At 41.6% G+C, this 72,089-nt stretch overlaps 1 protein-coding gene across 1 annotated transcript; it reads right to left on the bottom strand.

Annotated features, from left to right (window-relative positions):
- Positions 1–43,674: 43,674 nt before the first annotated feature.
- DPT (dermatopontin) lies at positions 43,675–71,161 on the bottom strand. The gene is made up of 4 exons (XM_009513037.2): positions 70,855–71,161; positions 61,103–61,228; positions 50,639–50,746; positions 43,675–44,989 (listed from the first exon to the last, which is right to left on the bottom strand). The coding sequence occupies exons 1-4, from the start codon at positions 71,151–71,153 to the stop codon at positions 44,923–44,925; spliced, it is 600 nt and encodes a 199-aa protein (XP_009511332.1). The 5' UTR covers positions 71,154–71,161; the 3' UTR covers positions 43,675–44,922.
- Between the last annotated feature and the right edge of the window lie 928 nt (positions 71,162–72,089).

The raw sequence follows: 72,089 nt of genomic DNA, 5'->3' as shown, positions 1-72,089 counted from the left end.
TCAGATACACAAGCATTTCTGCTGGAAAACTAAACCTAAGAATTGTGCCTATCTGGTGTAGAAATGGAAGACTGCAGTATGACTTGCATAAAGTATACCGTTGAGGCTGAGAAAATTTAGCCCAAAATTTCAATTTTGGATTCTCAGAGAGAACTGAAAATAATCTATGGATAAGACATTGCTGACCCACAGTTATTTGCTAAATAATATTAATGATAGTAATTATGGCTAATCCAATAGTTCAGGGCTTTTTCAGAAATATTTATCAAATTAGAATGAAGGAAACTTTATCAGATTAAATAGTTTTCCACCAGCCACTCAACAGGATATACATGGGACTGATTTTAAGTCACTTAAATTTTAAATCAACAACCTTAATATTGTCTTTTAATTCAGTGACTTTAATTACTTTTTTTGTACTTGTATTTTCCCAAATCAAGAGTTGCGACACTAACTATAAAATGTTTTTATTTAGTTGTTGTAATCAAATAAAAAACTTTACACAAAATGGGGGGGAGGTTAGCTAATAAGAATATTCTGTAGCTCTATATATTCAAGCAACTATATAAAAATAATTTTTTTTGCATTCTAAAATTCCCATTGTAGTAGATTTAGGAAAAGGTGAATGAAACTTTTCATATTTATGGCATAATTAACCTTTTACTTACTTTTTTATCAAGATAATTTGGAAGGAGACTGAAATGCAGATTCATACATTGAAAACCAACATTCTAAATGGTTTCTAATATGACTTAATAGGTTTTCCACACTGAACAAGTTTTGAAATCTTCAGTAGAAGTTGCACTCCACAGAATTCTGGATAACAGCAGTGAATATGCCAATATAGAAACTCTGTAGGTGCTGACATTTGAATGAATAGAAACTTTCTTAATTCAGGAAATGGTTTTTCTTACTTTATTTATAAAGCAGGATATGATAATTTAGTTAAATGTATTTCACCCCATTCTTTCTATAAAAAAATTTAACTTGTTCAACTACTTACAAAAGCTCACTGATTCAATAAATTACAGTTTTCAATTGCTTAATTTATAGTATTATAGTTAATTGTTAACATTTGTTGTTTTAAGTATATTTGAGATATAAAATAGGTTCATTTTTAAAAGTGTAATAATATAATCAGAGAAAGATTTAATTAAAATGAAGACCTCTGTTCTAATACTTTGAATGATCGATTTTTCTCTACGTGGTTTACTTACTAAAAAAATGCAGTTTCAAAAAAGATAAAGCTACCTCATTAAATATAAAGATTGCTGAAATAAAGGAAAATAACAAGTAGTCAGCAGTGATTACAGCAAATTGCTGTGGGTGGTTTGGAATAAGAGCTCAGGTTTCTAATAGCAATAGAAATCTAGTTTTCCCTCATGTTAAAACTAATTTAAGAGGTTTATTTATTGCCTGCCTGTACTTTAAATTACTGGAATGTATTTAAACTCTGTGCAGGAGATAGGTGTTTAACTGGTGTTGGATGTATGCCTGTTCTGGATGGGGACTTCACGTGGCAGTAGGTTCTCTCCCTCCTCACATGGCCTAGAGTGTGTTTACGGCATGGGGCAGTACCAATGGGATGCACGTTGCTGGTGGCAAATCCACCTCTGCTTACTTTCTTCCATGCAGCAGCTCTGTGAAGTTCAAAGTTATGCTTCATTATGTTGAGTCAGTTAGATATGTGAACGTCTTACAAACTGGGGAGCCGTAACTCATAACTCTGATTTTAAAAAAAAAATTATTTAATAAGTTAGTCTTTATTCAGCTCCATTTTTGGCCCTGGAAGGTTGAATTGGCAGGCAGAAGTCTTGGGATATTGCTTTGTTTGCTTAATTTAATTCCTTCCTCTGTTGTTTCTGACATTGTCACTCTTTGCAGCTTTGATCAAAGAAAGCTTTGAAACCTTTCTCTTCAGCTCTTAAGAAACTAAAACTTCAGATGAACTAACTTCATAAATGTAGAGCCCAACTCCTTCCTGTTTAAAGTCAGCCCTTCTCAGTGTGGAAACATGCATGTCTTCAATGAGGAATCCAAACCAGAGAATTAGAAGGTTTGGTTCATCCAAAAGAATTCTGCAAAGTAATCTTGTAAAATCATGTAAATAAAAACATGGGTTCAGAAAACCTTTTTCATGTATGTTTAACAGAAATTAAACGAGACTTTCTTTGCCTGCTTTTATTAATGTAGACTTAGTGGAAATTTGAAGTTACATTGTGAAAAGACAGGAGGTAAACAGAAGGATAAAACTGGAAATAACCATATTGACTGAGCCCATCTCAGGCTGACTGAAGTGCAGACAGTAGGCAAACAGATTCACTAATGGATCCATTTTACTGCCTTAGCTCTCGTAATTTATCCTGAATCAGGCTCTGCTATTTTAACAGTTGCCTTCATTTTATCCCTCTCAAGCAAAATAGTGTGTATCTAACACTTTTGACAGTGATACAATCCAAATTTGCTTGTCTGTCTTTATAGTTTGTTACAAGATGACAGCATTTGTACTTTCTTTGCTTTCTTTCCCTCTCCAAATTATGGTCAAGTAGCCTCAATCTCTACTGCTTTCTTCTACTGTTGATGCTTAATGTTGGAGTAATATGACAAACTGGACAAAACCACAGAAAGTTTCCTTAGGATAAAAAGGAAACTTGAATATGTGTGTGGAGTATTTGGTCATACATCTTTGCCTTTATTATTATTATTATTATTGTAAACACCCATTTTTAATAGAATTATAATTGCATAGCGTACTCTGATCATTGACATGCTATATGAATTCACTCTTTTGTCTTAATCTTGGGCTCAGCAAGATCATTGGGTCAGGATACTGTCAGATGAAATAAATTACCTTTAAATAAAAGATTGAATACTGGCAGAAATATTCAAGGTAGGTTATGTGTTAAGTTTCTTCTTTTCCATGTTGTTCCTAATGTTGTGAAGAATTTATATCTGAAGATTGTTTACACTTTTTTGTCTAGCAATTAATCCCTCATGGACAAGGAGTTAAAGGCATTTTTGTAAGTCCTTCTAAACAATTGATTTGTTGGCTTCTATCCAGGGTAGAGTCAACTGATCACTCCTGATTCCAAAGGAGATGGCATTGGCTGCGTAACCTTGAAAATGGGTTGCATCTTTTCTTATATAAAATTTACATCACTGTAGGTGATCCTTTAATTGCATTGCACATCCTATGTCTGTCTGTGGTTTCATCAATTATTCAGAGATATTGGCCTCATGTCAGTGTAACAATCACTGCACTTGATAGCTTTAGGAAGGATATTTTTGGCCTGAGGAAGAATTTTCTTTGTCATCACAGTAAGACCCAGGAACTCCAGTCCTGCACCAGGAACCATTGTGGTAGATAATAAACAAATATGTAACAGAAAAACACTCAGTGAAGGACAAGCCTACAATCGAAATAAGCTGAAAGGTCTATACCAAACAGGCAGCCGAAACCATGTTCGAAGGAAGAACCCTCAGTATTACAATGAAGTTGTCACTATGCCAAATGATTTTGTGATATGCTGTAGGTCTACCTAACCACATAAACGTGTATTTATATATGTCACAGACAATATATATGTTTCATATCAGATTTTTAGATGAGGATTATAAATCCCCTTTGTGTCTTTTTAGATATACAATATTAATAGCTCACTTTAATAGCACCAACTCGATTGTTTACAGGCTGGATGGCTTCCTAGCCCGTTTCTCCTTCGCTCTACCTGTCAGGTACATAGGCTGGCAGCAAAATGTTTTCCTTCCAGGGAATTTCTGTTACAGAAGCTTCTGTGGTCAATACTCACCTGAGCCAGAGTTCATTGGATTTCCCCTGTTCCTTTCTGTGTGCCTTTACTGCTCACAGACACAGAGAAGGGAATGGGGAAATAAGAAAGTAACTCTGAATCTAGTAATACAGAAGTAAAATTGTAAAGAACTCAAAGACCTTCTTCTTGGAGAAGAGGCAGCGTTCAGCTAAACAATCTGTTTTGCACAACAAAAGAACGGGAGGTTCTCAGTTAAATTAATAAAAATTCCCTCCCAGCTGACATTGATTTAAAGATGAAATTACTACCTTCATCTACATGACAGATAAAAGAGAATACGCACTTAAATGTTGATAAGGTTGGGAAGTGTTAAGCCAAAAAGAGGAAGTGTCATTATTAAGAATTAAATCCAGTAAGATGAAAATTTAGAATAAATACAAGAGTATAATTAGTAATCAGACATCTGAAATGCATAGAAGTATAGAGTGCAAGGGAAATGTTATCCTTTTTTTACAGCTGAAATACCAACAGGAACAACCCACTTGAAGGCTACCTACTGAATGTCTTGCAGGGCCAGGGATGTATTGTGGGTTAGCCCCAGCAGGGAGCTTAGCCCCACCAGCCGCTCACTCACTCCTGTCCTAGTGGGATGGAGGAGATAATTGGAAGGGCAAAAGTGGGAAAACTCGTGGGTTGACGTAAAGATAGTGTAATAGGTAAAACAAAAGCTACATGTGCAAACAAAACAAAATAAGGAATTCACCCGCTACTGCCCAGCAGGCAGATGTCCATTGCTTTCTGTCTTCTGGAAAGCAGGTCATCATCCCACATAATGTTTCCTTGGGAAGACGAACACCATAACTCCAAACATCCCTCCCTTCCTTCCTTCTTCCCCCAGCTTTATATGCTGAGCATGATGCCATATGGATGGAATATTCCTTTGGTCAGTTGGGCTCAGCTGTCCTGGCTGTGTCCCCTCCCAACTCCTGGTGCACCCCCAGCCTGCTCGCTGGTGGGGTGGGCTGAGAGGCAGAAAAGGCCTTGACTCTGTGTAAGCGCTGCTCAGCAATAGCTAAAACATCTCTAAGCTTTCAATGCTGTTTTGGCCACAGATCCCAAACATAGCACCATACAAGCTATTATGCAGAAAATGACAGCCCAAACCAGTACAGTATAAAATATCCCTTGCCTTTTGAAAGTACAGAGGATAGAATTCTTGCCTGTAGCATTAGGAGTGACTCGAATTGTTACATGACACCAAAAAAAATTCTTGGTATGAACGAGGAAACTCCTGGGGATCTGGCTCCATTTGCTTAATTTTATCCTTATTTTTGCTTCTTTACATAATCATGTGCTTTGTTTGCTTGGCGCTTTTTTTTTTTTGTTAATGTTGGTCTATGGTATAATAAGTCTATATTGTGTATTTCATTAGGCTTATTTTGAGCTGTGCTGTCGCTGGCCATGTTGTGTAGCTGTGAATATTTAGTATCTGAAGTCCCCATTGGCCTGTGTGAGAAGCAGGAGAAAAGGATCTCAAAAAGCAGGTTTTCTTCGTCAGGTGTACAAGCAGGATATCGCCTCTAACGTTTTACTCTTTGGGTTTGTGCATGTGGCCCCTTGGTATCAGAGAAGGCAGAAGTTTTGAGGGCAACAGTAACATCTTTTATTAGACCGCTGAAATATTCAGAATAAGGAAGACTATCAGGCTCATGAGAGGCTTAGCTGAAAGAGGAATGCAGATAACCTGCCTTCAGACAGAAATGAAGAACACAAATATTCAAATTAGAGACGTAGTCTTGCATGAAGTCCCTTCCTTTCCACATGCTTTCTAATTTTGTTGCAAGGAGTTTTTGTTTGGAAATGGTTTCTCCTTTTCTATCTATCAATAGCTACTTCATGAACATGCAGTCATAAAGTGTTTTTGTAAGGCATTCTGATTGTCCAAGGCCACCTGTGCCGGAGTCCAAGGGAGCATGGCTTGTACACCAAGAGACTAAAGCAAGTGTGAACTGGAGAGGATGAATATCCTGATTTTAAAAATCCTGCTGATTGTTGCATTTCTGAAAGGACTCATCTCCTCCAATGCCTCATGTGTCAGTTATGCCATCGTCAGCTCCCAGGACCAAAATTTGAAGTGATGGGATACGAGTTACTTGCTGGCAAGAGGGCTGGTAGATATGTGTAGCCATATGCGACCATATGAGTCAGAACAAAGACTATTTAACTTACCATTATTTACTGGATGTATTGAGGGAAAAGACTGACAGTTTTGGTTTCCTCAGTTTAAGCTCAGTGACTATATACTAATAAGTTAAACAGTGCCAGAGGCTATTCCCAGATGTTGAGTATGACTTTGTTTATAATGCTCAGCTGCTGTCACTGACCTGTTTTGGCCCCTGCCAACTAACCCTCTCACAGACAATTCACGTGCACAGCTTGAAAGTTAGCAAGGGCCAAAATGTTTTGGACTATAAGAGAACTGGGCTATAAAAGTAGGTGAAAAAGGGCCAGTCTGTACTAGAGAACAAGTGTTGGGCACATTTACCTTCCTGGTGTAGACATTAGGTATCTAGTGTATAATGTACTTTTGTCAGCAGTCCATGGTAAAAAAGTTGTGCTGTACTTGTAATGAATTAACCAGAGCCAAGTCTAATGTGGCATTTTTGGTCATTATACGTGGTTCTGACAGGAAGGTTTGGCAGATTCTGGTGTTATTTTTCTTTTCAGAACAGGTCATCTTCTGCATCATGTAGTTTGTGTATCATCATCATCTGTATGAAGATGAAATAATTATATTAGTGGTGCTTTGATTTGGTTTCCTATTAAATAATAGCTCCCCACCTGGAAGCTGATCCTGCTCGTTACCTTGTTTCATATTGGAGAAGACTGCAGGTACATGAGAATGGTAGCAGAGAAATGGGACTCTAAAATTTTTAAAAGAACCTGACCATTACTCTTCTGAAATGCCATCATAATTCTTGAAAAGAGTTTTACCTCAGCTGCTTCCAGTCCTCCAGTTGGTTGCTTCGTTTGGGGCCACCTCCTTGGACTACGCCTCCCATGATGCACCCACAGCCCTTGCTGTCCCCTCCCTGCAGGCATGGGGTGTCTGGTGCCTCCAGGCAGTCACCTGCCTGTGCTGATTCACCTGTGATGATACCTGCTAGGAAACTTCTTTTCAAGCAGTCAGACATTTTTCTGCATAGTATTTTGGTCAAAATCCTGCCCTTCCAATCTTCCCAGCCTGTTGTGGTTTCTAAAGAGAAGCCAACCAGCCCAAGTTAATGGCTTTAAATCTTCACTCGGCTCTGACAATGTTCTGCAGCACAGGAGAAATCCGCTACCCCCAGCTGATAGGTAGGGAAACCCAGGCATGTTGTCTAATCCATGGTGAATAGCAGAGCTTGAGAACAGAGTCCAGGTCATGTGCCCCACTGCCAAGTATGCTAGAATAGGTGACTTAGAGGTGAAAGGCTACAGCTGTGAGACAGCCAGTCCTCCCTGATTAGCAGTGATTAACATTCCTGACAAGCCTGCCCAGGCTTATGTCAGGTAGTCATGATTTACTGCATGTTGGGGTCTTTATATAAGGCTTTACATGCCAGCTGTAGCAAGCGCAGGTGCTTTCAACCCTGAATTTTAATTTGTATTTTTTTAAAGTCTCTTGATTTAAATAAGGAATATTCCTCAATGTTTTTACAGGAATAACGTGGAGATATGTAATTTATTCTGGAAGAGGTGAACTGCTGTTAAAGCTCACTAAGGCACTGAACAGATTTGTCTAAAAAGAGAAAACTGAACCCAGAACTGAACTTTATAATTCAATTTCTTCCTGTACTGACACAATAAAGCAGTGGCAGCTACTGCATCACCCAAGCTTCCCTGCCTGCAGTGGTTTAGCTTTCCTGCCTCCAGTAACAAGGTACCTCCCCTTCTAACGCAGCAAAGCTAAATTTAGCCCCTGCAGAGTGCACATTTCCTATATTTAGTGTTGTGAAAGTCAGACTTCAGCAAGGAACTGGCTAAACCATGAGGTGTTCTGCAGTCCAGGAGACAGAAATAGAAACATAGCAAAGTGCCTCCTTGGGTTTTCCCCCTCTGGCCAGGCAGCAATGACAATGAAGTGGCCTGTTCAGGGCTGGGCTTTTTTAAAATAGATATATATCATAGCAGTTATCATGAGATTCCTTGAACGTGAGCAAACAGAGAGCCACAGAGCTCAGTGCCACTGGGAGGACGCGGAGCATAGCTGCTGCCTTTGTGACGGAGGGAGGCTGCTAGCAGCTCACCCAACCCTGGCAGCCTGGTGGGGGCACGGCAGTGGTGGCTCTGGCAGGCTAACGCAGCATCCCCAGGTGCCAGGCGCGCTGCAGGGGTGATGTAGTCTGCGTTTTATTCCTTTGCCCTACAGCTGTGTATGCGGATATGTATGATATATGCAGAAATATGCATGTGCTTGTCTATACAGAAAAAGCCCTGTTCTCATTAATCCAAAGATTGCCTAGTATCAGCTTGGCAAGATTTGTAAGGCAATCCAATACCGTTTATTAAGCCAGGTGATGTACTTGGGAGAGAAATGGGAAATTTGGGGGCATTCTCCTTTGGGTCTTGAATCAGAGCCAGTGATGCAGGCCACAGCTATGGATTACAGCAGGGGTGGAAACATGTTGTGGCTTTTACCTGCTTGGCCCCTGACCAGATGGATGAGTGGGGTGGGCACGCAGCACCCCAATAGTGTGCACTCCCTCCGCATGGCTCCACAACGGTCCCCGGGCCCCCGAGCACGGTGGGAACCACTGGAGGGCTCACAGGCTGGGACTTACCACGTCTAAAAGCAAACTCTAATTCAAATTGTAAGATGTGCTGGCATTGAGCTGCTTTTGTGCTACTGGCAGAGATTAACAGTTTTAATATAAATGGATATCCAACGATCACTTCAGAGGACCTCTTGGGTACTGCAAGCCATGCGACTTAATTCCTGTGTGAATCAGAAAGCATCTTTTGGACAAACATCAGATCGATTTGTTTGAGCAAATCACTGTTGGTTTTTTAATTCAAGTCTGCAGGATCTGCACCTTAAACAAGATTGGATTAGAATTTGATCAAAAAGGCTGGTACATTACAGAGACAAAGCCTTGTGGGAGCCTGTTTTCAGAAGAAATGTAAATGTTCTAGAAAGAGAAGCGTACAGGGCTAGAAGATTCCTGAAATGATCCCTTGCTATCATAGCCATCAGGCCATACAATGGTAAAACTTTCCTAAACTGATCTGGTTATTTCCTAAAAATAGTAATATTTTTTTTGCCCCCAGTAGTCCTCCTGGGAGGCTCTTCCAGAACATCATAGGTAGGACCATTTTCTAATTTCCAGTCTAATTGTGTTGTGGCTCATTTATTCCCATTTGTTCTTATGCCATTTGCTCTTCATTAGCTCTTTTTCCTCCCCGATGTATCTCCTCTATAAATATACCTGGTACAATCATATTTTGTACCAGCCTTTGCTTGGCTGGGCTAAACAAGCAGAGCTCTTCAAATTGCAGATTCTAAAATAGGACTGTTGCCACAAGGCATAAATACTTCATTTTTCTCCTTCTTTTACCCCTTTGTCCATTAGAGAACATTGCACAAGTGGGGTTACTATGGCATGGGGAAAATTTGCCATTATGTCTTATTATGAAGTGTGGCATCAGAGTAGTTTCCTGAGACAGAGCATTGCACCAAGAGAACCATTTTATGATGCAAATTGCTGGGTACTTGTCTAGATGGGCCATTTGCCTTTTCTAACACCTTGATGTCTAATTTTTTTATGCCAAATACCATAGTTGCTACAGACAAAATTGTACTGTTATAAGGCAAGGAGCGCGACCTCAGAAAAGGATTGAAAAGCAGAGATAAAGAGAGCAGAGCCTTCAAAACATCTAAAATTTTCCTAAATTTTCTGTGAGATGCAGGAGTATATTAAAAGCATTCAAGACAGCATTCACATATTAGTTGCTTCTCACATACGGGCTTGCACTTGGAAAGGGGAAAATGTTTCTAGTCTTGTGACAGTATCCCAGACTGGAATGAGCCCTCTGTTCCTTTTGCCTCTGTCTCCTGGCTGAGTTTCTGTGCATGTTATGAGTTGCCATTGATGGCTTTTGACCACTCCTTTCAGCTGGGCGCCAACAGCATGGAGCTGGCAGGCAGTGAAAACTGAATCTGTGTAGGAATGAGAAGAGAGAAGCATCTCTGAAGAGCAAAGCTGAGTCCATGCAGCAAAGCAGAGCTCGTGGCTGAGAACAAACACACAGTCAGTCAGTAACCACTGCTGGCTATGGAATCATGAAACCTGAACTGTCCTGGGGCGGAAGGTGTTTGTTGCACACTGAGGCCACAAATGACAGACACAAAGACAATCCTGCACTGCTCAAGTTCCAATTTAACTTGTCTGCTACCCGTAAAGCACACTCTGACTTGAGCATTCATTCATTTACACAAGCATTAAGTGTATCTGCAAAAGTATATCTATCTTGACATACTTTGGCCTCATGTTCAGTGCAATGCTTTGATAAAAAAGGGGAGTGAAAGGACATTATTTTAGCTGGAGGCCGAAAGCTGCTAGAAAGGGATGGAAAGGGAAGGGGATTTCACACTGAAGGTAATTAGAGAAGATGAGTACTTAAATTAAGTGAATGCTTCACTGCGCTTAGAGTTAATGGTGAATTTCACTGGTTAGGGAAAAAAAGCTGAAATGTTGCTGCTCAGATTTGTGTTAATAATTTTTTTTACATGCTACTAAATGACCCAACTCACTTTGTCGTGGGAACAGAGTAGTAATGATCCAACCAGTGTCCTGAAGACTCCAAGTAAGACTCAGTACAAAGCCAGCTCTGTGTAATGTGGCAAGACAGCATGTAAATGATTTAATATTATGTCACCAGTAGATCCAAGAGCCAAAGGAAATGGAGGCCTTGTTGGGCAAACAGTGCTCAAGAGCTAGAATCACAGCTCCAGTAACTTGTAGTCTGAACAAGCATAATGGAGAAACAAGGGAGGATGTGGCATTGAACTAGATGGGAGGTGAGAAGCGATAGCAATGTGGTATGGTGTGGGAGCATGTGCCGCTCCAGCAAGCATTCATGGCGCACAAGCAACCTTACCCCTCCTCCCAATCAATCCGCACTTAGAGAAAGGTGATGGAAATTAAGTGAAATACAGCTGCTTCTGTAGTAGAGTCTAGCAGCAGAGTGATTGCAGGCAGCTTCCTATGGCCTGGCTGTGTGGCAGTTGCCAAGGTGATGTCTAAAAGCTTAGCTCCTGTAGCCTGTACGGTCCTGTCTGCAGCATTGCCTTGCTTCAGCTGCCAGGTCCAGGCACAGCCTGGGGTGGAGCCGCTCTGGCCAGTGCTGGAGCACCTTCAGAGCGGTGTCACCTGCCCAGGGCCAGCTGGGAGCTCCCTGTGGCTCGAAGCAGAGGTGCTCAGGGAGTTCTGGCCAGGGTGCACCCACCTAGACAGTAACGAAGCTCAGCTTTCACCTGGGCCTCAAGCCTTTGCTGTTTCTCTGTATCATGTGGCACTAAAGCCATGGTGAAAACTAGCTCCGCTCAGGTCTGTTGCCAAATTCCCGGTGACTCTAACGAGGCCGGGATTTCAGCCTGGCAAGCTATCCAGTAATGCCATCTTCACAGTCATAGCCCAATTAGCCTAAAGATGCAAAACCCTTTGTGATTTTCTCCTTCGTGTTCCTAGTTCACCTGCTAACTAGCTACTGAGTACCAGTTGCCCTTTTTCTGTCTCTCAGGTACTTCTGTTGCCAAAATGTCTCCCTCCCTGGCAGGCAACATGAGGGACGATGGCACCCCTCTCTCCTTCCCCAGATGGTCACTGCTGTCTCCTCCTCAGCCACCAACTGCTGAATGTGAAAAGATTCATGACATGAGTGTTGACATAGTGAGAGGCTGAGAAATTCCCTGGCTTGTAGTACTGTCCTCAGCCCGACCTTCCTCTTCATCTATATTTTCGTTTGCCGCTCAGGGTGGAGGAGTGTGGCCGTGAGTCATCCTGGGGGCTGATGACTCATATTTTCAGTCAGAGCCATCAGCGTGCTGAGGGTTTCTTGAGGCTCTGCCCAAGCCTTCATGCCCGGAAGCTCAACAGAGGGAGGGGACTCTCTCCATTGGGGGTATGCGCACGGGTTTTCCTCATTGTGATTTCTAGCCCCCAGTTGTCTTTTCTTTCTATTGCATTGTTTCCTCCTTGCCAGTAGCATTTCCCTCCCCCACGATCTACCTCTGTGCTTTTCAGTTCCAGACTGAATCTGCCTGTTTTCCATATATGCTAACATTTTCCTTTAACATCCTGTATTATTCTTCTACTCAGAAGAAGCCCACTAGTATTTACTGTCTATATGAGATGTTGCTCTGTCATGGATTGAACAGCCTGTGTTCATGTGCTTTAGGTTGTGCTAAGAAATACTAGGTTCTTTTGAGCGCTCAGTTGCTAAAGCATACATGTTGCTGTATGTACAGCTGGTACACCATGGGTTAAACGAGCTGCTTTCCAACTGTGCATCTGTGATGCTTAAAATACCCATGCAGTCCCCAACCGAGGTTTGCATATCATCCATGGTGACTGGCTGAAGCAGCTGCTAGGCCCAAGCATTACTTGTCTCCTTCTCTTGTTTGAGATTCACCTTCACATCAGACTACATCAGTATCAAGAAGCAGAACGTGGGGGATCTTGGGGAGCAATAGCGGCTAGGAGGTTGTCCACAGCTGAGGGGGGTCTGCTCTGAAAGGATGTCATGAGAGACAATCATGAGATGGTTGGTGAGAAGTTGCAGGAAGAATTCTGCTTGAAGTGTAAGGCAGTGGTGATATTGGAAGGGGATCTGAATGAGAAGGGTATATGAAAGATGCGATGATGGGGAAACTGGAAAAGAGGACAGTATTGGAAGGTAGCAAAAAAGTAATCAAAGTAACCCTTCTAAGCTCCTTTGAACCGAGGAATACTGTGACATTCAAAGGCACCAAAAAATAAACACACAAAAAATCTTAATTTTATTGTACAGTGCATGACTGAAGTGTTGACAATGTTTTGTTGCCCCTCTGCATGGCTTTTAATTGAGGCTACCTAGAAAGAGTAAGGGACAAAAATGTTTCACCGTGACTTAGTTCTAACCATGGGAGAGTTGATAGGAAACTTAAAAAGTATCATGGAGAAGAATAGAAAGCCAAACTATGTTTTCCTCAGTCTTTTCACTTTCTTCTTTATTTGCAGACTTTTAAAGTAAAACACACACGGGGAAGTGATACAAACGGGTCACAGTTTAGTTCCACCACATGTTTTTGTTTGTTTTCTTTCCTTTTCCCAAATTGAAAAGAAAAAGAGAGAAAAGAGAGAAAAGAGAGAGGGAAAAATAATTCAGTTTGGGGCTTTTAACTGAAAAAAAGGCAAACAGTTAAATTTTAAAATTTTTAATCTTACTACAGATTTTCTTAATAATTTTCATTTTTGAAGAAAGCCGAAGTTTCTTTGTTTGTTGGAGAAGCAAACAAAACCAATGTGAATTGAAACTTTAAACCACTCTGTGCTTGACAGAATGAAAAAATGGCTCTAGCTCTCTCCATACATCTTTGCTTCCGTAGACCTAGACATTCAGGATACATTAAAAAGACATCATAACTACACCATTTACCAAACTGCATTGCATCTCACATTTTGTGTGATAAGTTAAAAAACTTGTATTTCAGCTCAGCCAGCTCATGCATGGATAATAAATAAATGAGCTGCTAACAGGGTCTCAAGGAAGTGAAGCCATTCTGTACCCTTTTTCTAATCATGAAGTTTAAAAAAGGAGTATCAGGCCAGGAAGCATATATACATAGAAGTTCTCAGATCAAAGTGTCCCCAGAAAAAAAAAGATTTGCTGGAATAAGGTGGCTTCCAAAAAACTCTGGGTAGTTGCAGTGTTAGTGGAGCCAAGCCCCCTGGAAGCTGCCAGCCGTGTTGTGTGTCTTTTGGCACCTCTGCAACGTACGTAAATAGCTGGAGACCTTTCTGCGGCCAGGAACAAGTGAGATGAGAAAAGGCTCTGTTTCTAAATTTGAAAAGAAAGCTGTAAACAACAGGCATCCTGATTGTAAGTATGCCAGAGGACTTCAGGAGTCTACCCTTTGGTCCTCTCTGCAGGCAAGGTCAACTTCCCCTTTGTTTTGTTTTGTTGGTTTTTTTTGTAAACACAGACAGTGCATGAGCACAGTCTGGGACTGCTCTTTCCTTAGGACCAAATCCCAAACGAGGAAGAGGAAACTTATCCTGGTGTGATCAGAAGCCCCACACTCACACCTTTGCTTTAATAAGGTATTGCTTACCAATTGTCTGGAGTGGCTGCCTTAACAATGCATGGTCCTGCTGTGCAGTTCCTCTACTTAACCTAGCCTTTGAAGAGGCTTTGAAGGATTATTTTTAGGGGAAATCAGAGCAGTAAATAAAACTCTTAGGCCGTGGGACACAGTGCTAAGTTAAGTAAATAGCAATTCACTACAATATGAGTAGTGAGAGAGTCCACATCCTACCCCTGTCCAGGACCACCATGTATTTGGCATCTGGCCACATGAATTTGTAACAGGTATTTGATGTCTTTGCTGTTCCCTAGTCCTATTCAAATGCCAGCCATATTTCCAACTTCAGTGAACTCTGTACGCTCCACGCTGTGGGCCACAGATTCTGCTGATGGTACAGTTTTAACCACTTTTGATCCAGTCAGGAGAGAGCAATGTGTTCTACTCAGAGAAGGAAAGCTATATATTAAGCTACATTTTCCCAGGTTGTCATTATTTAAAAAGTCAAAACGTCATTTTAAAGTGTTTTAGTTTGTTTTTTAGTTTAGTTTGTTTGTTTTTAATGGAAATTTTTCTTACATTATTTTGCAGAGGTGTTTGTATGATTTCATAGAATCATTTAGGTTGGAAAAGACCCTAAATGGCACATCTGCACGTTCATGTATCTAAAGAGAAACATAATCCGACAAGATAACTGAGGACTTTTCCAGCCACACTGTTATGTCAGTGGCATTTTGGTTCCTTTAGAAGGAAGGGTTGTATAATACACTAGGAGCACAACTGAAGGCAGTGGCTGCCTAGGTGGGTATTGTGCTTCAGTGAAAACTGGAGCTGAGTAGGCAGCTGCCCATGGTGCATTTCACACCTCACCAGCTCTTAACCTCTGGAATAACCTTTCAGTTATTCCTTCCTGCAGGCGAGGCTGTGAGCTCCAGAGAAAACATAAACCAATTCCTAATCCCCCAAATTACTCAAGGTACTTCAGTTTATTTAGCCTTTTGGCTGCTTTTTGCATGCTTTTCTAGTTTGCTGAAGTAACCCTTAGAAATTTACAGCACTTTACCAGGGAGCTCTGGCTATAGGCACTATTTGTTAGCTTTTTTGCTACCATGTTTCAGGTGCAAATCTTCAGAGTCATTCTCTCATCAATTTTCTACTTCTATCTTTGTAAAGCTAAGTAGCAGATGATCAATTTTTATACCCTTTTTTTTCTTTTTGGGTCTAGTCTTGATGTAGGAGAGAAGGGTTAGTTCTACGGGCCACTAAAATATTCACAGTGGCACTTTCTGTTCTGCTATCTGAGAGGATGCTCCTTCCTCCATCTGGCCAGTCACATTTACCCAACTGCTTTTTCCAGGATCCTCAGCCCATTTATCACAAATGGTCCAGGAATATTCAACCGTATGTGCAAAGCGTGTTTTGCTCAGAGATCTCCAGTCTGTTTTAGGTTTTGCTTTTTCTTATCTTTTCCATGGCATCCTTGGAAATGTCATGACACTGTTAATTGATTGCACCTGTCACCACAATAAACTCAACTTTATTAGTAGTATGTAATAATGTTTAATAACATACACAACAGAGTCTGGACACTACAAATAAGCTCAGTTTCTCTGTTTCACAAGAGAGCACCGTTCCTTCTGTTTTATAGACAGAGAATAGGGCCTTGAAGAGACTATCAAGGAAACCATGGCAAAACCCGGTTTGTTTTCTGGATCCTTTTTTGTTATCCTAATCAGAGGATGATCCTGCCTTACTGGAATTCCTCTGGTGCCATGAATTACGATGTGCTTAATTACCAAGTAGCGGTGTTCTGCCATGCAAGAATATTTTGTTCCTAAACCTCTGTCGCTTCAAGACACAAGAAATAACTGTGTGGATGAAAGAGCTGTTGCTTTACAACAGCTGTTCAAATGCACATAAACACCCTCCAGAAAGTGCTCTGGCTATTTTGCATATGATTTACATTAGTAAGAGGCCCTAATAACTGTTTCTAGTATGAAATTTCAGCTCGTGCTTACAGCAAATGCTGGTACAAGTTGCAGTAGATTACAGCGGTGCCAGAATACTGTTCTGCTGAGTTACCTGCCCAGAGTGGAGGTGGCTGGGGGAAAGCTGCCTCAGGGACATGTAATGGAGGACACTTCTTCTCACCAGTTGCCTAATGATTTTTATCTATTTTCCAAAGTTCCTACTTCTAATAGCTTCCTAATGTCCTCTGTGCTGGGCATTAGGATGGCTTCAATTACATTCCTGGTGAAGAGTTTCTGTATTAGCATAGCTGATGGCCTGGGTTTTTTTTCCATTATCATAACAAGGAAGGTATCAGGGCACTGGGGAGACAGAGCTGTTCCATAAATACGGGGCTAGGCTAAAAGCTCATCATGGTGTGATGGAAACATATCTGAGGTGTGGAAAGAGAGCACTGCCATTGACATACACTGCTGCTCTTCTTAAAGGAGGATGCTTTCTTTTTCTCCTTACATAATGAGTTGCTAAGTGACTGACATGAAAATACAGAGACATATCAAAATGAGATTTAGCTGCATTTTTTACTTTTAATACTACTGCAGAGAAAACTATATGGGATGATGTGTTACTGGTAGAAGTGGATATGTGCATATGCACGTTGATCAGATCTTGGGCGGGTATAGATTTGTTCAGTGTGTTGACCTTCATAGAGGTACACCAGTTAGCAGCAGATGGTTTTGCCAGAGGTTCTTATTTTTCTAACATAAAGTGGTCTATTAAGTATATATTTGATATATATTTGATAGCAGTTTGCTACATGTTATCTTTTGTTTCTAAAGCAATTTAATTTCCTAGGTCTAGTAGTACCACACAGAGCATTCAGTAGAAATCGCTATCAGTAGAAATCTAAAAAACTCCTTAGTACTGTTACTGTAGCAGCACAGATCTATAGATGTCAACCTGAGTCATAGGTACAGGATGAGAATTTTAAAATGTCTCATTTGCTAATGGTGGCTTGGTTTTTTAATTTATTTATTAGTTTTTTTTTATTTTTTTAAGCTTGAAGGTTTTGGTGATGATTTCCCAAACAAATAACTACAGGTTGAGTGGACATACCTGTTTGGTGGTGATGAAGGCCAGAAGAGATGCAGCCATATGAGTAAATAGTAAGTGTTGTTAATATGTATAGGTTGTTTATATATTTTCCTTATTAGCGCATGCATGCCTCCAGTCACTTCTTTTATAACTATTTATTGTGGGAGTTGGTAATTTTCTTTCCAATACGCCAACTCAAACTTTTCAGCTCTCAGTCACGGACCAGTCAGTCCCCAGTGAAAAATGTGTTACCATCTGTACTGGGTGCCGGTGTCAGGGTTTTGGCAGGGGAGGTTGCAGGGGCGGCCACTGCAGGGAGCAGCTGGGGGCTGCCCTGTGCCGGAGACAGATGGTCCCAGCTGGCTCCAACCCACCTACCCCTGGGCATGGCTGAGTCCTGCAGCCACTGGTGGGTGCCTCGGGGAAAGCCTGGGCAACAAAGGGCAAAACGCTGCCTAGCAGTGAGGAGTGAGGGGAAAAGTGTGAGAAACAGCGCTGCGAGCCCTGAGGTGAAGGTAGGAGGAGGCACCCAGCCATCTACAGGCCTCAGCACTGCACCCAGGAGCAAGGGGTTTCCATTGGGAAAGTTTTCTCCATGACCCTAAAAGGTTGCATTTTGAGATGAAATGTTACAGTCTAAAAGTATAGACTGCTGCCGGGCTGTGTCGGAGGCTCGTTCTTCCATCCCAAAACTGCTGTTAGCATCTTGGATTGAAGATTGTCCCAGTTTAGGAACTGGCAGTTTGTAAGGCTGAAGAAGGATATAAATGAGGGGCTAACCAGCGGGAAACTCTATCTTATGTGTTTGTTGGGTAGTGATGTGGTTATGTAAGTGAAAATTCCCTTCTGATCAACCCAAAGTAATGAAGTAATGGTCTTTGCCCATCTCTGTGGTTAAACGGCTTTTATTCTACTTGGAGACCGGTAGGTAAGACTGTCTATTACACAGAATGAGAAAGACATATTTTCAGTTCATTTCCTGAATGTGTAAGTCAGCTTGGCAGCCGAGGCCCTCAGCGGAAGGAAAATCTGATGCTCTTCTTGCATCAGGACAGTACAGCCACCTAAACACTGCTTCTGTGTTCTGGAACTTGCAGCTGTTGTTCTACCAGAGGTGCCAAAGATTTTTCAGTGGTTTAAATGATACTCGGTTTTTCTTGGGCTCCTGGCTTTCTGGAGAGATGCAGGCTTCTGAGCAATCTAGATGGCTTCCTTCAGAAGTTGTCTTGGAGAGTTAGTCACTCGGAAAACTGCGCTTCTCAGGGCACTGTGCTTTTCAAAGTGGTAACAGGATTTGTGATAATGAAGGAAGTGGAGAGTGAGGGGAATTACATTATCACCCTACGGGGTCGGGCTGTCTGGCTGGGAATGCATCCAGCTCAACAGATGACCAGAAAGACACTGCAGACCTCTTCCTGATTGCAGTCTGAGCATTTTATGGCATGTAAAATCATTGCTCCTTCAGTGAAGTGGTTGCTGATGCTGAGAGCCCACCCAGGTCCAGATAGAGCCCATGGAGCAACTCAGCGGGGTCGCAAGATTTTGGAATGGACATCCTACATTTTAGTAAGTCAGAAAAAGAAAACCAGAGTCATACCCAAAGGGTGTGCTTGGGCAGGCTGTGCATGATAAATAACAATGTGGCAGAATTGGGTAGAAGTTAAGAGAAACGTGCATTTTGTGAAGAGATGAGAGTGGATATCATCTGGGTCAAAGGGAAAAGGTAATAAGAATATAAATTTGAAGGATGCAGGACAAAGGTTTACTGGGAAAATATTGTCAAAACAGAATAAGTTTGTGCAATTTTGTTTTAATGAGCCTTTACAGATTGGCACCAAGATATCTATCTAGTTTACTTTAGCAATCTAGATGAGCTCAACAGTTAATCTTCACCTAGCAATCAGCCACTGTGATACATTACAGAGAGAGCCTGTGTTTTAAAAAAAGAAAGTGATTTATTGAGAGCAAAACATCACAAGCCTGTGTCAAGATAGAAGGGGAACAAAGAGGCTGATACATTTGCAACTTCACATTCCCATCAGCCTGATTACAGAAGCTGCCTCTTTTAAGTGAGGGATGTCACGTTTCTAAACATGATCAGATCCCCAAGGATGCAGAGAAGCACCTTATGGCATTCTCAAAAGTGTCTACACATCCTACTTAAGGGCGATAAGTGAAGTAACTTTCATTTCCTTACTTGCATTTTGGATGCTTAAAATCTTTTTAAAAAGCTAATGCTGGAAGGTCAGATATGTCACAGCTTATGTTTATTTCCTGACTAATGTGTACCTGTGGCCACCAGTATTGTTTAAATATTTTCACCATATTTGTAGCTGTCATACAGCATGCATGCCACCAAATTATTTTAAAATGGACTACATTTTTTTAAAAGGAATTTATGAAGATTATTTTCTCCCAGCTTTCCAGTTCGCATATAAAAGGCATAAACAATACAGGGTATTGTAATGGGGATATGTAAGGTGTTAATTGATCTGAATCTGGAATGACTTCTCTGATGGGACCTACTGTGATTTCCTTTCTAAAGAATTATTTGTGTCTTCCAGAGAGATTTGATTTCCCAGTGATTGCTTAATCATGCTTCTTATTATAAATACTGTGCTAGACTAGGCATGGAAATGAAACCTCACCTTTAACAGAGGTGAGCAATCAAACAAACCAAGTCCATGTTGCAGAATGCACAGATTAAAATACATATCAAATGCAACAAAATTATTAACCACGCAGTGGGGTTTTTTACTCAGTGCTAATTCCTTGCTTTTCCTATCTCCTTCCTTCTCCTCCTTTGTATTTCCTCTTCTTTTTCTTTGCCTTCTTCCTCCCTGCTTCCTTTTTCTTTCTTTAGGCCTGCTTGATCACAGGTGAGCTACACTTTTAGACCTTGATTCAGCACAGGACTTAAACACAAAGCTTACACCTATTGCAAGGTCAAGGTGGTAGGTCTTAACCTCCCCTTAAACATTCAATCTAGTGAAAGGAATTAGAAAGAATATGAGTTACATTGACACCAGAGGAAGAACCACCACTTTTTGCAGGCCACCATCAGAATTTCAGGATGTTTTCTGTAAGTAAGCACAAGATGAAATGCAGTCTGTTACTAAAGGCAAGGAAGAAATCTGGTAAAAATCTCTGCTGACAATCTATAGGACGGGATCAAAGAAGTAAGAACTACTATTGGTGCAACAGTTGCAGATATTAGTGTGAGTTTAATGAAGAGAAAAAATAATGGCTTAGGGTGCTGGAAAAGTACTCTTTCCAATTATTGATCTGCAGGCTAACTTGGTCTGTCAAGGAAGAAAATCCATCTGTCTGAGTTTTCTAGCTGTGGTCCCATTTTTTCAGCAAATTTAAAACAAAATATGGTATCATCACACTTTTTAAAAGGCTGTTCTTGCATACCACATGTTTTGTTCTGAGCTGATTATTTGAGGGTTTTTCATTTTCCTTCCTCCAGCCAAGGTTTCTCATATTGCCAGTCTGGATCATACTTAGATGTGTATACCTAATTTCTAGGTCTGTTGTAAGGTAAGTTGAAATGCTTATTCCTGTCCCTCTCTGGCAATGGTGAAGGGTCTAATCATGAATGCAAAAATAGAAATCCTATTGGCTAGAAGGAATATAATTGGGAAGATGTCATTTAAGTTTTCAAGTCAGGTGTGGATGTTTTCCCATGATTTGTATTGTCCGCCAGTGCAAAACCATGTCATATTGAGCTATGCAGCTTCCACCAAGTCTCCAGAATGGATTACTCTCATTATAGTAACAGCTAAGCCATAAGAGCCTAACAAGGAACAAAATAAATGAAAAGGGCAGAACAGGTATATGAAGAGTAGTGGTGGTGCTAAGTGGTCTGCAGCTCTTGGTCACTAATAGCTGTGTACAGCTGTAACTCACAAAGCAGCAAACAGGCTGCTGCCACAAGAGAATGCCAAGCTCACAAGTAGAATTTTTTTTTCTTATTGGATGCTAGTTCTTATTTTCTTATTGGATGTTAGTTTGAACTATGTATTACCCTATAGAATTTGCTCTCTCATCTGATCTTAAAAGCAGTGTTCAGACGTAATAATTGCAAAGAGAAACAAAGGAAAATTTCCAGGAAACCAAGCAGGCCATTTACTTTCCTTATGGGGCACAGGGCGGTAGGTTCTACAAGTAAGTCTGGTTCATGAGCCTGCCTGCAGAGGGGAGACAAACGTCTGCAGTGCTGGAGCTGTGCCTGGCGTCACTTCATCTTCCTCCACCCACAGAGTTGGTTCCAAGAGCACAGCAAGGCAGCCAGGCTAGCAGCCACTCTGGGAACTGCATTCCTGCTACAAAACCTTAGAGACAGTCCTTGCTAAGTTGCCTGGGGCACTAATAAAATCAGTAGCTCTTGATGTGCCAACAGGCTTGAAAGACTCTCCTGCTGGTGGTATCCCCAGTGTCTGCCAGATTACTACTCGGCCCTTGATGGTGAAGAGGGGTGGGAATTTGTGGTGAAGTGCAAGTCAGGCGCCAGTACAAGCCTGGGAGGCGGCAAAGGAGCCTGAGAACAAGATTTGTATTAAAATTAATGCTATTGAATTGTGCTGGATAATACTTGTTCTTTCTGTGAAGTCACTGTGGTTGATGGCTTGAAAATGCAAATGCTTTATGGCTAGCTGGCAAAAAGATGCAAGTTAAGCCAGCTGCATTCCAGATAGGGCACAGCAGTACCTGCGTATGTTACTGCTGCTTCAGATCTTGGGTGAGAAACATGGAAAAACCCAGGGGGATGCAGAAATCTGACTGAAGGCAGAAAGTGGTAGGCACCAGGTGCTGAGCTCTGTATGGAGGCTGTAGGCTTCCCCTTCCTGCCACAGGGGTGGTGCTCACTGCTCTGGCCAGCTTCCTCTCCAGTGGAGCATGGGGATGGCACAGTCCACAGCATATCCAGGGGAAGGCACTGGCAAATAGACGAGGGCAACAGCCAATCCAAGAACGTGATCTTGTTGAGAAGCTTGGAAACATTGTGATATACAAACAGTGCTCCTGTGCTTATTCCATTAAAACTTCTTGATGGTATCTTTTGATCAGAACGATATAAAATGGATGATAAGGAGGGATATGAGAGGTCCGAGAAGCAAAGAAGATTACGGAATGACACGGGTTGGATTGTACTTGTTGTTGGGTATTAGAAGACTTCAGATTTTTACTCCACATTTCTGATGCAAATCAGTTACAGCAACAAATTTTAACTAGTTTCTCAGTAGATCAGTCTGAATGGGGGATGTTGGTGGTAAGTCAACAGGATGTAGGAACATTTGGGGCTTTCTTCCACCCTTGCTGCAGATTTCCACTTGGAATGGTCTTTGTATTTATGCTGTGGTGCATAGGCTTTTATGCTTTTCTTGGCTGCTATTTGAGTAGTCTCACAGTACTGTAAAAGGAAAATCCTAGAAACAGCAGTTCACAGTAGTGGCTGTGGCTGTCCTGCATCTTGCAGCACATTGTCAGTGCTTTGTTATCAGCTGCTTTTGTGTGCATTCCCCTCTAAAATTCCTGTATGTATTGCTCCCAAATTAATATCTACAGAAGACATTTTTTGCCATGCTTCTAGCTTTCCATAGGCTGAGATTTTCATAGCTGATCGAGTGTTGTATGCAAACTATGTTTCATTTCTGTCTTTTTTCCCTTGACACTCTCATATTTGAGGCATGATGGGTGCTAAAGTATGAAGTAAGATACATGGTTACTTTTCATTTCGGTTTCATTATGCAGGGATGTACAATTATGAAACCGAACCGGCTGCCTACACTTTGTATATTAGGCAACATAGGATAAATCAGGACATTGTTAAAAGGTCCTAGGAATGATTGTCTGGGCAGGTAATTTTCAGGAGAAGATACCAGCCTTCCCCAGGCCTGACACAACCTTTACTGACCTACATTTACTAGGTAGTAGGGCTGCTTCTCTGACTGGCTTCTTCAGCAGGCTTTGGCTGGGTGGAGAAGGGGTGTGAAGGAGCCATTCTTCTGTGGCAAGTGAATGTGGTGCTGTTGTGGTTTGCTGACTGGCTTGTAGGGTGCAATATTTACAGACTGTCCTTCATTCTAACTCTCCAAATGGACTTCTTCATGAGAGAGAGACTGCATATTATGTGTTTTCCATGCAATCATCAGGATATGAACTGAGTTTTGACCCTGTGATGATTGAGCTTGTCAGATTCTGAGGGTTATGGACAGCCGTGACATGACCTTCATCTAAAGAGAGAGCTGCGGAGCTATGACCATGTCACATAATGCAGGACTGCAGACTGCACTGATCAGTGCTTGTAGAAAGGCTGAATTTGCTGGTAAATGAGTGCTTGAGTTTGCAAAGCCAGCATTTGGGGCACAAAGGGAACATTATTTTTGGTTTTAGAGAATTCATGTTCCGCCTGGAGTTAATGAAAGGCAATAAATAATGAATGAGAAAGTACCATATTTAGTGAATCTCTTCTCAGGGACAGAAATAATGGCTTCCGAGTGATTAGAAATATTGTGCGTATATTTTCAGTGCTTGTATTCTTATTGCCTAAAGGTGGGGTTTACTACAGTTTCAGTATAGAATTAAATAGGCAGGTGTGGCTGTGCAGTGTTCAGTAGTTTGGTCAGGCTTCTCCTTAAGCCTAGATGATGAGCACAAAACAGGAAAGGTTTTGCTTGGGCACATAACCCTTGGCCTTCTGAGCTTCCTGGGCAGCATCCTCACAATACTGATTTCTGCCCTCTGAGAAGAAGTAGATTTAAATAATCAGCTGATTCCTGCAGCCACCAAGCACCACATCAGATGGTACCGGCTTTTGACCAGTGTGAAACTGGACCAGATGTAGATTGTTCGTGTGGACATGAAAGGTCATGTTGTAATCCCCGCGAAATCACTTGTTGCCACAGATAGGTTTACCCAATTCTTTCCTCATCTTTGCAAGTGCTTTCCTTCAGTTTAATTTTAGTGTGTATACTAATAGTAGCTGTTACTAATTTATGTTTTATTTATTTTTCATGCCATCTTTGTTTTGTTTCTTCATCTCTACTATAGCTGCCTTTTTGTCATTGTAAAACGACCAAGCAGGTTGACGCTTTTACAGTAAACTGGAAGATACAAGGGAAAAATGAGTGCACAGGTACCACCAAAATTTTGACCCAAGGGTAATTTTGCTAACAGTTAGCAGTTTCCAGTTTCATGAGATCAGTTCTTAACCTGAAAATCATTCTGACCTATCATTTTATACAAGGATTTATTATGAATAGGGAACAAACTGCGTGACTATTCCCTTGTGTATCCACACATACCTATACACTTTTATAATTTATTTATTCTTCCTTTTTTTTTTTTTTAACCTATAATAATGAGAGAAAAGCCCAAGTGAGAATTAATGGCTTAGCAGAAATTTAGATTAGCTTATGTTGAAAGGATTTGCTGCTGTTACGATGTAAAAACAGTTCTTTGCTCCCGCGTCAGAAAGGGCCATGTAAAACATCATCTTTTACCCAATTACTTCCCTAATTTTCTTCCTTGACAAAAGGATGTGACTGATTGTCATAAGCTAGTTAAATTTATTTCCACTGTGCTGAGAAAAGGTAGTAGGATGCATGGGCAAGTGACAAGGTTTAGTGGCTGACTAAGCCATTAGCTATTTTTAATGACCTGCTTGGCCTGTAACAGTACCTGAGGTAAGAGTAATTGCTTTTCCTCACAGCAGAAGGCTAGGGATGGCTTCCCCTGCTGGGACCCTGTATAACAAGGTATTTTGAAAGTCCGTATGATTTTGAGAGGTCACGTGACTGCAACACAACTTTTCCAGATGGTGAATTTCCCACTGCAATTAGGCTGAAGCCCACCTTCCTCAGCAAGCATTCTGGGAAGGTGTTTTCCAAACTAGATTGCAGGTTTGGCTCCCAAAAGGCAGGAATGTCAAAATATGGGAGTTCAATATGTAAAAATAAGAAAATATCAGAAAGCTACACGTTCTCTATCTTCATTATCGACACCTGTAGCTAGATAGCTTTCTTGGCCACCCAAGAAAGGAAGAAGGGCGGATCTCAGTGGTCTTCACTGCCAGGTGACTGACCTACTACTGTCTGGGAGATCCCTGCTGATGAAAAATCTGTACAAATACCTTCTCTGTTGGCTACTTTTTGCAACTGAGGTAAAATTCCTGCAAGGTTCAGAATAGAAGGTAACAGATCAAAAGTACTTCATCATTTCTGTATTCTAAGGACTTTGCTTTTCTTGCTGTTTTTTCTCTTTATTTTGAAGGAAAATATTTCTCGTGGAGCATGTGGAGTGTGTGTGTTTGCATGCCAACACGTATTGAAAAGATTACCTTGACATTGGTCCTGGTAACGCTCCCATCTTTAAAACCTAAATCTGCAGTTCTTCTGTTCCAGGTATTGCTTCATTTAAGAATGTTATCTGAAACTTCTAACCTTGTAAGGTGTCAGCTTTGTGTAGTAAAGCTCCTTTGATCTGAAATAAATAGGTAAACTGCTCTGTAGGTGATTAGATTAAGAAGGGGATACATGATAAGTAGGAAATTATTCATTCTGTTGCTAGATGTGTAATCTGCTCTGGATGTTGGTAACTAAACCAGATAGCTGTAATGTCATTATCAACCAACCTGCTGATCTGCAAGGTCAGGTTCAGTAGTGAGCAAGATTTTGTCATTCAATGCTAATGAAACCAGGGAAATGTTAAGAGTGTTCACCTGTATGGTGGGTTTCTTTTAAATTAATGTCATCTTGCTTAGTTATTTTATTCAGGCTTGTGAAAATTAGGGAGCACCGATTTACTCCTTCCAAAAGCCTCATGGGCTGGAAATGTGTAATGAGGTAAAGCAGCTGAGTTTATATGTTTACATTGAATTGACATACTACCTTCTACACACTTTAAAGTGTTATTCTCACAACCCTTCAAGAAAAAAGTGTCATCAATGTTAAATGTTACATTTTGGAAATAAATCATCCTTGTAATTGGATATGATGCCACCAAATGTGCTAAGCAAAACTATATGCTGGTTGTTCCTAAAGGGACTACGGTCACTTGGACTAGGCACAAGTAACTAAGTGAAAGCCAAGCATATGGAAAGGTAGTTCCTCTGTTAGAGAGCTTGTAGCATTCACATATGAACAAATGCAAAAAGGTAGAAACTCCAGTACAGCTTAGACACATGGTCTATTAGGTTCTGCAGAATGAAAGCTGTTATTTCCTGAGCTTTGCACCAGGTGCTAGGTGGGCTTGTGACTTAAATTTAAATTCAGCAGTTGTAGCCAGCTTTCCAATCACCCATGTGCTGCCTTCCTCTAAATCCCAGACTTCCTGTAAACTAGCATAGAGCTAGCAGCAGTTTGACTGTTTGGTGTATCATTTCTCTTTGAAAGTGCAGGAGAGACCATCCATTGAAACAGCTGCAAGATATCATGTCACAGAGCTTCTCTAAGAGATCTCCAACAGACAATCCAACACCTGCCCTCCCTTTTTGCCACTCCTTTTCTGGGAAATAATATACTAGATCAGTTAGATCTAATATCTCATGAGAAACTGGAGCACATTGCAAATTGATGAGCAATGAGATTTCTTTTTGTATAAACTCACCTTTAGTAGAGATGGGGAATAAATTGTAATTGCAAGCCAGAGATTTATAATCAATTGGAAGATATCAGACTTTTTTATTTTGAAATATTTTTTTTTAATCCCAATAAAGATTTGTAACAGGTGACATTAGCTTTCATTTTGATATACACATCATAATTTCTTGATGTTTGTTGAAAATGACAAAAAAAAAAAAAACCAAAAAGGAAGAAAATCTTCCTTCTTTGGTAGCCAAGAAGTTGTTTTGTTTCATGAAAGATTGTATCCTTTTTTGGTAAGAACAAAGGCACTGCTGTCTGAGGACACGAGAAGACTCTTCTGTGGTGTTAGCCAGGGAGGGTGTTTGAATGCTGGAGAGGGAGGTATGAACCTCATATCGTGGGTGAGCTTGTTCTGCAGCACTGCTGTGGAAGAAGAGGGAATCTCTGGGGGGCCTCAGCCTATCAACCTGTGACATGAAAGACTAGCAGAAGCTGTCTTGTCTTGCTGTGGTATGTGCCAGTAAAAATGAGTGACTTGTCTTCTGGAAGAACTGCCAGCCCATGGTGCACAAGATAGCGGGGCATCAGTTTGGGAAATATGTTATCTCTAAGCAAGCACTGTTCCTGGTTGTGTGAATACAACGCCAGTGCAGCTCTGTACTCTGTTCATAGCTACTATAATGCATCCCCTTTTTTTGTGGGAACTGATGGACAATTGTGGTTGAAAGACTACAGCTGGGAGGCAAGTGCCTCTTGGGTGGATCAGCTGATGTCCTGCTAGTGTTACTGTCAGGCTTGCCTGGGTACTTTGCTTTTTCTGAAAATTGGACAATGTGCTCTGAAACTGGGTTAGAGTGGCAACACATGAGAACCACCTTCAAGGATGTGCCACAACAAACAGGGGTGATGTATGGCCTTCACAGTCTTTGCATGCTGGATTTATTTCAAAAACAGAGGAAACATGCCTTAGGGGAGAGCGAGCAGGATTCCTGTTGCAATTGTGACACTAACTCAGTATGATCCTGAATAAATCCTTTCTCTTCAATTAGACTCATTTTCAGGAGCCTTAGAGACAGCCATGGAATAATATTTGCTTCTGTTATCATGAGCTGTTAACGACTGGGAAATGCTTTGAGGTCTGTAGGCAAATGGCACGAGATCTATTGAATACAGCGCGCTGGATAAAATACTGGGTGTGTTTGAAAGGGATAGATTAAAAAGGACTGATTATAGAGCCCTCTGAAATCTGTGTTGAAGTTTTTACAGATTTCTGCAGGCTCTGGATCAAATAATCAGTGTGGAAGGAGGGGTGGGAGAGAAAAAAACTTGTGCAAGGTCATCATCTACTTATTTTTAAACAAGGAAGCAAGGTAGTGAACTTGTGATTAACTGCCCTTTATGCTGGTCCTCAGAAAAAAGGAAGGTGAGGGAAATGCTGTTGAGATCCCATTGATGTGAAGCCAGTTTTGGAATGGATCATGGAAACTGTCTGCATCAGTGCTGTCTGAATTTTCTGTCTGAATTTCTCTGTCTGCAAATGATGATCCACTGATGAACGCACCCATAAAAATGGAAAGATCACGCTATGCTGCAGACCCGCTTGGCAAATCCTCTCACAAATAGACCCTCCAGCTACTCAGAGTCACGTTGCCTGGATTATTTCAAGGGTCATTGCCCGGGTGAGGAATGTGACACCTTGGGCCATTTATGTAACCACCTAATCATGTAACAGGTGAGCAGGGAGCCCGTGTACAGTGTAAACAAATCCCTTTGCAGTTTTTCCCTACATTGTCAGGCTAATTCTGATGAAGAGAACATGTGAAGCTGAAGCCAGGGAATCAAGGCCTGGAGCCTGTTTGGAGCTTCAAGAGGAAGTGCTTCAGTGAGGGTACTTTCCAGTGTGTTGAAAGCGAAGACTAAAATATTTCCCCTGCCTCCGCTCTCTCATTCGTGAATTCATTTCTGCAACACCTTGGCTGGGTGCTGGAGATACTTGTGCTCCAAAGAGGAGAGAGGATGGTTGACTCCACAGCATGTGGCTTGGCGCCCGGAGCCGTGGTCTGCATGCAAATCATTGTTTGGTCCCTGATCAAGTTACCGTGTCTTGGTTTCTCATCTGTGAGTGACACATTATAGAAGAGGTTGTGTTCATTTGGTGCTTCCTGAAGGAGGAACTGGGTGTCTTCGCTGTCTCCACTACAGACTTCTTACCTGGGAGCCAGTTAAGCACTGGCTGCAGACAGTGGAGAGGTACCCCTGAGTGCACTTAGTCCCTGATGAGTGTGCACAGCAGCTGATAATCAACAGCTTTTCTCTCCCAATGAATTTGTGCAGAAGTGTTCCTGCATCTACTTCCCATCATCAAAAAAGAACATTTATAATGGGCACCTCTTAATTGTTCACAACTATCAATTTACTCATCTGGTACACACCATAGATTCTGGCACGTGTTTTACATCTTCTGCAACCTCCTCTCCATTTAAGTGCAGCATACTGTTCTACCTAGATCTTTAAAAAAGACAGATATTTCTCCAGGTTTACCAGGCCTCTACTGTAGTTATCATCAATAAGAATATTTAGTAGCTAGTTGCACTTTATTGAGGGAAACATGTATGCGTATGGAGGGGTATTGCTTCTGCTTGCTGATTATTGATGCCAGCTGAATATTTTTTAGCCAAGTTTCATAAGTTGCTTGATTTTTTTTTTTTCTTTAATGTATGCTTTCTCTGGCAAGATCACAGTTAAAGGCAGTGTTGTACGTATTTTATGGTACATAGTAAATATTTTATTAGCATTATTAGTCTGGCTAAAGGGAAAGAATAGAGAATTCATAACTTAGGTTAAGCTTATCTCAGAAGGCACATAACTCTTACAGCTAATATATTTGTCACATGTCCTAGTTGGTGACCAAATTCTGCACAGCACTTTGCCACTCTGCTGGGTTGTTTCCCTCTGTGCATGTAGTATTTAATGTGTCCATTAAATCAGCATCCTTTAATGGATCTTCATGTTGCTTGGGTTTTCCCTGTGCAATGAGTATCTTGTGTCTTATCTGTCTGGGTGTTATTTTTATATTAGGGGAAGATAAAGAACAAAAGAAGCAGCAGTGCTCTGATGCTGAGTCACGGTGAGCAGGAGGTCTTGCTCTCTGTGTGTGTGGCTGCAAGTGCGTCCTCACACTACCTCCTTAAGTCAAGGAAGAACTCATCTTACACTCTGTACATGTATACATAAGAATCATAGCAACTCCCTTAAATTAACACAGCTTCGTATTCTGTCGCCATGCTAACAATGATCTAAAGCCTGCTGAACTCCTGCGGAGTTGGTCTGACATCAGAGGTACTCTCTAGGGGAGAGTCAGGAGAAGGAGAGTATCAGAAGCAAATAGACGTGTACGAGGAGTTCCTCCCGGCTAGTCACAAGCAGGCAGTACTCCTGGAGGCCACACAGGACTAAGGCAGAGGGAGAGACAGAAGTCTTTTGGACCTCTTTAGGAGATTCAGAGGTGGATCTTCTTTATGCAACACTTACTGAAAACGTCCATGAAAGTGTAGAAATATCAGAAGGAGAGATACTCTACTGAAAATTGGTGGCAAACATAGAGAATTGTGAGTTTTCTATTGTCTGGTCCTGTTTGAAACACCCCAAGTACAGGCCTGCAGCACTCAAGCACTCAAAATATCCAAGCTGTTTGCAGAAACTGTCCGTATATTTTACTGCTAAGCAACTGAGATTTTCTTTTTTGCTTCCTTTAGTCTGTGCTAACCCATATTTATTGGAAACACAGTGGTGAGAGAATGGAAACAGTTCAACAGGATTTGCAAAGAAGGGAATGACGCTATACTAAACCTGACTCATGGTAAACCCACTAAGCCCCATGGAAAGCCTTAGTTATGGCTTTGGGATGTTAGCTTTGGTGTTGAAAAATATGCCCATAATAGCTCAAAAATGAGGCAATTCCTGCCTTACTGAGGATTTTCCATTGAGGATTCCTGTGGAAGGTCTGCCAGTGTCTCATATGCTCAGCCTACTGTATGAAGGCTGCCTGGAAAACCACTCTCTGTGCTGTGCTTTTCATTTGCTCACTTCTGGACACAGTCCAGTGTCCCTGATGCCCCTCCATTGATTTCAGCTTCCACTGGATTAAACCCAGCAGTCGCCTATGCATATTCATGTCATGGTTGTTTGTGGGTTACGCTTTGGAGGTTATAAGGGTACTGACTGTTACAAATGCCTTTATAGTTTGGCCTTATAAAAATGCAGTGCCATTACCACGTTCACATGCCTTTATTATTGTCATTATCAAGTTACCCCTTTTAACCACTCAGTGGTTTAAAAGTGGAAAAACCTTCCATTACAAAAACAGCAACCTCCTCCACAGAAGAATACGATTTAATGTCAAGTCATTAGCTGTGGAGCATTTTGACTTGGTTTGTAAGCATTCACCCTAATCCACTAGCCAATGCCGGTTCCAGAAGCATGTCTTAGTTCACATTGCTCCGCCCAAAGTTTCTTTAAGCTCTGTGAAAAGCTGTGCTGTCTAGAACAGTGACTGTGCCCGTATGTCACTCACTATCTATGGAGGCAAGTTTCGAGAACATGGAGCTAAAAAGGGTTCACATTTTCTTGGCTACTGTATCAAGCAGCTTTATGTCAACATCTTCAAGTTACATCTGGCCTTGACCTTCAGTGTCTGGCTTGGGACTTTCCAGAGTGATATTCTTTAAATGAACAGTACCAAGAGCTTGAAGCCCAGAGTCTGGTCTCTTTTGTATCACAGAAGATGCACATACAATGGCACTATGTTTTTGAAGAACAAATTGCACCATGTTTTTAAAGAGCCAGTTCCATAAAGAAGCATAAGTACCCAGTGAGGTGCCTTGGCACTTCCTTTTAAACCCCACCCAGCAGCTGTTTCAGTTAGACATACCTGATTTCTGTATGTGTATGAATCTTCCAGGAAAATCCTGACTAATTTATGCTTCTGGGCACAAACTCAGCTGCTCAGTTTCAGCTGACTCCAACTTTAAAACCCAACAAGGTTCTCAGGCATCTTTCACCTGCAGGACCCAATTTTGTAAGCATTCCCAGGGCTCGCGATCTGGATCTGGCTGTGCACAAGACAGCAGTGGTTAAGCTTACCTAGGCTGTCAGTGAGCCAGCTTAATGTCCCTCCACTGCCTGATTTAGAGCATGAATTTGCCTTCAGATTTTCTACTTGCTGGAAGCTATTAGACTGCCTTGTCTTCTGGCATTGCTTGTTTTGCTGAAGCACCTCTCCTTTGCATGAAAAACGTAATATTTGTTAAAGCAAATTGCTTTTTACAGTTGAAAATGTGAGTTGATCAAGACACTCTCTCCTTTTTTGGGGCTCAGAGAATAGTAGCAGCATATATGCTATTGTGGGCTTGCACAAAAAGTTATTTTCTTCTGAGATGAGTTGAGGCAATAGGCAAAACAGTCTTAGATCTTGGAGGAGGTTAAGGGGTGGTTAACCTTGCCCAGTATCATAACCATGGAAGTTTCCCTGTGTTGAAGAGGCAAAACCATGTACACACACATGCATGTGAAGTTTGCTACTTCCTGATAGAATTCCCCACCTGGGAGACCTTTCCTCCTTTATAGGAAGAGACACATAGTTTGAGGGACTGTATATGAGTATGTAAGAAACAGTTTTTTTATCCACCAAAATCAGCACTAGTAAGAAACTGTAATTAAGCAACTGCATACCATAGCATCTTTCCCTAATGGAGGGACTTAGTTTTCTTCTTCTGAGTAAAAAAAGTATGTCACTGACTGTTTATGCATATGCCAACTTCATCCACTCTTACTCCCTGGAATAAGAGGTGCGAGGTAAGACAGAATAGAAGAACAAAGGAAAATAATGATTTATCATGGTATTCTTGAGATAGAGGAATCTATTCTTATGCCCTGTGACGAGTGTAAAATGAAGTACCTGAAATGATTTGGTTTGATAACAACACAGCTATGCAAGTGGATCACAGCTTGCACTCTTCCTAAATACAAAGCATATGCCTTCTAATATGATTCTGGTAGATCTGGTCAGGGGGATATGCCTGGCAGCTCCTTAGATCAGTGTCTGTAATGCGTTTTAATCCAAGTCTCACTTTGATCCTTTAAGAACCTTTTCACTCCTTGCTGCAGTGGAGGTGTGCAGTGATGGCTGGGGAAGGTGTCCTTTGTACCGTGTGTTGGCTGCAGCATTCTAACAGTTGGTATCCCATGGACGAGCACAATACAATCATAGAATCATAGAATCATAGAGAAGTGCAGCCTGAGTAACTTAGGAGCAGTGGAGTAGCTCCACAGCTCTGTCCTAAAAGATCCTAGCCCAGAAAACTGGTAACTGGCATGGCTGGAAAAGATGTTGCTTGCCTAGACCACTCGTGCACCTGATCTCTTCTGCAAGTGATTCTGGAAGGGTGTAGACAGCCAAGTCCAATTCACGACTGTCTCATTGACACCATCTCCGTGTGGGGGCTGGCCCCGCAGCAAAAGGCAAAGTAAGTAGGGTGCTGGTTGCTGGCCATGCGAGTTGTTACACTGCCACACCCAGAAGAAGTAGCCATATTTGATGGGTTAGAAATGGTCACCTGAATGGGGAACTTTGTTCTTTTTGGTGCATTGTGATGACTGTGCTGACTGGGAAGCTGCCACACTGCTGTGTTAGCTCTGGAGGGATCTGCAGGGCAGCAGAGCCCTGAGGAGCCAGGCATGATGCTCTTGGCTTCTGTACTCTAGGCAAGCACAAAATGCCAGAGCGTGGAGCCAGCACTGTCACACTGTGATTCACCTGATCTGTAATATTTAGAGGTATTTCCCTGCCTTCTCCTCGTTGTAGCATCTTAAAGCCTCACTGTTGTCATTGCATTTATTCGTACACAATGCCAGTGATGATTACTATCCCTGATTTATGGAAAAAGAGGTGAGATGCAGAGAGACATGGGGCATGTTTCGTATGTCTAAGTTACACATGAAACAAGCACAGTCTTAGTGTTAACCGAGCTATCCTGGAATCAGGCAATCTGTGTTAGCTGAAGTATGTGCTTGGATTAATTAGCATCCTGGGAACAATGAAAGCATTGCTTTGAAAATGTGTGTTAGATTCTCTGTGTGGGGCTTCTGGGAGTATCATCCCGCTCAAAGCTTGCAGAGTGATCTTTAGACTCGTTCTGCAATGTGGCATGGGAACATAATAAAAGTGACCTACTCTGCTCACAGGGAGAGTGGATGGCCAAGCAGAAGCCTCTCAAGGCCCTGGCTAGCACTTTAACCACTGGGCACTCTTTCCATGGAGACTTTTCACAGTGGGACTGTTCATGGTGACTTATAAGAGGGTTTCTCATGAGACTAATCATATCTCAGTCCTGCTGTGGATGCTTATTCCCCTGGACTCCCATATTTTGTGGAGGTTTTCTTTGCATGCATTTCTTCCCCTCTTACTTTTCACTGTGAAGCAGTCTCTGGCATGACTCAGACATCTTTTTGTCTTGCACAGCATTCAAGACACAAATTGCAGCTTGAACAGCTTGTTGGAGCATGGTCCTCTAAACAGACTGATGGATTTGTTCCCTCAGTTGAAGGACTTAGCAGGAATCAGTTTAAGGTCTTGGCCCAGGTGAAACCTGGAAGATGGCACAGGTGTTTCTGCGCTGCACTTTCAATCTGAAAGCCCCACAAGAAACAGGCAGTTGTAATTATCTTTGCTGGAATTATCTTCAGGTTTATTATCCTGTGCCCACACAAGCACTCCTCAGTTGTTAAGATTTCAGACAATTGACTGCCTCACTATCAAAGCCTCATGATGTATTCCTTCTTAATTTGTTTTTAGTTGGAGTTTTCACACTTCATCAGTGTAACATTCAAAGAAAACATTAACTTTCTTCCTACTGTCAAGTTGACTGCACCTGGTTTTAGGGTATATATTTCTTCTGTCCTTCTCCCTGTCAGAGCTTATGCTATTTTAGGCATGTCCTGGCTTCTGGCATTCAAATCTATGGCTAAGCTTGGTGTGGGGTATGGGGGACCGTGTCCATTTTACCAAGCTGATACTTATAATGAGGCAGATGTCACCTTCATCTCCTTTCCCATCCCCTATCAATCTCTCTTTCTAGCACAGTTGTTTTTTTTCATTGTCCATGCAGAAATCAGGAAAGTAGAGTATCTCATTACAGGTGAGGAGGGAAGAACACTGGGGGTTAGTCTGCATTGTACGCTGCACAGAGTACCACCTTGCAACACCCAAGCAAACGCTAAGCAAACTAGCTGGGAAAATAAATATATCTAATCATGACAGAACGGGCCACAGAATTTACCTTCCTCCTCTAGAAAAGTGTCAAACAGCTTTAGGCTTTGCATCAGGAACATCTAGGTCTCAGCAGAAAGGAAGACCAGTAGTAGAAAATGGTCTGTTTTCTGATGACAGCTATCTCTGAAGCACTAGCCATTTTTTATAGTTTTCAAGTAACTCAACAGAAGCATGACAAAATTCTTAATGCCATGCTCTGGCCATCTGGAATCAGACTGCTTTAGCAAGTTCATTTCAAGATGCTCCAGTGTGTCAGTACCACACCGCAGTCTGCTCTCTGTTATGGCTAAGAGCCTTGGTGACAAAGGGAGGCAACGGAAAATTCAGAACCAGCATGGGAATCAAGGCATGTCTTCCATGGCTCATCCTTTTCACTCAGGGTGGTTGGCCCTGAAAACATTTATGTCTTGATTCCCTTCAGTTCTGCTCATCCCATACTAAATCATTACCCTCTGTGCTTATTTGGCATGGTCCTCCAAACAACAGACTGAAGGCTGAGTCAATTTTTTAATAGAGCAGGCAGGAGAATAATATATATTAGTCACTTGCTCTTTCTTTCTTTTTTGTTTGATCAAAAGAGTTAATTCATTGCTGCTGTAAACCTTCAGCTCAAAAAGATGTAACAACAGCTCATTATCTTTGTAGGTATTCATAAAGCACATTATGGAAATATGTTATTAGCTTTATTGAATATGTATATAGAATTTGAGTGTTGTGGTACAAGTGAATGTCTCTGACTTTGCAGAACCAGAGATGTTTAAATCTAACTCAAGTAATGAGATCAACAGGCACAACAAATGGAGAATGCATGCATATACTGTTTAAGTAATTTGGTATCTTTCTATGATAAGGTTATCCACCTAGTGAATGAAAGGACGGGGGTGGACATAGTTTTTCTGGGTTTTAGTAAGGCTTTTGATACTGTCCCTCACAGCATCCTTCTGGACAAGTTGTCCAACTGTGGGATGAGTGGGTTCACAGTGCCATGGGTGAAGATTTGGCTGAAGGACAGAACTCAAAGGGTAGTAGTGAATGGAGCTGCATCTGGCTGGGGACTGGTCACCAGCGGTGTTCCTCAGGGTTCAATTCCAGGGTGAGTTCTGTTCAGTATATTTATCAATGATCTGGATGCAGGAGTTGATTGCACCGTTAGCAAGTTTGTTGATGATACCAAACTGGGAGGTGCCATTGACTCTCTTGAGGGACAAGAGGCCTTGCAGAGGGATCTAGATGGATTGGAGCATTGGGCAATGATTAATAGGATGAAATTTAACAAGTCAAAATGCCAGATTCTGCACCTGGGACAGAGTAACACTGGGCACAAGTATAAATTGGGAGAGGAGGGCTGGAGAGCAGCTCTGCAGAAAGGGATCTGGGGGTACTGGTTGACAGTAGGCTCAATATGAGTCAGCAGTGTGCCCTGGCAGCCAAGAGGGCAAACGCATCCTGGGGTGCATTAAAGCATAACCAGCTGGTCAAAAGAAGTGATTACCCCACTGTATTCAGCATTGGTGCAGCCTCACCTCAAGTACTGCTTGCAGTTCTGGGCCCCATAATTTAAGAAGGATGTGAAGGTCCTTGAGTGCATCCAGAGGAGGGCAACAAAGCTGGTGACAGGGCTGGAAGGAATATCCTGTGAAGAGCGGCTGAGGACTTTGGGCTTGTCTAGTTTGGAGAAAAGAAGACTGAGGGTCAACCTAATTGCTGTCTACAGCTTCCTGAGGAGGCGAAATGGAGAAGGAGGTGCTGATCTCTGCTCCCTGGGATCCAGTGATAGGATGCATGGAAATGGTTGAAAGCTGTGCCAGGGGAGGTTCAGAGTGGACATTAGTAAGCATTTCTTTACTGAGAGGGTGATCAGATGCTGGAACAGGCTTCCTAGAGAGGTGGTTGATGCCCCAAGCCTGCCAGTGTTTGAGTCATTTGGACATTGCCCTTAACAATGTGCTTTAACTTTTGGTCAGCCCTGAAGTGGTCAGGCAGTTGGACTAGATGATCCTTGTAGGATCACCTGAAAACTGAAAATATCCGGAAAACTTGTAACTGAAAATATCCTATCCTCTCCTATCCTCTATCCCTGAACAGATTCAGCTAAGTCTGACAAATCTCTGCCAGCCTATTAAGGTGACCACTAGGTGTAGATGGCTGCTAGTATAAGGAAGATAAAAGTAGAGTCAACCCAAATGTCAATTTAGAGAAAACTCTTGGTATTAAAGGAGGGATTGTTCAAAGGTACCAGGATAGTTGTTCCTAATGTGTTAAGGTTATTTTGTTTTTCAACAACATGTGGAGGTCTCACTGGATTATGTTTAGATATCTGAAATTCCATACGGTGTCAGTGATTTCACTGTTGATATTAATGATTTTTGTTGTTTGGTCATTACAATTGTTACTATGGTGTGAGGGAAAAGAGGGTGAAATGGGCATCTCAGAGGGCTCGACAGGAGCCAGATTAAACTAGTTACTTTGTGGAGTGGCTTGTGGCATGCAGCGCTGTTTGGGCAGAGCACAGAGACTGGATGGAGACTTTAGCAGTGAGACGTCTTCGCCCTGAGCGAGCCGTGCAGCCACGTGCTCAGCTCACACCGAGCAGGACAAGTTCCACCATTGCTGAGGAATCCAGCCAGTTTGTACTAGCCAGGGGACCAGGAGACAAATTCAGTTTAACAGAGGAACATAATGACCTGAAGTCATGATGCCCATTTCCTGCAAATGTGCTGTACCTGTATGAAGTGGGTGCAGAGCACCAATGCTCTCTGTCACCATTTCAGATTAATGCCATGGTGATATTTACTGTATCTGCTGAACAGCACTTAATTACTCAAAGCCCTTTTTCTCTTGTCTGCTTTGTGAAATAATGCAGGGAGTCACCGCAAAAGATAGCTGTGGTTATTGAGGCCTGTGAATTCAGTGTTTGCTGTGCTGCAATGTTAAGTGATGTGTATGCCATAGTTCCCACCTGCAGCGGAGGCAGATGTCAGACAGAGGTGTCTGGAAAGCAGGTAATGTTGAACCAGCAAAAAAACAAACTTCAGGTTGTGCTGCTAAAAAAGTTCAGATTTAGCATTTCTAAGTGGTAGACAAGGATGTTTGCATCAGCCTTCTCTCATCTAGTTGTCTCCCTGGACTGTAGTTAAAGAAATTGTAGTAGGTGACTTTTTCCAACCCAGAGCAGCACATTCAGCAAATGAAGTCCTTGGAAAAATCTCTTCTTGATGCCTCAGTTCAGTTGTAACAAGTGCAAGCCTGTTACAATTTATTAACTATTTGATTGCTGATCTTGAATTAAGTTTACGGTCACGAGTCAGTTTCTAGCAGAGAAGTGGTGGCAATTAGCATTACTTACGCCCTTTTTTGCTTGCCTCAGTGTACAGCTGTTGGTGAGTAAGCCGGACACTCAGCTCTTCTCCTAGACCTCAAAAAGGTCCGTCCAGGGGAGGTCAGAAATATGTGACAGAAAAATGCTCTGTCTGTCATGTGGATAAGACTTTCTCCAAGGCCACCTCAAATTTTCCACCAGTGCCAAATTCACTCTGAGTATGTAAAATGAAGATAAATAAAGGAAGAAAGGAACTTTCCACGTAAGATCATGATCAAAGTTTATTTATTATAGCAGGATCCCCTGCCTACTGCTAGCTTAGGGCTAAGAAAGATACGTGAGCTTTCTCCACTTGAGATGGTTCTATTTCCTTACACAAGGAATAGCGCAAACCTGATAAAAATTGATGGAGAGGCTTCTGCCATTATCAGTGGGCTTTGGACTAGGACTTTGGGCAGTGGGGAAGTGTATCTGAAATTACACTATGATATGCTGTTTTAAGCTGTTGTCTTTTATCATTTTTTATGGTGCTGCATACAGTTAGTTTGTACATGACTTGACAGGCCAGGCAGGCAGAGAAGATTGCTGCCCCAAAATCTTTCAGTAGCTGTAAGAATAACATTAACGCAGAAGAGAGAGAGTGAAAGCATGGGAATAGACAGCTTCAGTGCAAAATCATGTGAAACCAGAGGAAGAGAAGCTTGACCACAAAAACGACAGAGGAGAAGCTAGTTGCTTGTCTCCCAGGTTATAGTACCGTGGCTTGGGGCTACCAAGGTGAGACCTGCAAAATGCTGCCTTAGTTGCTTTACAAGGCCAAGTTCCCTGCCTCCCAGATGAAAACAGAAGTAAGGGTTGAGGAGGAAAAAAAACTGTGGGCTTGCCTGGATGGAAACCAGTGGATGGGAACCACATTCACCCCTGGACATAGCTGTGGCATCTGTTAGATTTCAGAGGAAGACAAAAGCACTTAATTTTGCATAACTTGTGTAATTATGGCAGTGGTTTTGCTGATGAATACATCCACTTTCAGGTCAAAGCTTGTTCACTTTAACATGGATCTGAACCCAAGTAAGACTTCCCAGTAACTTCAAATTTTAAAGTAGCTTGAGCAATGTGTTTATGTTAGCTGAAGCAAAAGCTTGTATGCAGCCTCACACAACCATGGAAAGCCAGAAGTTCAGTTCTGGGGCCACATGTTGTGCCAAAGGCCTGTTTTCTTTAGTTTGTTGAGAATTTATTTGCTTTTATTTTTTTCTTGCCTCTTTCTTCATCTGTGATCACACCTCCTCCTTCTATTCACACTTCACTTAGTTTATTCCTTCTGTTCTCATCTCTCCGTTATCTTTGGTCAAGGGTTAAGGGCTCCCAACACAGATTAAAAGAATTATATCAACATTATCTGTTGGTTCTGCTTCACTTGGCAAATCCTCCGCTTTTCAAGGATGGTATTTGATATACTGTGCTGGCTTTTTTCTTTGCAAAGTTATTTGGGGAGCTTTCTCCAAATTCTTGAGATTTTGCTGGTATTAAATTATCCTAGTCATCTCATCTCCTAAGATAGAGGATCATGCATTTATTTTAAGAAATTACATAATGGCATATTCTTCAGGTGGCTTCATATCTCTCTTTTACTGTTTTCACTTCAGTTCTTGCCATTCCCCTCAGTTTTCTCTCAGATAGAACCATCTCTTGTGCGCCCGTGTTGTCTTCTCTGTTCTCCAGAATTTGGACTGATCTTTTTAGAACCAAGTTCTGCACTGTGGTGACTTGTCTGGTTCAGGCAAGGCCTGGAGAATTTGATTCTGGATGTAAACTAAAGCTCACATCCTCCAAAGATGTAGCTGTGCCTTTTTTTTTTTTTTTTTTCTTCTTCATACTAGGATTTATCCTATTGACGTGGCTTTAATGTGAAGCTCAGCAAAACTTCTCTTTATTCTTCTTAAACGATTTTAAGATAACCTAAGGCAGAGTGTGTTCTGGTCTTCGTGAGGTTAAGTCAGTTAGATTTTTCAAGTAGAATAGAATAGAATTTTTCAGTTAGAAGATGATCTATGATTTGGGGCTTTTATGTCTGAGAAAGTATGAACAGAATATGCAGTGCCTTGTCCGGCCCTGCGTATCTTGGCACACTTTTCGATTCATTCCCTCAAGGTCAGTTTTTCCAGTCTTCCTTGTAGAGGTGCACCAGCTAAGTTAAGATCCTGAAAAGTATTTAGATGCCTGACTCTTGCCTAAGACTGAACTCCATTGATTTTGGCTGAAGTTCACAAGCTGGATAAGACTGAAATCAATGCTGTTCAGGTATGGAGCTCAGAAAGACAGAGCCAATCCTGCTGGCTCCAACACACAGGCACTTGTCCATGTCTTTCATTTTCAGCATGTGGGCAGCCCTGCTGCCTTTTCTAAACTTCTCCATGCATAGGTCCAGATTACTGTACAGAGCATCAGCTACACACATACCAGTACCCTGAAATAGTGAGTATAAGGTGGCAGTCCCCTGTGTAACTACTGTGTCTTGAAAAGTAAATCTATGCAATGTTTTATGTTTGATAATGTGTTATTAGCAGAACTCCTCCTGCCTACGGTTCACGCCAACAAATCTGGCACAAAGTGCCACTACCAGTGATGTTCATACTCTCTGTTTGCAAACAGTACTGTAGCCTTAAAGATGCAGGCCAGTACAGTAACGTGTTGCTGGTGTGATAAACATGGTCTTGGAATAAAGATTAAAACCAGAAAAGGATTCAATGGCTGTGAGTCAAGGGTCAAGTCTAAGTAAGTTTTCCTAAGAGCCAACTGGTCTTCTGCCAGGTCTGCTTCATGCACAGACTGGTTTCCCTTCAGCTGTGTTGGCATCTCTCTGCTTAGGTGATGCCATGACTTTCTGCCAGGTTTGTCTCATATTAGAAAATCCTGAATGCTGGACTGGAAGAGGTTGAAAAGTCTCTCTTGATTTTACATGAAATATGCCTTATTTCAACATGGCTATGGGTTTGCTATTCCTTTTTTAATCAGTGCTGTGTTGCTAAGTCTGATATATTTATCATTAGTCTCATAATATTTGATGCCCTGTAAAGCTAATCCGAGCTCTCATTGTCAAGTGATTAAACAAGAATCTCAGCCTTCACTTAAAAGACACATTTCTAGGCTCAGCATTGTTGAGAAGTAATTGAAAAATACTGTTTGAAGCACTTGAAAAATACTGAACCTGAAAAATGTTGGAGGTGCTTATATATTTTGCAAACTGAGAAATCAGAAGATATGAAAAAAATATAGTGCTCTCTTTTTTCTATAGAAGTCCCATGGTTTTTAAGTTAATCTTGAGATTTGGGAGGAAGAGCAGTCCAGTCCTCCTCTTTGACTGTTTGGCATTGATAGAACTGTCTGTGTTTTCCCCAATTACTAACGCTGTTCTCTTACTCAAACCTCCCTTCAAGAGGAGTGGATCAAATGGAGGATGTCGGTCTGGCTTAGCACCAGCCTTCACTGAGTTTCAGGTTAAAGGAGACCCACAAAAGGAGTCAGTGTTGGTATTTCTCTTCCCCAGCCATCCCACCCCTCTTTTTCTTCTTTACCTTTTTTATTTAGAGTTTAAAAAGCTCAAAAGGTTCTCATTTTTTTGAAGTTTGCTGCATTTCCCTTTGTGAATGCAAAGATTACCCTGCCCTAGTTTATCTAAAAAAATCACTGACAACGCTGACAGTATGCCATCTGCAGCCCTTGTAGCATGACTGGGGCAATGCTCAGCATTTACAAAAGTGTGCCTTTCTCTTAGATGTTTGATTACAATCCATACTGTTCTTATTTATTGAATAAATAAGACTTTATTTCCTGATGGTTTATTTATTAAAAAATAAGGGTTTATTTAAAATGTTATACCTATATGGGACTCCAGTAATTCATAGGCTCTGTGTGGGCTCTCAGATCACGGGTGACTTTTATTCCATATAGTACAAGTGGTGTACGAGTAGGTGGAGTCTTCTGTGCCACGGAAACCACGAGGGTGAAGAAGTGCTGTGGGCAACCTGTGCTGGGCATCTGTGCTCAATTGCACTTGGTCTAAATAGGCACAACTCCTGTTCGTTTCCCTGGAACGGCATCTGGTTTGTGTTAGCACAAGTGAAAGGTGGTTCAGGTTCAGTAAGGTGTCCTAAGCACGTTAAGAAGCTCTCGTTTCTAGAATAGCTTTAGGAAAGTCAAAGGAGGCATGATCAGGTTTTGAGGCCAGCAAACTTTGGCAAAGCAGGCTCGTCATCGCCTTGCTCTGTGCTGAGGAATTTGGGCTGGAACCTAATCAGCTTTGAAGCAATGTTTTCCCACATGCAAAAATTGCCTAAACATTAGAAGTAACACTGTAACTTAGATAAAAAAAATAAGTTCAGTTCCTAGCTTTGCTAACTAGCTGTCCTAGGACTTCATAGGAACCACTCCTTCTCTGCCTCAGTTCTGCTTTTTGGGGTTTTTTTTTTTGGTCCACATCCCATTTCTCCCTTCCCCCAAGATACATTCTGTTTCCCACCCACACCTTTCCTCATCTGAGAATTACTTAACTTTCTGAAGAGGAGTCCTGTGAAATGTATCCTACACAGATGCACTGCTAGGGTGGAGCTGGGAATAGAGCATGGGTGGAAGGAAGTGACTGGGACAGGGATGAGGGAGAAAGGTGGCATATGGGACAGTATGACACTGCAGCTCCAGCGGACAAGACAGCTGAACTGGTTTTTGCTGTGGTGCTGTGGATCTGTATCAGTTTAAGCTGATCTTGCACTGTATCTTCTGAGGCCTCCATGAGCCCATGGCACGCACACAGAATTGAGAGCAGCCTAAGTAGTCAAGATAAAGTTGTGTGGGAGATGGGTGTCCATCTAGAGCAGGTGTTCCCAGAGATGATCCTTCTATGCCTAATTATAGTGCCTGGCCTTTTCCAACAATTCCCTGGCATGAGCGCCTTCTCCTCTAGTGCTCTCCTGTTTCAAGCTCTCTTGGCTTCCTTTGCCTGTCTACCAGTGTCAGCTAACAACCTTCTCCAGCTTCCCAAGGCCTCTTGATTTCTCTTTCCCACTGCTACTTACATGTCTCAGCAAATGGCTCTCAGAGAAGCTCCCTAATCACCATCATGGTCTGTGAGCATGAGAGAGAGCATGTGACAGGGTTTCTTTGTGTGCAAATTAATAAGCTAGTGCAGGTAAAATCAAGAAAGAACAAGGCTACAGCAGTGCAAAACCTATTATTCTTTTATTGGAGAAGTGTAGTTTTAATGCTCACATTTGAGGGTATGCTAGTAAATACGTTAAAAATGCTTGGAACATGAAACTGACTGGCTGACACCGTTTCCTATGAAGTTTACAACCTCAAATTGGTGCACGGGGTCATCATAGCCCTTGAGCCAGCACTGCCAAAGCTACTGCAAAGTTTACCATTGACTTCATCAGCTAAGAAACTGAGCCCTAAATTCTGGTTTGTTCAAGAGCCAAAATAAATCCTACCTCAGATCTTCCTGGAAGGGATCAATAGTCTTTCTTGTTGAATTACAGCTGCACAAGTGGTGTGCAGTCTTGAAACATGGTCAGCTTATCCTTTACAGGGAATGAGATCTGCAAGTTGGAGGGACTGAGGTCACCTAAGCCATTAGCTTTATTTGTCTATTCTAAGCCAAGAATATATTATCAAGGGCAGGTGGATGTGTACAGGCACCCATAGTGGAAACCCAATCCACCTGAAATGTAGAGTCCTGACAAGCGCAGTATACATTCTCACTGAGAGTGTGTGTGTCCTGACCTACTCCTGGGTTTGCCCAGAGTAGAGCTCCTGGCTAGTTATGTCATTACAGACTTTTAAGACAATATAAAAGAGACTCTCAGTAAAGCTGGGTTAGGCTTCTGTTTTTATTGATGGATCTACTCTCATTTTAATCAGGTATGGATGTCTTCCAATGTTGTAAATACCTGGAATTCCCCTGTGCAGGCAGACCTTTGTTGCAATGGAGTTATACTGAGGGCTGGAACAGGTAATGCCAGATGCAGTATGTCAGAGACCTCCTCATGGCCGCTTTCAGCACACTTTCAGCTACTACATGCTAAGAAACTGGTAGGGATCACTGGGTTGGTTGGAAACTTTATAGCATGTATCCACCTCATTCGGAGTGACTGGGCTGGGAAGCAATTTATACAAAGTTGCTATGTGAATGAAAGTTGTATGTGTTCAGAATGGCTATATGTATATATGACAAAGGTAACTGCATATGCCGTAGACTTGGGTATCATAAACGTGTATGTCATAAGCAGTTTTAGCTGGGGGATACAACTGCCAGTGCAGCTTGAAGGAATCCTCCAAAATCGCTGTTGCAAGCACATGGGCTGGCAATTTATTTGATAGTTCCAGAGGGAAAGAATTGCATCTTCAGCAGTCAGCTGATGAGTCTTGGCACTTATATTGTGAGCCTAACTGCCCTTCTCCCATAATCACTGACCCTCATCCCTCCCTGTCTGTCCCCAAGCTTTCTGAGTTGGGTACACTTGATCTTTTTAAACATTTTGAAATGGGCAGTCATACTCTGTCATCCTGCAGACAATGAATTTCCACTGACGATCCCTGCAAGGAAGAGAGAAGAGAGGGATGTTAGTAAGCCAGGCCTTGTAGAGGATGAGGCTATGCGAGTAGGAATAACTTTACACCAGGTATCGTGACAACAAAAACATCTGTCTACCATTAGCTGACTTTCCTCTGAGTGCTTTGTCTTTTTATGGGTTAGAAGGAGATTAAATATGTCTGATAGTTATAATTCCTTCACACTCCCTTACACGGTAAGAAAATCAGCTCTCTGAATAATTAGGTCTCTGAGTATCCTTCAGAAAACAATGACTTTTGGTGGTGATCAATCCTAAATTGACTTGAAATTAGGGACCAAGAGGAAAAGGATGGTTCTGTCAACAGTTATTGTCATGTGCTGTATTGCTCAGGAATGTGTACAAAGTAAAATATGTGGGTGATTTTCAAGCTATTTCTAAGGGGAGAGTTATTCACACAGGAAATTTTTTTTCCTCTTCCTACTACTAGGTGTTCTAGCTAGTGTCCTTTATTAAAGATGTGAAGGAATCAATAGTGAGAGAAATTAAATTCACTTCTCATCCTTGATCTCCACAAGTCACATATGAGGCAGAGTAACATTTATGAGTGTAAGGAGAGTTTATGGTCTTCCTGGTTTGTGAGTAATAGGATGTCTGTATTCTCTCTCGGGAGAGTGATACGATACCTGCTAAGAATTTTTTGTAGGAAGCATGGCTGGAGCAGCAGGGTTCAACAGTGGAGGCCAGTGATTTAGTGTCCAATAGCTGCAACAGGCTGCAAATTTTCACCTTACCTTATTGTGCGTTAAATTTTCCCTTGACAAAAAGGCATGAGTTCAGCAGATCAAATACTGTCCTGCTGTGGAACAAATGTTCAATTTAGGCTCCTTGGTACTGGCTAACAGGAGTTTAGACCTAAAGTACAGTCCTTGCAGATGGCAGCCATAGTTTAAATTGGCAATGGGTAGTACTCCAAAAGGTTTCGGAAAGTTTGGATTCTGCTAATAGTTATCTCCTAAACCTGCGGTGTGGGACAGGTAATGCTGCTAGAGTGGTTCAAGAGGAGCTTGTTTAACAAGACCCCTGCAGAGTCCTGGTTTTCAGGTGGCCAGCTCCAAACGGTGAGGCACAGAACCTGTTGCCTCTTAGGGATGTACTGAGACACCTGAACCCAGAATTTGGTATTAATTACTCTTATATGGTTTCATTAGCTAGGTGACTCTATCCTGAAATGAGATTAATTTGACTCTTAAGCTCTGAGTATGTATAAAACATCTCATTTCAGCTTTCATTAACTGTTCTTTTTTAATTGGAAATTTACCATACTACTTCACCAGTTTATGCTGAGTGTTGTTTGGAACTGGGTCTGTCTCATACTCATCAGCAAGTCTGTATTTAGTTATATAGTGTTTCTTTTTGGTTTTCTTTAGGCCTTTTCTAGATGGTTTTTAACTGTAATTGCCTCATAAAACTGTTACCAAAGGTTAATGAAATGCAAAATTCATTTTTAGGTTTATTTTAGGAAGTCCTCATTTGGACTCTGTGCACATGCTTCAAAGACAGTTATTACTCTTTTGGTCACTGAGATACCCAGAGAGACCAAAAAAAAAAAAAAAGATGACTCATATGTAGATTAACAGGATTGTATGGGTCAAAATTAAGGTCTGCTAAACTAACACCCACCATCAGAGAGACCTAACTCAAAAGCTGAGGTCAAGCCATTTTTCTAAAAAGGGATATTGTAAAGTTAAAAGTCAAGTTCTTTAAAATAAATGTATTTTAGTTACGTGAACTAAAAACACATTTTAAAATATTAAACAGAAATATTTCTGAAGTTGTAATTTAAACTTGAAATTGCAGACACTAGCATATATGCACATGGTTGATTGGCTATAGGTTTATGCATTTAGTGTCTTAATTTTTCTTTTTTTGCACACTTGTGTTTGAAGTTAAACATATACATCCACCTTTTCAGGATGTGGGCAAGTACTTTGTACCATTGGTGCTGTGTGTTTAATTTAATAATTATCAGACTTTTTCAATTTGTAGACCCCTTACAAGTTTTCCAGTGGGAGTTCAGATCCTGACAGAGGTTGCCCTATGTGGCATACTGTAGAATATATATGAACTTGCCTTTGTAGATTCTTAACAACAGTTTATAGCCACACACCACCACCACTCCAGTTGCTAATTTCATGCATTTTCTGTGGCTTGGGGAGTCAATATAAAATTGTCACTTTTAGTCTCCAGCTGTCATGTGCTGTCAGATTTGAATTTTTAGTACTATAGGGAAAATATCTTTTATCTCCAAATTTTGCCAAATAATCTGCTTCCAATTCAGTTAAAAAATTCTATGAATTCCTATTCATATTAGTTTGACAAAATCCTCTTTCTTTGGTCATATGAAACTTATTAGGGACCTAAAATGCCCTATAATTTAGTTCAGCTGAGCTTGGTAGATATCCAGCTTGTCCAGGTGTTTCAAATGTACTTACTACTGGGGTGTCTGGGTGTCAATCTATCTTTCAATGATGATGTCTGAGCAGTTATAAAATTACTGGCTATTCAGATCACCCCAATAAATGGAGCAGAGAACAGTTTTGTAAAAGAAATGAGCTTATGACAGTCTGTATGTGCTATTTTTATACAATGCAGTGAAGGGCAATCCGTGGCACCTACCAACTACGCCTGGTAATCCCCACCTCTCTCTCCAAGCTACTTACTGCAGGTTGGGCTGTGAAAGATCCAGTGGTGCTCTCTGGACTTGAGAGGCCGATCCAACCAGACCACAGCCCCTAAACAAGGCTCCATGAGGGACCCATGCCATCATCATTCAGCACGTTTCAGACCTTAGGCTGAAGCTTGTGGTTTTTTGTTGTGGGGTTTGGGTTTTTTGCTTAGGTTGTTTTGTTTTGTTTTGTTTTGTTTTGTTTGATAGTTTCGAAAGCTCTTTTGCCACGGGTTTATAGTGTGCATGTCTATATGGGCAGTTTCAGTTGCTTAAGACCTGCTTCACATATCCCATGTCCATCTCTGAAATTGACTGTATCAGTCCGTCTAACAAAAGATACTGCCTTTCCCTGCAAATGTTCCCTTATGTATGCCTATCTTACATGTCCATGTAGGTCATCCTGTCTGCATCAGCTTTATAACTACACTCCCAAATATGCTCCCAGAGATACTTCAAGCCTCTGCTGATTCTTTCCAGCTGCTTTTACCTTGCTTTATAGACAATTGTTTTCTCCGTTTGACCCATTTAAAATGGGACTTGAAAATGTAAACATTAACCACCTCTAAAATCTGTTCACAGATGAGCACTTAAAACTTCTGATGATGAACAGCAGCTCCTTCATTCATTCCTGATACACAGGCATGGAAACTCACAGACGGTGATTACAGAAGAGGTGGTGGGGATACCACCTTTCTAAACTTTCTACAGCTTTTGCCAGAGGCATCACGTTCTCTCTCAAATATCTGTGCATCAGTGGTGACCCCAGTGATGCAATGTCTTAGGGAGGAGGAAGGGAGGATATGATTTCTGCAAGTTTATTCAAAAAGTCTAAAAATACCTAACTGTTTGAAGTGATTAGGAAAGCTTAAACTAAAATATCTTCAAAGGCTTTTTTTCTGCCTCTCGTTAGCTCAAGAACGTTGCCTGTCATGGGCTAGATAGTAAGGACACAATTTTAACATACTTGAAAATGAAAAGCAGTCTCAAACTCTACAGCATGTTTCCACAGACAAGCTGCATGTGTGTGTGCTGCTGGCAGGCTGGGACTGGGAATAGCTTTTTTTGCTTCTATGCTACTTCAACCAGCTGCAGAGAACTATTAGGATGACAAACTTTGCCAACTTTTGTGAGTATACCACTCGGGAGAGTTACTGCATGGATCTGAATTACGAACCCGCAAAGCAGGAATTCTTTTTACTTCTTACATGAGGCAACACAAGGTGGTTTTATTCATTCTGGAAGCTGGGGGCCAGAAAGTTCTTTGGCGCAGAAAAGTTTCCTAGATTGCAATTCATAAAATGTTTTCTCTGTGGTTTTCACCTGCTACTGTTGCAGGTTCATCTGTGATGTCACAGCAGTGGTAGGACAAAGGTGTTGGCGGCTTCTTCCCTTTCTAGGTACTGTGGTCCCGTAACCTGTGAAGACCTGTATTCCTGATGTATGTTCCTGTGATGCTGCCTCCGCTCCTGGGCAGTCCCCGCACTGCCACCCCATTCTGGAGGCTGTGTTCCCAGACAGAAATCTGCTCAGAGGCATTGGTTACCTCAGCTGCACTGTTTTCCAGGCTCATCCTTGTGATTCCTGACTTTACCTTGGTCCACATCCCATGGGGTCTGGAATCCAGCTGCAAGGGAGCACACTGTCTGCATTATCTCCCCTACTCTCTGCCATGGCCGCGAGGAACAAGGATTAAGAATAACACTGGGGAATATTTAAGAGAAAAACCCAGAACACAGATGTCCCTTACAACCTTGTAAATTCTTTATCTGAAGGGATAAATAGGAATAAAATTAACCTTTGAGTCAATTAGCTGTGGAAGTTATGCTTCTGCTTGTAGGAAAAATTTGCAGACATAACTTCCATTTATAATAAACAGGCTAATGAATTTTAGCCAAAAAATTATAGTTTTGGACCTGCAGTGGTCTGACAGGGTGTTATCATTTCCAGAAAGATCTTCTTATTTTAGGTAATCTTTCGGCTGAGGGGATCCCTAGTGAAGTCCAGCAAGCTGGAAGCATCACAGTGACAAAAACACCTCAGCTCCTTTGAGTGTTATTAGAGCCAGCTTGAAATGTTGGTGTGTTTAAAATCCTCCTCCTCTCTTCTATCCCTGCTTCTCCTGTAGGTAGTCTTGGCAATGACAGGCCAGAGCAGTGCACCTTGCCTTGCGGTCTGTGCTGTGTTTTAGTAACAAATGTTTTAATAGACTGGGCTGAGGTGTCTGATAAAAAACATCAGCAAAGAAAAAAACTCTCAGTTGATGTATTAGAGGTCAGCTCAAGAGGAAAGAATCAAGATCCAACTACAACTTCACTAGCCATGGGGCCTCATAGGGCCTGGTCAATTAAACACCGGGACTAATCAAGAAAAAGTAGCAAACCCATTTTCTGGAAAGTGATCAATGTGCTCTGCATTGCATTAATTCCTGGTAGCCTCAAATCTGTTAGAATGTGTTGCAATGGAATGGGCACTTCACAGAATTCAGATTGCAGTTTGTGTGGTCTTATCTTTGCATGCTGGTGGATTCCCCACTTTGCAAAGTGGGCCAAAAGTCCTCCATCCCCTGAAAGGACAGGGTGTTCCAGACTGAGCATTTACTGGATTAAATAAAAGATGCTCTAACTAGAGGTAGGTAAGAAACAACACTGAAGATCTGTTAAGCTTTGTGGAGTTCAGATTTAGCCAAGCCTACCATTGCTATATTTTTCACTGCTAGGATGGACATGGCAGATGATCCCCTTGTGCGTGAAGATGCCCTTTTTCTGGTACACCCAGACTGTTAGCCACAGACACAGTGAACTTCGGTCCTCAGAAGTACCAGCCTGATGCTGAGTACCACAGCAGATAATGTGTAGCCATGCACTTTTTTTGAGAAATAGAAAAGGGATTTTTTTTTTCTTTTTAAAGAAAAAAAATTTCTAGTTAAACAGATGAAAAGCAAACCTGTCCACAGCAGAGAAAGTTGTGGTTGCGCCACGGATGTAATGGTCATAAGTGTACATCATCATGTCCATCTCTTCTCCATAGTGTCCTGGATATTCTGTTGTTAACCTTAAGATTAAGGAAAAAGAAGATAAAATAGTTTACCATCTTACAGAAAAGTCCAGTTGACTGAATGCAACTCAGATAGTATATTTTTCCTGTTTCTTTGAAAGTTCGTGTTTCTTAATAGCACCACAAGATGTATTTTGACTTATAAGGCTGCATTTCTCCTCTGTGCAACTAATTCCTGTAGCTATCTGAATAAATTTCAGTAAGTTTAGAACTGGTAAGAGCAAGTTGCAGTGTTATATGTATATACACGTGAAGCTCTGGGAGAAAAGCAGCCTGAACAAGAATGTAAAGCTGTCTACTGCTTATGTCTATTGCAGGGATTTGCTCTGGCCTCTTGTCAGTCTATTTGGTTTGCTGCTGTAGAATTCTGTAAATGTTGCCAAGTCAAATAGCTACAAGCATTTATCCATTTATGAATTATATTAAATGAATGCAGCAATTAATCCATTCCTCTTTTTCTTTCCAGTTTCCACCTAGTTTATAATGGAAAAATAATTGGCCTGGACAATATTTGTGTAGTGTATTTCATCTAAGAAACTCAAAGTGCTTCTGCACTTATTAATTAAATCATCGTTACTGCTTCCCTGGGGAAATAGACAAGTAATACTGTACTTGGTTTTGCAGACATTTTACAGATAATAAACAGATGCCGGAAGGGGCTAGTATCTTGACCAGTACTTTAAGTCAACATTATGTTAGAGGTTCAGGAATGGAAATCTGGCACTCAGTCTCTCCCTGTATCACACCATTTTATGTGGGAGTTGCTAGAGGACTAGTGTCAGCTTCACTCTGAAGTGGCACAGGGCAGAATCAAGTGTCTTGTAAGGGAGATGCTGTCCCCGTGGAAATGAACGGCTCAATTCCTATTGAGACTACCAGGGTTAAGATGCTTTTACAGAAATCCTGACAACCATTTTTCTGACTTAATTCTGCTCAGCAGCAGTATTTGAATGATGCTTGAAGGTGACCCTAGCACATCCCAGCCAAGCACTTGTTCGTGTTTACATTTTGTTAAATTTGTGGGGTTTGAGCACAAGCTTAAATTTTTTACTCACTAGTTGGGATGGTTTTAAGTTTTAAAAGGAGATGCTTTGAGGTTACCAGTAACTGTTGGAATACTCAGAAACTGAAAGTTTACCTGAAAACTGAAGGACTCTGGAATATTAGGCTGCTTTCTCCTAGAGCTACTTACTATAACAAAAAAATCCTCTGAAATTGCCACCACTGTCTCTATATTTTAAATGTATTTTTGATCACTTTGTTTGCTTTCTTCTTATGCTGTTTACATCTTTCTTGTAGAGCAGATGTGACAATTCCAGGTCATTATCAGCTTTTGAAAATGAAAGCAAAAACACCATTCAGTTGGAACATCATTCCTAACAAATCATTATTCCTTGACAGATGAAGAATGGGACTCTGTGTGAAAATCAAGCATGGCCATATAAGTTTCAACAGTCAACTTCTTTGAACATATCTTACTTTTGTGCCTCCTGTCCTTTGGCCATGGCAATCCTCAAACAAATTACTAGTTGTAGTACAAGAACACCCATGACCAAGTGGTTTTGGGAGGCAGAAGATCAGGCCTGGTCACAGTGTCCATTGTCAGAACTCTGACCAAGGGCCCATGGATTCACAGAGCCTTCGCAGTGCCGTGCCATTGATAAGAAATGAACAAAAGTGTTTCTCAGGTCATGCAGACAGCCGCTGCAGGCTAGGAGAAATAGAAAAAAACATGTACACTGGCAGTTTTTATGGTGGATAAATAGCTAGTCATCAGCATGCTCTGCAAGTGTGAAAATCAGAGCCCCAGTTTTCAGTCCAGCCACCCATGAAAGTCCAAAATGAGACTACTATGGATTTTAAGGGAAGTGGCTCTAGCCCAGACAAAGAGAATAAATACAAATATTACAAAAAGTTGTTTCTCATGGCTTCTCACCAGTTAGCTGGTGGTTTTTCGTAGACCAAAGATCATCACCTGAATGTGTTTCTGTCAAACCATGGCAAACCTAATTTATCTGTTACTTTGATTGAAGGTTAATGTTACCATTTTTATTTTCAGAACATCTCCTCTCATGCTCTCAAATATTTATTTGTCAGTGTCAGACAGTCTACAGCTCAGATTTGGATACTTTTTTGTCTAGACAATCTATGACTCAAATCTTTAATACACCTTTATGGCCCCATAGAAGAACCTTAACCTGAGCGTGAGATGGTTCTTCAGTATAACCAGCTTGCTGAAAGCCCTCCAGTTTGCAAAGAGATGCTTTCGGGGCCCTGCATTCCATGCCCAGAGCTGTAATGAAAGCTAGAGTAGAGTTCTAATGAAAGCTAGAGTATACTTCACAAAGCCTCACCTCTGCTATTGTCTGGTCTGTATTTTATCCATTTTCTTTACACAGAAATCAAGGCCTTAAGGAGGACTTTTTTGCATGCCTGAGTCTCCCATCAGTGAAGCCATGGATCTGAATCTGGGCACCTGAGAGTATTTCTGGATCCATAGCCAGAGGCCAAGAGAAACTGGGGCTACATCTATGCTAGTAAATTAAACACGAGAGAATGTTTGTGGGCACTATAACCCAATTGCCTAGATGTGTAAATTATTAGAACAATCCCTGGGACAGTTTTAGCCCAGAGCAACGAGCACAGTCTCAGCAGTACCTCAAAGCCAGGTTGTGAGTTAGCACATGGTAGGTGCCATTCTGAACAGGCAGAATGTGGATACCCTGTTTTGGAGGGTAAAAAAGTTTAACAGCGTGGCTGCTTCCTCTGCTAGAGGAAAGTCCCCACATCTAATTGGTAGCCTGAGTGATAGCGCATCTTTGAAGATTTGTGGGTCACAGCAGGTTTTTAAAACATGTGGCATGAAGATCAGCTATGAACCAGGATTTCATTTTGCATTCCCCTATCAGCTCCAAGTTTTGGGGCTTTTTTGGGCTATTATTATGAGAAAACACTAAGGCGTGTGTTTATGTTCCACCAAATGTGTTTCATAACATCTGTTTGGCATTCAGCAAGGAAAATATTCTGTAATCTGGACCAGCACTATGTGCTGGGCAGGCGAGGCTGTGCAAAGCGCAAGGTTAAAAAGCTGCTCTTTTAACCTTGCTTTCTCAGCTCTACTCAGAAACGGAACTGAGAGTCAGTTGTTTGAACTTATTTCATGGGCCTTTCAGTTGAAAAGTAAATCTGATGACAAGCTCCCGAATTACTGTGAAGGGTCTCATAGACCTTTCGCAGAAGCAGGCAGTGTTATTCTGAAGTGAATGGATGCAGTAGGGAGCCTTCATATAGCTTTCCTTTCTGCCTGCTGTCATCTCCCCCTCCCTCTCTACTATCTTCTTCACATTACAATTCAGCCTCTTTCGGCTCCTCGCTAAGAAATGTTTGAAAAGCAAATATATGCAATTACTGAAAGTAAATGATATGGGGACTTGGGCTGCTCTGAAGTTTGTCTTGTTACATAGAGAGATGCCTACTGACTCCTTTTGTTCTGGAGAGAAAAATTATGAATAGTGCTATGACAGCAGTGTTCAAGTTCACTTGCATCTGTGTGGTCTGTCTATCGAATTCTGTTCTCTTTGATGTTTGCTGTACTCATTTATGAAACTGTTCCCTTAAGCCCATGCATCTCAAGGCCATCTGGACTGCACTGTATCCTTTAGACGGAAATATAGTTCGTTGTCCATATAGCAGGGCTCTGTGTTTTTGCCCAGTCCTTTTCTGTTTCCCCTGGTCTTGGAATCATGGGGATAAGTCACACAAAATGTATCTGCAGTGAGAGATGCTCTATTGTTTAATGCATAGGGATATTCAGTACTTGGTTTCTTGTCACAGAAGGGAGGAAGGTCATTTAACTCAGCCATTAAGACTCTTCTCAAGTGATCTGCCCAACACAGGACAGTGGTTCTCTTGGCATTTGTTGTAGCTTGGTGGATAACCTTATTACCAAATGCTTAACTGAAAATATTAAGTGTTTTACTCTCCAATGCATATCAACTGCATATCAACTGTGAACTACCTGCCAGGGTGCTAGAGACAGGTAATTTATTTACAAACGTGGCAGCATTTGTGAGCCATGTGTGGCAGTGCACAGTTTATACCCGAGAGGAGTCAAGAAACAAGTGAAAGACACTTTTTGCCCTAGTTGGTGAGGGTTTGCCTGCCCACAGAAGTCTGGACTCCCAAGGAGTCCTAGCCCAAGGGCAAGAGCCATCCACAGCAACCAGCATGACAGCTGTGTAGGCACTTCTGGCATTGACCTCTTAGCAAAGAAAATGGGGCTAGGGGATCAGTGAGAAGCTTGGCAATTGCCAAGTACTGAGACAAAGCTGCTGCTGCTGGTTGGGGTGATCTAAGGCCTCTATGACCAAGCTGTGGTGCTTGTACTGTCTGAAGAGAGGTTTCCAAAGCAGCTGTGAGAAGACCTGTGTTATACTGACTGTGGGACCTAGGCACTGAGTAATTTGGTGCCAAATGAACCCTGAGGAGGCAGAGGGCTGGCAAGGTGCATTTAGTGGGATTGTTTACTAAACCCAGATATGCACATAGGTGTTAAGTTTGGGGAAGGACTCATAGGGGAGAAAATAGTAACGTGAGACCTTTAGCAAGCAGTAGTATTTTCAATCCATATGACCTATTTGCAAGAATTAATACAGAAAACAGAGGAATTCTACTTTGGCTTTGCAAATCCACTTCTGGTTAGTATCAGGTGTATGATGTTTGGACATGAGAGACTTGGAGCACTAGTGGCATTGTCAAGAGAGGAGAAAGCAGGTAATTCCATGTTAAAGACTAGGAAAGAAAAGCTTGCGAGGAGGGATACAAGTGGTTTGGTGTGCGTGTGGGAGAGCAGGAGAACCTGACAGAAGAAGGTATTTTCATAGTGGGGTTTTTAGCTGGTATAGAGTTGATGTGGGATGGTTTATCTTCTGACTGGTTTGCATCACCCCACCTATCCCACGATTTTTAATGTATTTTACTATAATCCTCTAAATCTTACTCAGGGCAGAAAACATATTGGAAAAAAAGGCATTAAATCTTTAACAGGATTACTGTTGTTATTATTTTAGTCTGAACGTAGTAATGTTGTTTATTTTCCATCATGAAGAATTACTATACTTGAGGTTAATAGAAAACACAGAGTTACTCATTTAGCACTGGGAAGAATGTTTGGTATTAATCTACAGTGATTCCTAGCACTCTTTTAACAATTGACTTCAGAAATAATTATGAGTCTTTTTTTTAATGATAAGAAGATCGAGTCACATCAGTGGCCTTATTAGTGTTGTGCAGCCCACCACTTAGAGAAGTAAATGGAAACTGTGGGTATGCCTTGCCTTCAGATATCAAGCAGACAAAAGAAATGAGTCTTTTAAAATATCAAGGACAGTCAGTGGTAGAGCTCATGGTTTCCTGCTCCAACTGTTGAATATACTTATTCCGTACTAATAAGTATGTTGTTTTGGAGTGCCTTACACTTTTCACTTCTTGTGCAACTTCAGTGCTAACAAGATGAATGGCTCCTCTTTAACCTTTATTTTCCTCTTCGCTGCTGAACTCTTCTTCTAAGAATGCCACAGCCAAAAGAAGGACCCGTTCCATTTCAATGGGGAAGTATAAGCCTTGACGCTAACTTTCTGACCTTTGAGGACAAGCAGGGTCCCCTGAATGGCCTTACTGTTTCAGATGTTGTTTACAAGTGCTTCAAAAATATGGCTCTCCTACAGGACAATTTTGTTTCAGGAGACATGAGCCTGCATGTTACATTCAGTGAGCATGGGAATCCTATGCTTCTAACCAATTTGAATTCTTTCTCCAGCTGGAAGACAGTGAGCATCCCCTTTTAAAAAGCATACTATTCTGAAAAGCCAAAGAAGGTCTTAGCAAACTGTCTACAGAAATTCCTGGCAATGCTCCCAGTATAGATCCCAGATTGCTGGGCTGCCAGGGAACTAGAGACGTCCTGGAGCTGCTCTAGAGATCAGCAGTTTTCTCATGTGGCCATGTCATGGATTGAGTTCAGGCTCCAGGCTCTGAGAGCATAGATTCACCTAGGCACATCACTGTCCTTCTGCTTCCACTCTGTTGTAGTGAAAACCACAAACTCTTACAGGGCTGAGGAGCCACGAAGCCAACACAGTGGGACCACAGTTCCTCTTGGAGGCCTGCGTGGGCTAGTGCAATACAGATACAAACAACAGCAGAGAGCTCAGGGCACCTTATGCCTGTTCTCAAGAAAGACATGTCTGAAATAATATTAGCCAGCTTTCCAATATTAAGCAAATGTGTTTCTTCTAAGATGACCCTGGAAGATGGTCCTGGAGCTTGAGCTGTAAGGTTGTATTTCCTGGGATATAAAAACACATTAGTTAAATACTTAAAAAAAAAAAAAAAAAAAAAAAAAAAAAAGAGGGGAGGGGAATTGGGTTGCCCAGAAGTGCATGTTTCCACTGCATCTATTCTGAGTTTAGCTCCCAAATTTATATTTTTGCTGTTGGTAATCTCTGAGAAATCTGTATTGGATCTAATCAGTTTCAATATGCTTTGGTCGCAGGTTGAGCCAAGACGGCAAATAAGTTCTTTAAGCCCCATAATTCTTGGAAAATATAATCGTTGCCTGGACAATGTCACTGTGACAGAGAGCAGCCACAGCTCTAGACGGACCTTCTGGCACTTGGACTGCTGGTTGTTTGGAGAGGGGAAACAGTCATAAACAGTCTGTGCAGACTTGGGGCTGCTCTGTGACATGTGTTTGCTTTTGAGAGTATAGAGTCAAGCTTTCAATTTCCTGGCAAAGAGAAAAATCTGGGCTCTAATGGGACCACTTAATAACACTGTCTCTGCATCTGCAATAGATTTGCTTCCTTTATGGTTTGAATCAGCACACGGTTTATTTTACTGTGGTAGTATTCCCTAGCCAGGTAAAATAATAGGAGCTTTTCTGCCTCCTGTGAGGAATGTTAATTTATTTTAGTACGGTAAAAATTTGCAGAATTCATGACGCGACTTGGCATGGTAAAGAAGGAAACAAAGTACTTGTAAAAAAAAAGAATTAAAAATAACAAGTGCAGAACTATAAGACTGGAAAAGATTAGTATGTTTATTTTCAGTATGGACTTACTGTTCAGGTAAACTGGGAATTAATGGTGAGAAGATGAGCTGTGAAACAGAACTGCTGGGCTCTAAGAGTAAGGGTATAGATGCTACCAAGAAGAGTCCTTAAGCATCTGTTTGGCTTTAACCATGTTCTTAAGTTAAGCAAAGTGTTTAAGTGGGGGTTTCAGTCAGCATGGTGGTGTCATAGATTAGAATTCCAATAAGTATTAGCGGGACTCAAAAAACCCAGGAATGTTCCCGCTGTAAAAACTCTGTGAAATTCCAACAAACCATTTGCATGGCTCAAATACATGGGGAAGACCTGTCTTTATTCATTGTAGGGAAGTCCAGTTCACTTCAGGAGGAATGTACTCCTGAAAAAGAAAAGCCAAGAGAAACCATGCATAAAGATCAGCTGTCTTGCTGCTTTTATGTTTGCCAGGGACCCCTGAACAGAGCCAACTGGAAGAGGAAGGGATCAAATATCCAAAGCAAGAGCTAATTTAAACCAAAGAGTTTTATTACGCCTTAGTATTGACAGTTTTCTTAAAAATGCCTTTCTGCCCATATTTGGTTTCATAATGAAGGATTCATTGCACATTAAAATTCAAGGCTGCTGAGAAATTCTGCAATGTGGACTGTCTTTGAATATGGATTTTCCTATGTGTCATGCATGATCCATGAGGCACCACATTCGTTACATATTTTCCTGGTATTACTTTTCCACACAATCATATACTAATAGATGCCTTTGCATGAAATTCAGCTGCTTCAACCAAGAAATAGGAGTCAGCAGCATGCTAATAGCCATTTCTCCACAGATAGTTTATGGACAGCTAGTTTCTAGAACAGAATAAATACCATTAGAGGTTGGGGCAGAAACTGTAATAAATAATAATACTGTATATGCACACACTTTTTTAGTGTGTCTTATATGCATATCCATTTTGAGCTCTACTATCTCTCTGTCCTTGTAGAGGAAAGGTTTTCTTTATATCCTTCTGAACAGCAGTCCTGCCCTCAAGCGTATAGGCTGTTCCCCCCAGTTTGGTGTCCTATGCAAACCCGGCGAGAGTGTGCTCTGTTGCCTACTCAGGGTCATTGATAAAGATGTTAAGTGAGACACGTCCCAGGGTAGACCATTAAGTACAGTGCCCTGCTTGTGATGGGCACCCAGACAGGGTATCACCCTTTAACCACTACCCTCTGAGTCTGTTAAACCACCATTTTTTTACCCATCTAGTTGTCTGTCCATCCAGACCATAACATCCTCATTTGGACAGCTGTATGTAGGAAGAGCTTGTATTTACCTTGCTAACTCCAAAGGCAGAATGACAGCTTGCAAAAAATTGGATGAACTATATTGTAAGGAGGCATTTCAAGAAAGTAAGGACAAACAAAGCTCTCAAGTAGAAGAAACTATATGAGAGACTGTCCAGGGAGAGTGTGGATATGGAAGTATCAAGATAGGCCAGTAGCTTGAACAGAACAAACTGGGCTCCAGATGGAGTGACTGAGCCTTGTAATACAGGGTACAAAATGGTTTTATAATGAACCTATAATCGCAAACTATGCCCTAGAAGCTTTTCACAAGCCAGGTGACAGGTCTTTCCAGAGGTGTTACAGCTCTCCCCACCCAGAATAATGTGAACACATGGGATTTCTATGCTATTTAGAGGGAGAAATGCTTCACCTGCCTTTGGTATGCTGCCTTTTCTGCATGGAAAGGCAGTAGCGGCTGAACTGCTTTCTTTTCCAAGCATGAAAAATGGAGTGTTGTCACTGTTGGAAATAGAAGGGCAGTATAGGAGTCCGTGGGCACATGGGATGGAAACGCAAGACATGAGTAACCCCAAACATTTACATTAGGATTTGCATTACTCTGAATACCAATTTGCAAGGCAGAGACAAAGTTGTTCCCAGCTGTCAAGACAATGTCTGAGGGAAGCAGAACTGTCAACAACAAAAGAGGTCGGAAAAGATTTCTGTTGTCGTTCTGAAAGTACATGCAATATGAGAGGAGTAAGAGAGATTGGAAGAACTGCTCAAAGGTTAGAGTGAATTTCCCTCAGAGGGAAGAGCCTGGGCAGGCATGTAAATAAACCCCCAGGCAGAGAACGTCTGTAGGCAGTATAGGCTGGAAAGGGAGGAGAAGAATGTTCAAAGACTTTGTTACAGAGTTCCTGTAATTTAAAATATTTAAAAATAATAATAAAAAACCCAATTTCTTTTCCTCCTGGCTGCAAGGAGACTGAAGGATGCAAAGCAAGGCACTGCTGTTGTGTTTGGCCAGTAGCCAGCCAGACAAGTAAGAACGATGGGTGTGTAAACAGTGTGTATGCATCTCAATGGGAAGTTTACTTCAAAGCTGAGTCCTGGAAAAAAAGATTCAAGCACAGATTTTTTCCCCCTATTTTCTTTTTTTTTTTTTTTTTAAAGTTCAGGAGAGTTATTCTTTGTATCAGTGAGAATACCTCAATTAAAAGCCCTGGAGCGTAAAATCATGAGTTCTGTTACACAGAACGGACAGGAGCAATATGAGCTCTCTCTACACAGTCTGATACTCTGCTTCCATCTCAGTTTAGAGAAAGCACACCTGGGGACACAGGGAAGCTCAGGATGTGTAGCTCATTTTTCCATAGCCTCTGTAAGGTTGCCACCAGCAGTTGTGATACTGTGTTGAGGTGAGGCCACCTTTTTTTTAGGTTTGGACTACAATCAGTGGCTCTTTTTGACTTTCGTCTTCAAAAAGCCTTGAGAAAGGGAGCAAGCTGTATGCATCACAAACACAAAAATCCCAATTTGTCAGCCAGAGGATGTTTTGGCATCCTGAGGTAATTGGCAGTAAGTTCACTCCTGGAAGTCATCGTGGCACAATTGCATAATGCAGAGATGCTCCTACTCCTGTAAATGTGCTGTATTTATAGTGCAAGCTATATCACCACCTTTGAAATGTTTTTCCACTTTGGAGACTTCTGTCACGGTTTCCAGCATAGCTAGGCTGCTGCTGACACCCAGACCTATTCATTTAGGGCTAGGTACTGTGTTGCACTGTTCAGCATAACTGTGCCCTCATTCTCTTCCCTTAGCCATGGATCCTCAAGAATCTGTAACCAGACTGGAAATAACTTGCTTAGCCCCATAAAACACAGTTAACTTTTTCTCAGGCAAAGATTTTGGTGGGCCAAGCGGCCAAAGACATTTATAGGGACTGCTGAGGAAAAGAGGCTAACAGGTTTGGTTTCTGTTTAAACTCACCAGCATGAATATGGGCATCTCCGGCTATAGCGGCAGCAGTAAAATTGCCATTCGCGGTCAAGCACAGATGGAAAATACTGACTCTGGAAGCCAGCCACTAGCCCATTATTTGAGCAGGTCTGATACCTAAGAAAGAGGAGAAAGAAAAGAACACATAAGGAAAACATGATGTTAGATTCCCTAATAGTTTCAACCATTCCTGAAAACAGCATTAAAAATTTTGATTCAGGGTGGAAGGTATGGGTTTGGCTTTGTATTGAGAAGCACTGTATGCACTTACTGTGTACTGAGTAACCATTTTGTGTAAGAAAGCAGCAGCAGTTAACTAATAATGTCTTAACATTTATGGTTCACTTAAAATTATTTAAACTGTTTTTAAGTATTTAATCATTCCAGTATGCTAATCAGGCAAGAAGATTGTTCTGGTGGTCACATTCTCAACTGTTTACAAATCACAAGACTGACTTCAACACTGTTAATACTTTTATCTTTGACTATGGGCATTTGAGTATTTGGGGTTCACTGGAGTAATTTTTTCAACTGCTTCACTACAGAAAAGAAGCCTTAGAAGCTCTTTTATAGGACAAGTTTGGCAATTTCTTCTGTTCCATTTCTTTCTCAATTACCTGTCTCCAGGAGAAGGCACTTCTAATTCAAAACATTATAGGCTTGTGATGAAATAATGACTTAATAACAATCACATGAGGAAAACTGCGACTCGGATGTTATGAGATTATAAGACTCATAAATTTTATGACTGGATTTTCAAAAGAAAAATCTGCTGCTTCATGCTTTCTGTGTACTCAGAAATTCTGTCACATGTGGAAATCTCTGCCTTCCAGCAGAATACACACGGTCTCTGAGCATGGAAATATATGCTTCTCTTTCTTCACACCCTACAAGCATCTGGACACTGATACCCAAAGTAATTCAAGTGATAATCAGTTTGAATAGCTTGCTTCTTGGAGACTAAAGACAAGGAGAGTGTGAAAACAGACAGTTCATTAACTGAGCTGTCAAGTGCTCGTTCTCAAGCACCCTTGTAACCTCATTGGTTCCATATTGGAGAAAACGACAGGAATTCAGTTTCTTCCATTTCCTTTTCTTTCTTTTTCCTTCATCAAGGAAAACTGGCAGCCTACAGCTGTAGCAAACCTTCCTTGTGATACCATAAAATCAAATATATTGATATATCCAAAAGACAATTTCAGAAGTAACTTTATGATTAACAAATACAAAAAAATTTCCCTAGTTTCATTCAGTGACATCATATTGTAATGAGCCTGGAGTTCCCAGAAGGGAAAATATATTGTCCAGCAGAGTTTGGTGTTTGGAAAGTCATTCACTTGTGTGTACAGGTGTTAGTGCTCACAAAGCATGAGGCTCAAGAGTTTTTATGCAAACGCTGAAAAACTGATCAATTTTGACCAGTGCAGGAATGAATTACTTTGCCTAACTTTCAGCTTCCTCCTTTGAAGTAGGGGTCATTTCTGTATGTCCCTTCTAGCATGTTCTGTTGTTCAGACAAGATTATTTACATTTGTTTATGTCCCCGCATCTCCCACGTTCCTGGGGCCACACATACTGGCTGTGCTTTGTGAGACTCTTCTGAGGACCTTCAGAGTTAAGCAATGATGGGGACTCTGAGTTGCCATGGTATCACACCAAGTAAGGCAGTTTGGCTCACACCCAGAGGATTTCAGCAGGACTTTGATAGGAAGTTGCTCTGTTTTTTTGGCACATAGGCCATGAGAACATATGGCTAAGACTCTGCGTAAACATATTGGATAGCTGCAGATGATTGGCGTTATCCTGATGGAAGAAAGGTTGATACACAGAGATATAGGGAATGGTTGTACCTGTTGCAAGATGAGCACTTTTCTGCATTTCATTCCTCCTTTTCCTTTTCACTTCCCCTCAGAGGTTCAGGATTGCCCTGCAATTTCCCTTCCCCACTGATCAGCATCTGATATTCCTGCCCATGCTTGCCTTTGTGGGAGGTTCTTCCTTCTCTTTTTCTCTTCCCACCTGCTCACATTCAGTCTGGGAAGTCCTGCCCTCTTTCCCACTCTCTTTGCCCTACAACTGTTTTTATTTTCTTGACATGTCTACTAATATGCTCCATTTTTGATGGAAAGATTCGTCTTGAGAGAGACATCGCTGATAGACCCTTCTCTCTATAGTGGATTGAAAAAAACCTAGATAACATAACACTCCTATGTTTACATGTGTACATATTTAGGCACGACACTTTAGGAAGGTTGGGTTATTTTTGATCCAGGTTCTATCTTCTCATGAAAGGTTTGTTTAAAAAAATATTTGGAGTTGCCTTAAAAATTAGTTTCTTAGATGGACATAAGTCATGTCTTATAATTAAACTGTCATTTTATTTTTAAAAAATTCAAAGTAAAATTTTAAAGTATACTTTTAAGGTCACGTTCACTTCTCCATTTCTACTTGTGTCTCATACAGACAAAGTCCTGCAATCTATTATTCAAGCTCAATATTGGGTTCAGCAAAAGAAAGATAATAGTGACATTGAAGTACTTTTCTTTAGCTTTGAGCTAGCACAAGATTTTTTCCCCTTTTTCCCCCTGATCTTACTAATTTTCAAGTCAAATCCAGATATTCCTCCAAAAATGAAGAAATTACTCAGAAATTGGAGTGCTGATTTGTGAGTGCATATAAAATCTTCTCTTCTCTTTCCTTTTCCCAGTTGGCCTCTTTCCTACAAACAGAAAGTAGTTCATCAAGGGAAACAAACCACCCCTCCCCACACTCCTTTTTAGTCAGTTACTCTATGCACTAATCTGAAAACAGCACTTAATATGAGAGAATTTCTTCCTTCTTTGTTGAATTCACTATTCCTGTTACAGCAAATCCTGGAAACCAGGATGGTGAATAAAAACTAGTGATTCAGGACCTGACCTTTCAGGTCAAAGAAAAAAAAAAAAAAGCTTTTTTTACTAGACCCACTCTGTAGCACTTTTGTCATAGACGCTATTTCAGAGTTAATGTCACTGGCTTCTCCTCACTCATGAAATCCTGACATTGCTAAGAAGAGAGGAAGATACCTCTTAGAAGGTGAATGGAGAAGAGCATGAGAAACCAGCTGGGACTGTGTGGGATTAAACTTGGCAATGGATAGGTTGTTTTGTTTTTCTAGCTGGCTCAAGTTGCGATGCATGAGGAGTTGCCATTTGGATCTGGTACTGGGAGAAGAGGAGGTGAGCTGGCTGGTAGGTGGGGGAGTGGGAAGATTGGTGGCGGTGAGGGTCAGGTGCTGTTGAATGGGAAGTTGCCCTTCTCTTTCCTCATTTACATCTGTCGGAAATGACTGTAGTGTTTCATTGAAAGTAAGTAAACTATACAACCTTATTTTGGGAGGAGTTCTGTGCAGTAACAGGGATATGGTAGCTAAGGCTTTCCTGTCCTGCTGCAATTGCTGTGAAAAGCCTCTCCTTTGCCAAATCTTCTTCTGAACTGGTTAATGAGTGTTGTACAGCTGAGTTCTGTCACGGCAAGCAACCAAAGTGTGCATCCATGTTACCAGTTTAGTTCAGGTCAGGACTTCTTTCCTTGTTCACCGATGAGCTTTTATCTGTGAGACCAACTAGAGCTGGTTTGAAACAAACCCACTCAAAATGCATATGTGGATTTTAGGTCCATGCATGAACTATTTCACCCTACAGATCCACTTAAACTGTGCCACATTATCTGCAAACATGGTACAGCCCCAGCGACCAAGTGTGTATCTCATTGACTCAACAGTTGCCTGCCAGACTAAAGACAAATATTGCTTTCAACAGTATAATTCTTTTGATCAATGGCACCAATTGTGGTGACACTTCATAATAATGCCTACATCTTATTTTTGCTCTTTGCTAGACAAAGCCCCAGAGTGTTGTGCTCTGTTTAATGCTGGTGTTGTGTTGTAAACCTGACTCTGAGGGCCCCTGTCCCTCAGATAGGTCAGGAATTAGCCTGAGCAGCATGTTGTCCTGAGGGTGACAACTCAAAGAGAAAGCCAGTTCACTACAAACCCGCTCAGGGAGCCCAAGTCAAGATGCAGTAAGTGGTGCTGTTAAAGCCTGCATTGAGCCCCTGCCACACTGGCCGGGTAGCACTCCCTGAAGCTCTCTACAAACATACAGTGTCTCACATGGAGCTCAGTAGTCACTGGGTCATGCTGCATTAAGGGTGATTTGTTCCTTGTAACAGCGTAACCCGAGAGTGTCATTCTATGTACTTCCAAATAATTCCACTGTTTTGCTGTAGAGCAGATGGCTTCTGTAAAACTTGCATCATTGATTACTTTAAAGCCGTCTCTCTAGAGCTTGTCACAGCAGAATCGATCTATATATTATGGAGATATGTCAAATATGGCAAACTGACCCAACAGAAACAACACTGTATGCTCTCATCTGCAGTCGTCCCTAGCGTGCATATGGAGAGGTGGCCTGGCCTTATGCAGCTGGTAAGACCACAGTTAGAGTGTGGGAGGCATTTTTTAACAACACATCAGATAGACTGTTTTCCCAGAGTGTTGTTTCACCAAAACCTGTTACTTTAAATATCCAAAACTTAATTTTCTTTTGGTACAACTGCAGAGGGGAGGCCCTGCCCTACTCTCCTGAGCTATTTTTGTGGAGAATCCTCCCTCTGTGTAATTTGGCCTGTCGCATGATGAAAGCTAATTTAATGGTCAGTCTGTTACAGATGAGGGGGAGAAATAAGTGGCTGAGGGCAGGCTCAGGACACTTGAAACGCTAGCACTCAGACGAAGGGAACAACTTTTCTGTGTTTGATTAGGCCATGCCAGTCTCCAGTGGCCACTTCTATGAGGAGTCTTCACTATCTGTTGTGGGGTGGTGAGATGTGTTGTCGTGACTTCCACATGCCAAAGGCAACCTCACTATCATCTTGAGCTATCTTTTTATTTCATTCAGGGGTCAGTGATGACTGACTTTCTCCTCTCTGCCAAAAGAGAAGGCAAGGCCCTATTCACCCTGTTGACTTCTTCCTGACAGTTGCTGATGAGGCCTCCCTATCTACAGGAACACCCCTCTTGTCCTCAGATGCTCCCACTGGACACAGTCCATTGCAAGCTAAGAGCTTGTAGCACTATCCCTTTAACATAAACCCAGGGCTGTGAAGAAAATTAACTTGTTTGCATAGATAGCACAAATGGGAATGTTTTGAAAGGGCAGCTTGATTGTTGGGGTTGGGTAATACAGCCTCAGATTTGAGACTTGGGATTGTCAGAGACTGAGAACAAAAACAGTTCCTCACAGATGTACCGGGGTGTGCTGCCAGTGCCTGAACATGAAGCTCCTGCAGACATTTCCTTTGCTCATGAGTCTGTCTTTTGTGCCCAGTTTGTGGGAAATAGGGTTGTGTGCTTACTTAAGGATCTGTGTGGGGGTGTGTGTGTGTTTGTGCACTTAAAGAGAAGGCAAAGGAGAGTGAGGATGGGAGTGGGGAGGGAGAATCTAGATATCTGTTTTTTCCAAGTCCCATCCAAACACTTTCTCAGAAGTTTAAACAAGGAAAAGAGGCAATAAACATGCATTAAATGCCACTTGGCTGGAAATGTTTCTGCTTTGTGCTTTATGGGTAAGAACTGGGAGTATATTAGGAATACGGCATGGTTCCATCTCTATTGTTTAGTGTAAACCAAGTTTTTTCTCCTGGAAGGAAGAGTTGCTTGTCTTTCGCTTGCCAGCTTTTGTTCGTTTGTTGATGTGATCCCTTTCCTTTGGTATGATCACTTTCAGGCAAGAAAAAATAGTTTTCCTTAAATACCTTGTTCAAAGACTGGTCTGTAGAGGCAACTCTGTGGTATTCAGTAAAGCAGTGAAGAACAGTCTCATCAGCAATCACTCAGATGTTACCTTTTCTTAAGTGGTAAAATATTTACCCAAGGTCAAACTTCTTCCAGTACAAATGGAACTAAGAACATAAACTATATTCTGTCTGAAAAGGCAGGCTTCCTTGAGATGTTGCAGCATACAAATAATTAGGAGGACTGGGTAGAATCAGGGGATGTCCTGAAGATTTTTCCCTACTCCAGGCATGAGCATTTCCAAATTATCCAGGAACAAGTTCTGCTACCTATATTGAATCTTGGTTATCAGATACCCTCTGCAGAAGTAAGGTGTTGGGACAGATTCAACAAAGCCTTTGGACACGTGCTTAACTTTAAATGTATTCACAGATTAATGAAGCTGAGAAGGCAGCTGATCTAATCTTTTGCCAAAATTTCCCCTATGAGTCTTGTAACACGTTCACAGGATTCTATGTCCATTCAGCAAAACACAAAAGAATATGCTCTCTTCAGAAGTGTATGTGCACATATGCTTAACTTCAGGGATATATTTATTAAGCTAAGCACCTATTGTTCTGAAACGTCAGTAGGTAATTCTAGGCAACTGTCAGAGGTGATTGGTCTTCATGAGTCTGCCTCTGGAAAGAGATGGGGTGCCCCAGAGAGCAGTTTTTAGAATACCTGCTTCTCTCCATTGACTCTGGAAGGGGGTGGAGGTCATAAACTAGGCATCGTGATTAGATGCCTGATGTGGATCTGTGTCATCGCCCTCTTTCTGTTGAATAATTTTTTCATATCTCTAAGTTGCAAAGTTACAGATTTAATCCTAGAAGTGCATATAATATGTAGTGTTAGTGTAGGAAGCAAACTTGCCTAAAACAGCTCTGCCAGTGGTTCCCTCCTGGCCTCCAGTCCCCTTGACTTTCCTATCCCTATGCTCCCCACATTCATTTCTGCCATTTCCCCCTCAGTGCTAACAGCCACAGAAAGTAATGAGTTGGAGACTCTTTCTTCTCTCTGCTTTATATTCCCACTTCATTTTATCTCAAAAGTTTTTCTTGGTTTGTTGTTTTTTCTGAAGAAACCTCTCTTGGGTTTGTCTCTGTTGTGCAGCTGCACAACAGTTAGGAAAGATGATTTGTGAAATGCCATAAACATCATTTATCAGAGGTCATTTTTTGGTGTTTCTGCCAGACTAGAGCTTCTGGGACATGGCTGAGAAACTGGAGGGAATTCGGTGATCTGTACATGTGATCAGCGCTTGCTTAGGAGTGTTGGAGTATAAAACTTCCAAGGGAGAACTAGAAGAATGGAGACATGTTCAGCCTGAAAGCAAAAGCACGGGTGAAGGTGCGTGGGTGAGGGAAAGGCATTGCTGCTACCTACTAAGTTAAAGAGATTTTACAAAGGATGCGGTTCTCATTATTCAGTGAAGGTAGGGCAAGGAATAAAAACAATTACAGCAGAGGAAATGCAGCTTAAATTTTAGGAAAACCTTGGCAGATTTGTAGTTATTGGTGGTACAAGCCATTGGACCTCCCTAGAGGTGATGTGCAAGGTGAGGCAAAATACCCTGTGAGGCAGAGGTGAAGAAGGAATATTGCAGTCCATCCTACACAGATGGGGAATGGGCTAGCGAGTTCAGCAGAGTGCTGTGTCAGCTGACATGAGGATGATATATTGCTCACCAACAGATTGGTTTGTCAGGAGATCAGTGGAGAAACAGGGTTGGCCAAGCAGGAACTAATGGTACAGATTGTGACTCATAGCTGTGGTCCCACTTGATTACTGAGTGAATCTGTTTAGAACTGGGGATGGCTCCAAATACCACTGAGCTGGGCATGGAAAAGAGAGAGAAAAGGGAGGCAGCTATGAGAAGTAAGACTGCCAAGAGAGAAGATGTGGTATTGTCAAGGCCCCACAGGCTACACCCGTGCTGTCATGTTAATTTGAGGTTTGAGTTTGCACTCAGACACTCCAGGCTGTCTGCCTGCTGGCCCACGCTTCACTCCAGTCTGGGATGAGACTGCTGGGTTCTTGGGCAGCAGCGTCTGGGCGCAGTGAAGGGACGTGCTGGCTTACAGCAAGCCTCTCTCCACAAAGCACTGTAGGTGCAACCAGCTCAGTTCTGGGAGCAGAAAACTGCAGGGCACAACCAAGCACAGCTAGCTAAGATTTATGGAAGTAGCCTGGGTAAAGGGGTATGTGTTCCCTAATCACTTTGGTGTGTTCCCCCCTTCCCCAAAAAGAGATAGAAGAAAGAAAGGAGATACATGCAGAAAAGACAGATAAGTAAGGATGTCAGACTGGAAAGGTGAGCTAAGGAAGAAATAACTAAACTCAAAAAGCTAGGAAAGAGAGTGAAACAGAGTTAAACATATCAAGGGGTTTGAAAAGAAATACATTTGGAGAAAAGGTAAGGTTGGCAGTAGGAAAAAATGTAGGGAAGAAAGAGGACAAAAAGTGGAAAGATTTTTTTTAAGAGGTGAAGGAAATGAGATTCAGGTAGTACACTGGAGGTAGTCACGCTAAGCATACAGAGCATGGTGGTGAATATGGCCCCAAGGTTAGGTAGCAGAAGAAAACATTCTGTATAGACTTACAGAGTATCCTGTTTGTGAGAAGTGACCTTGAGCAATTGCTGCCAGGGATTTTTAGAAAGAGAATAATAATTTTATTTTGAACATATTAGAAAAATCTAATTCAAAATTACTATGCAGTAAGTAGAAATTGCATCAACATATGAAAAATGAAGAAGTCATCCAGGATTATCGCAGTGTCTTCTTTCTGCCTGTTTTGCAGCCCTTCCCATTTCTTTTCGGTTCTTATTCCAAAATGAAGTGTAGGGTCAATCTTTTTTTTTCCTTAGCAATTGCATCAGCCATAGGAATGTATCACGTGGTAAATGAATGAGTATGAATAATTCAGAACAAAATTTTGAATCCCTTAAAAAGCAGAAGCTTCACATTTCATTGCTAACCTGTTTCCAGATAACATGAAACCTACAAAAATCACATTGCAATTTCTAGAACAAAACCATTTCAAGTATTTGAAAATATTCTTGCATTAATTTCATTCTGTCCAAAGAATATTTCAAACCCAGAGTATTTAAAAACTGTGTTTCACATTTTGTGAAAAAATCAGAAGATAATTAAATACTGGGTATGTGCTGCCTAAACATGAGACACTATACGTATTTCCAGAAATTACTGTGGCCTTAAAATGTGAACACCTTTGCCTCTAAGGTTGATGGAGAATGTAACGTTTAGTTATCCAAAACTGACTGTATTAGGAAATTAACATGGTCTTCTGCTATCATTATCATGCATATATATGCCACCATCATTGCTCATTAGTGTGGATTTTGGGCTCCTGTAATAATAGCATGACTAGAAAACAGCCTTTGACTGGTCCTAAGCCAAGAAGCTTAGCAACAAAAACACAAAGAGAAAAGCCAATGCAATACAGCAAAGAATTTTTTTTTTCTGGTGATAAGAGCAGGAGGACAGAGTGAGGCGTTTTACAATTTGTTCCCCAGTTTAGTCACTGATTCAGTGTGGCCTTTCAAGAGGAACTTTATCCTCTCCTCACTGAAGGTTCATGCCTCACTTTCCTCATCTGTGAAACAATAGCAGGACTGAACCACTTTGCAGCTGAGCTTGTAAGTGACCAAATGACACGGCATTTCTAAAGCACACTGAGACCCTCCAGCAAGAAGTTGCTACAGAGAAGGCAAATGTGATGCTGATCACCTCACTCGCATGCATTGTGATTAATGAGTCTCAGGCAGCCATTCAGGGCAGTGAAGCCGATGGTTATGACAGCATTAATATGCGTTTGCATTGCTCTGAGCACCGTATTAGCACTCATATTCTACAGGGGGTATCAGGGCTGCGCCCTCTGGGGATGGTTCAGGGTATCCTACCATTCGGTTCCTGCCCTGTTGATCTCTTCCCACCAGCACTCTGTCGGCTCACCGAGGCTCTGGGCTGCTGGCATGCAGGCGTAGTTCCACAGTCTGTCGGAGCCTTCCTTCTTGTTGAAAACACTCCTGATGGCCACAATCACCTGCCCATGTGGGCACTGGAAGTTGAAACCCTGCCGGTACACATTGACCCATTCATCATTTTCTCTGTAGTCATAGCCACCGTAGTGATAGTCACCATACTGGCCCCATGCCACGGTCACCAGAGGCAGGAACACACAGAGAAGGATGAGGTCCATCCCGAAGATGTTCCTGGCTTAGAAATGCCCCACTGGTTTGTCGGGCTGGCCCTTTTATATCGCCTCTAACATTTGGCTTCCAGATGTTATGCTTCCAGATCCAAGTGCAATGTGTCATTGCTTAGAAAACCTCTGAGTTACAGACACATCCAATTACTTTTAAGGTGGAATTCTGCAAGTACAGTAAGTCTGCAGGCCATAAGATCAGGGTCTTCCCACCACCACAAACCATCTGTGATCCCTTGCTGTAGAGCTACTGTATAGAGCAAGATACACGTTGTAGAACAACTGTCACATACATCCCATTTCTATCCTTAAGACAGCAGTTAAGTTTGAAAACTACTTTATGTGAAACTAAAGCTCTCTTTGAAGTTGCCATTTTCCATCATTAGTAACATGCAACAAAATGTGATAGTGTGTCTGTGTCCCCACCCTCTTTTCCTTAAATGGGTGTGACATGATTCAACCAGTCCCTAGAAAGAAGGGAATTGGGCAAGGTGGGGAAATTCACCGCTCCTGTTGTAAAAAATCCTTTAGACATTTGGGTTTGGTTTGGTTGAAGGGGAGGTGGAGCACGAACGACTGAGACTCTGGATGGCATGGAAATAGCCCACCCTGAGAAGTAGGGCATCAGCTTCTTCCGTGCAGAACTGATGTTGCTCTGACTGTGTGTGAGCACTGTAACACTGTGGACTCAGCAGATGTTTTAATTTCAGGATAAAGCACACAAGCAAGTTATGATGAGATAAGCTTCACGTGTCACCATAACCTATTGAAATCTTTGAGCACGGCCCTTTGCCTTGCATTTATCGTGGGCTAGAAACATGGGGCTACTGCTGAGGAACTGCTGTGCTGCAAATTCAAAACCTGAGTTGCCACTTGGAAATGAGTTTATGTGCCACATCCTCAGATAATTTCTTTATAAGGAAAACACCC

Source organism: Phalacrocorax carbo, chromosome 1 (genome assembly GCF_963921805.1).
Source record: "Phalacrocorax carbo chromosome 1, bPhaCar2.1, whole genome shotgun sequence".
Lineage (NCBI taxonomy): Eukaryota > Metazoa > Chordata > Aves > Suliformes > Phalacrocoracidae > Phalacrocorax > Phalacrocorax carbo.
This window is presented reverse-complemented; position numbering and strand designations above follow the sequence as displayed.

Bases quoted from the DNA above. Each gene is read 5' to 3' on its own strand.
- DPT (XM_009513037.2), bottom strand. From the start codon at position 71,153: ATGGACCTCATCCTTCTCTGTGTGTTCCTGCCTCTGGTGACCGTGGCA. The intron at 61,229-70,854 runs GTAGGATACCCT...CCTCTTTCTTAG, and splicing joins AACAGGGCAGGAACCGAATG to GTATCAGACCTGCTCAAATA. The intron at 44,990-50,638 runs GTTTGCTTTTCA...TCTTCCTTGCAG, and splicing joins ACTTTCTCTGCTGTGGACAG to GGATCGTCAGTGGAAATTCA.